Source organism: Oncorhynchus masou, chromosome 28, assembly GCF_036934945.1.
Source record: "Oncorhynchus masou masou isolate Uvic2021 chromosome 28, UVic_Omas_1.1, whole genome shotgun sequence".
Lineage (NCBI taxonomy): Eukaryota > Metazoa > Chordata > Actinopteri > Salmoniformes > Salmonidae > Oncorhynchus > Oncorhynchus masou.
The window spans coordinates 16,278,000-16,350,088 of NC_088239.1; the positions used below are offsets into that span (position 1 = coordinate 16,278,000).

Sequence of the window (72,089 nt, forward strand, 5' to 3'; positions counted from 1 at the left end):
GTTAAGAAGAAATTTGTGGAGTGGTTAAAAAATGAGTTTTAATGATTCCAACCTGTGTGTGTGTGTGTGTGTGTGTGTGTGTGTGTGTGTGTGTGTGTGTGTGTGAACTGTACCTTTCTCTCATGCCCTTCTGCACACTTCTCACACCTAGGAACCTCTCTCCTACACACAGATGCCACATGCCTATAAGCTTGACACCTGTAACAACAAAATGTATTCAGTACAAAAGCTTGTACTTTTCACCTTTATTTAACTAGGCAAGTCAGTTAAGAACAAACTCTTATTTTCAATGACGGCCTAGGAACACTGGGTTAACTGTCTTGTTCATGGGCAGAATGACAGATGTTTACCATGTCAGCTCGGGGATTCAATCTTGCAACCTCTTGGTTACTAGTCCAACGCTCTAACCACTAGGCTACCTGCCGCCCCTTAACAACTTGATAACTGATATATCCTAACATCACTTTGTCAGAAAAAGACTCAAAACCAGAACTCAAAAGAATAGAGAATTTTTGTTTCTCCACTCGCCACCCTGTCTGTGCCGCAGGGTTGCACCAAACAAGGAGCATCACATTGGTCCTCTTCATTGGTATAGGTATAGGTGGTAATACTTTCTAACTTTCATTTATGGACATGTATAGAAATATTAAAGCATTCAAAAACATTGCACAATAATTAATAATCCTACATAAAATGAAATGTAATCATCTATAACGCATTTATAAAAGCTTACAATGATTTTTTCTTCAAATCAAATCAAATTGTTTTCGTCACATGCTTCGTAAACAGCAGGTGTGGACTGAGAGTTAAATGCTTACTTAACCACCCTTCCCAACAATGCCGAGAAAGCCATTAGAAAATGTAAATGAGTCATACAATAAAATCGTTATCATATCATTCATATTAAATTGCCAATGTCATGCTTTCTAGCATATGGAATGAGATAGATCGTCCCCTTCCTCTCCCTTCCTCTCTCTCCTCCTTTCTCCCTCCCTTCTTCCCACCCTCAATCTGAAAGGATGCAAGGAAGCGCAGAAGTCATTTTAACAACGAGATGTGCAGGAAAGCACATGTGGAGGTTTGATCATAGGAGCCAGAATTGAGGAGGTGTTGCGGAGTTCGAAGTTTCAAACACTGGCTGACAATTTTGCGTGACGACAGACTCGTGAACCATGAAGGAACTTGCGCGCGCGTGCTTTCAGTGAATTTGGATAATTATGGTTTGCCACAGATATTCATCACCAACCTGAGATATCATTGAATGCTTCTGAATCGTGTGTGTGGGATCTTTATTCACGACGTGATGGATACACATCCTTTGGCTGTGTTGAAACTTCTAATTGTTGGAATTTTGGGTGAGTATTCTATGGTATTTTATTAGCATATTATGTAGTCTAGGATAGTTTTCTAGAATATTAAAATAAACTATTTCTTAATGATTTAATAGTCTATTTTTTAACATGTTGCGTCTGTTTTAAATGGGTTCATATCATGGAATAAATGAATGAAAAATGCATTAAAATAATTCTCAGATCCTTTTGATTGAAATCTGCTGTCATTGTTCATTCTGTAGCCAATAAGACATTTTAAGGCTGATAATAAATATGAAATAAAAGGGATGTTGATCAATCACTTCATGAATTTCATATCATTTCATCATATATTTGATCAAATATAGTTAATAGCCAACCTAACACCATCTGTCTCTTGACCCTGGTGGATATGTAAATGACTGTTGGCCTATGATAAAATGCCATTAGAATTCATTAAACAATATAAGAAGCTCCACACCAGTATGCTGTTCAAAAAAAAATATTTCACGGAAAATTCCACCCCAAAATGTTATTTTGGTAATTGTTTCATTAGTCCATTGTTGATATAGTCCCAAAATGTTTTGCATGTCAGCAATCAAGTTTTCAAGACATATAACTTTCATAATGCAGAAATACAGCCGGTATGATAGATTTTGCATCAAAGGAAGTTCTGTTTTACATCATATGATGCAAAATGCATCCTACTGGCTGTATTTCTGTATTTTGAAAGTCATATATCTTTAATTTTTCTTTAACGGATGATGATGATGGATGTCGATGTAAAGGGGCTAATGCAGCCTATACGATTGTCTATAATGACAAGCAATCATTAATATCTTTCAGTTACCACAAATTAATGTTTATATTTGTAACATATGTTACAAAGATAAACTTTGTTGTCCCTGTGATGAGATTAATTCTTCTTTGGGGAGGATTTTTTTCTGGTTCTCTCATCAGGGGGAGACTTGGACAGGAACCCACCTCCATATACCCAATAGCTTATATTCAAAGCTGAGGCCCAAAGATTATGGGTCAGGGATATACTAAAGTCCCGCAAAATAGGCGATGTACAGTGGAAAATGCAAAGGCAGGTTTTGAGGTTTTACAACCCAAATGGGACCTCTTACATGCATGCATGGTATCCTCAAAAGCTGCATGTATCCAACTGTATGGGGCACAGTGAGACTATGATTTATATGTTGTAAAATGTATTAACAAAAGATTATGTCATTATATCAGTGCTGCAGCACAATTAGCATGGCTCCACTAAGGTCTGTTTACTTGAATTAGCAGATAATAATGTTTAGGCTATAAAGGGGCATCGATATTCCATAACCAAGGAAAAATCCTTAGACTTTTCAGTTCTGCAGGTTTTGGTTCCTGTATTTGCATGAGCAGTGTCTTTCGCCTTGAGTTGGCACTCAATCAATAGCACTGCTCTGTTAATGGGTCACCGCCTCCGATAATGTAATAGTGCTGATGAGCGAAACCCCCAGTTGGAAGCCAGACCTCTGGCTTGGCTTCCCACGGTCACAGCAAGAGGGCAGAGTTGGAACAGTGTTGTGGCTCAGCCAAGGATAGTGTAGAATGCTCTTTGTGTGTGTGCGTTTGTGTGTCTGTGTGTGTGTTTGTGTGTCTGTGTGTGTGTGTTTATGCATGTTTGTGTGTCTGTGTGTCTGTGTATTTGTGTGTGTATGTGTGTGTATGTGTGTGTGTGTGTGTGTGTGTGTGTGTGTGTGTGTGTGTGTGTGTGTGTGTCAGTAGTTTGAATATGTGGGCCAGGAATAAATCCAGGCTTCGTTTGCATGTCTCTGTGTGATGTGGAAGTGGGGTACGCTCACTTGGATTGTGTGGACGTCTGGAAGAGAGTACTCTGTGTGAATTGAAACTGAGGTGAACCCTCATTGCCATTTTTCATACCTCAAAATGGGTTTTAAGTACACTGTAAAAACAAATCCTGTTGTTTTTACAGTAACTTATTGGCAGCAAATTACCTGTAAATTACTGCAAAAAAGGTACAGTATGTTACCATAAATTCCAAATAAATGTTGGTTTAAAAGTACATTAATGTAAACTTTACAGTAATGTAAATCAAATCTAATGTTATTTGTCACATGCGCTGAAAATAACTTGTGTAGACTTTACTGTGAAATGCTTACTTACGAGTATGTGGAGTGTGTATATATAGACTAGTGAGTGTGCGTAGGGTCAGTGCAAGTTAAAAGTCAGTGCAGATAGTTTTGGTACCATTAATTGACTATTTACCAGTCTGGCTATTTAGCAGTGTTATGGCTTGGGGGTAGATGGCATGTACTGTTAAATCAAAGTTTATTTGGAATTTACGGTAACATACTGTACGTATTTTTACAGTAACTTACAGGTAACTGGCTGCCAGTAAGTTACAGTAAAAACAACAGGATGTTTTTTTAACAGTGTACTGAAATGGAGTGCTGTGCTGTGTAAGTTTTCTGTGCCTGATTTCAAACTCTAAATGGGGTGGCCATACCTGTGTCCTCTGTCTCACTCACTCGCACACACACGTGCACACACACACACACACACTTTCTTCTCTTTTTCTCCCTTCTTATCACTCTTATACACAGCAGGTCACAGAGCCATTTTGGCAATGGGCTGCTCTCCTGCATGGCAAGGGTCATTGGCACTAAGACAGATTTTCTAAATGAGCAGGGCTTACAAAAATGGTGACTTTCCATTAATTAACTCTTGCGCTGTGACTTACTAAGGCTGACACAGATTCCGCCTAGTCTTGGACTAAGAAGACATTTCGGATGAGAGAACCACTATTGAACTTGTTTTTTAAAGTCTAGGTCTAGGCTTAATATGTGTCTGGAAATGAATGTGTTATAGATAAGATTCAGTGGTGTAAAGTACTTAAGTACAAATAATTTAAAGTACTACATTTTCTTTTTTTTACTATTAATATTTTTGACAACTTTTACTTCACTACATTCCTAAGTAAAATAATGTTATTTTTACTCCATACATTTTCCCTGGCACCCAAAAGTACTTGTTACATTTTGAATGCTTAGCAGGACAGGAAAATGGTCGCTATCACTCACCTATCAAGAGAACATATCTGGTCATCCCTACTGCCTCTGATCTGGCGTACTCGCTAAACACACGTCTGAGTGTTGGCTATCCGTATAAAAAAAGTCTTAAAAATGCTGCCGTCTGGTTTGCTTAATGTAAGACATTTGAAATGATTTATACTTTTACTTTTACAGTTGTACGGGGAGACAGATATCGATGCTGGTTCTCATGGAAACCATAGCCTTGCCAGCTCAACTGTTTGAAATCTCCCGAAACGACTTTCTTTTGACTTCCGGATCCCTTGTACGTCAATGCTGGATTCAAAGCGTTGTCATTGTATTGTGTCGCCATGCAACTGCTAGAATGCCAATGGTATTTTATTTTTTTCTTATTATTTAATTAAGTTCATGTGCTAATAGAATGCCTTGCAATACCAGTGTTGTTTAAAAATATATATCTGCCAGACATATTATGTGTGGTATTTGGAGAGAACTGAAGGCAGAAGGAGGCTGGAGGATATTCTTTCATTTTTCATGAATGGAATAGTTGACTTGAAGCAGTGACTTTCAACTAAATGCCTCAGTGACTTTCCCCCACTCTATTTTCTGTTTGGTTTTCTCTCCCTCATATTGGAATGAGTTTAAATTTCAAGGGCTTTTATTGAGTGGCTCTGAGGCCTCCGCTCCAGCCAATTCACCACCTTGTAATTTTAAGAATTTTTATCTGTAACCAACAGTCTGCATTGGTAATATTGACTGATCATGGTGATGTTGTCACACACCCAGTTAACAAAAGGAAAGCGTTCCCATTTGGTTGTGAGATGACATTATCTAATCCTGTCTGAATATTATTGGACTGGTGTCAGGTATGATGTTCCAGAAACATCCTCAGCACGTTCAAGCAACATCTCCATGGCTTTTTGAGAATAATTGTCGCTGCAATGTTTTTTCAAATGGGACATTCTCAGAACAATTCCATCCTAGACAATTAGATGTTAGAGGAAAATGATCATTATGTGAACCCAAACATGTTTTTAAACTAAAATAGAGAAAATACACCTCAGATATTTGGTCAGGTATCTGTGTTTACATGTGTCCCATTGTCTACACCTCCTACAATAACTTTCCTCTCCAAACAGGAATGGGTTAATGCTATAGCCTCTTTGGAATGTCCCTCCTTGCTTGGAGTGACCATCCCTCACATGATTTTAATTCAGGCTTTCTCTTTCCCCCGGCTATGCAGTGTTTATTTCGGTCCCTTTTCAACATGGCCATTCATGACAACCCCTTCCTGCTTTTGTTTGCGAAGTCCAGAGAGCCTCTCTCTGTCTTCAACATCCGTGTCAATCCTCAGTCGCCTTTTCCGCTCCACTTTCTCATCCAATCCCCCTGGCCCGGTATCACAATCCCACTTTGAACCTTACCCTATGACTTTGGATTGAGGTTGTGGTTGCCAATCCACAACATCCACGTAATCTTGAGCCTTTGTCCCCTGGTCCACTTAGTGGTTCATTCCCTCAGTCAAAGCAGAAGTCGTGCACAAGGTACAGATGTAGGGTCCTAATTTGAACCAGTTTGCTACAGCAGGAATATAATCTTGCAGCAACAGTAAATGGTCATTATTATTTGGATTATAATTAACTGACAAGGGTTGATACTAGAAAAATCTAGTCAAAGTGGAAATGACAAACTTCATAAGCCTTTATAAACCTCATACATTACAAGTTTTACATTTGCAATGCAGGAACGTTTTCCTGCAACAGGGTGATCAATTTATGATCCTAAATCTGTAGTCTAATACTTCAGAACCTCTTGGGGCTAAATGGAAGACATGTATTAGCAGTTAGCAATTAAGAATAATTTCATAATATGTACTTTTGTTCATTATTTAGGCGAATGACTGGGGCATTTTAGGGCATTTTGTGGTGTTGAGTCATTAGATGTTATCACGTCTGCCCAGTTTAATTTGAAGTAAAGTTGATTGAGTTGACTTAAAAGATCACGCCCACCATGCTCAGAGGTACATTTTCTATTTCGATTTATGCCTGTCTTCCACCAAGGTGTAGTGGCCTGATTGAAATGTGAATTATGTTGTCCAAGGGATTTGATATGTGTGATAAAAATAATCAAAGGGCTTTGATCAAAGCATTCATGATGAAGCCTGTTTAATGTGTATAAGTCATCTAAGAAGATCTTAGAAGACGATCATAACATCGATGTTGGTCATTAATGTTGGAAATGTATGTTTTACTGGTCCTCTTGAATTAGTTATCTACTCTTTTTGCAGCAATAGGTTTTGAACCTATGTAATTAGCGGACAAAACTGGCTGCAATGATGTCTTAAGACTTCATGGTCAGGTTGTATACAGGTTTTAAAAGGACAACCAAAGTAGGACTTATTTCCTATGACATCTTGATGTCGTTATGAAAAATACATCTTTGCCTTGTCTTAGTTTGTTGTAAATCTAGTTATGTGGCAAATAACCAGCACAATTTTAAAATCACAGCAGAGGTAATTTCAACGTTCTCTTGCAAAGCTGAAATGACGGAATCCAGCCCTGCAATTCTCCCAAGTACAAATCAATAAATAAGACAGGTCTGGGAACATTGCTACACTACTCTGGTAGTGTATCATTCTTTTATACCATTACTGCTCTCAACACAAAAGTGTGACAATGAAAAATGTGCATTTAAAGTATGTGACTTTAGACACTATGTGACTTTCGGCATGGAACAGGATTTAAGTCAATTGACTGCCTCTATTGGGCTGTATGGGAGCATAATTCTAACTTGTGAGTAAATTATGCATAAAAAATGTCTGCTTATTGTAATTGATTTGTTTTTCAACAAATCCCCCCCAATTTTCATCTAATGATTGAGAATGAATTGCAAGAGATATCAATCCTAGTCCACATAGAGAGATTCTCTATCTATCCCAACATGGCCAGCACTAAATGACAGCCTTTCTATCCTTTAGAGCACAACCTTAGCAGGAAGAGGTGTGTACTTCAATGAGTGACAGACAAGCTTCAAATAGATTGTAGAATGACATTGGGGAACCTTGGCCAGTCGAAGTTAGTATCACAACTACATCCTCCCATTGTTGCTGTGACACAGGGTGCATGCTAGTTTCTGCGCCTGTGGTGAGAGTCTATTTATTAAAATCACAGTTAATGACAGCAATTTGGACAATAGCAAATTTGAGAGCAGACTGTTTCAATTACCTGCACTAATGGCTTCTATATTTTGATGAAGTCTTCAAGGACCGAAATGTCAATATTATCAACCAAAATGAATCGATAAACGTCCCGGTTTGTTAAACAAGTGACAGTGGTACCTTTATCCTCGCCATTTTTGCTCTATATTTTTTTATTATGTTTTATTTTTTTTTATTACAAAAAACACAAGGAAGGGGTAACATTAAAGTATTAGAACATGCATTCTAAAACAGACCAGTTCTACAAAGTATGGGAACCTTATCTAAATTACCTAGAACCTGAGGTATCAGCTATTATGCTGCAAGGATTCTCTTAGAATGGCGGGGATCTACTGTATGTATTTCAGAACTACACTGTACGTTCCATGTGTGGAACCTAACTTCTTGGTTTAAACTGAGCTTTTTTGTTTAATTTCTGTTTGTAAATTTGTTTAAAATGTATGTATTGAGAGATGCAATGATGGTCATGGGGTGAGAGAAGCACCGAGCGGGAAGAGGAAAATGGTGTACGTATGTATGTATGTATGTATATGTATGTATGTATATGTATGTATATATGTATATGTATATGCATGTGTGTATATATATACAGTGGGGCAAAAAAGTATTTAGTCAGTCACCAATTGTGCAAGTTCTCCCACTTAAAAAGATGAGAGAGGCCTGTAATTTTCCTCATAGGTACACTTCAATTATGACAGACAAAATGAGAAAAATAATTCCAGAAAATCACATTGTAGGATTTTTTATGAATTTATTTGCAAATTATGGTGGAAAATAAGTAAGCGGAGGGTGAAGTACCCCCTTCGCTCGCGGATACGTCATCTTCAGTGGCGGCTCTGGTGCGGGGATCATTGCCGGAAGTTCCGGACCGTGGATCGTTGCCGGAGGAACCGGACCGTGGATCGTCGCCGGATGCTTCGGACCATAGATCGTCGCAGGAGGCTCCGGCCTGCGGACCGTCGCAGGAGGCTCCGGCCTGCGGACCGTCGCAGGAGGCTCCGGCCTGCGGACCGTCCCTGGAGGCTCCGGACTGCGGACCGTCGCAGGAGGCTCCGGACTGCATACCGTCGCTGGAGGCTCCGGACTGCGGACCGTCGCAGGAGGCTCCGGACTGCATACCGTCGCTGGAGGCTCCGGACTGCATACCGTCGCTGGAGGCTCCGGACTGCAGACCGTCGCTGGAGGCTCCGGACTGCAGACCGTCGCTGGAGGCTTCGGACTGCAGACCGTCGCCGGAAGCTCTGGACTGGGAACGTCTGCTCCCATGGAAGGCGATCCTTTCCGGCCAGGAACTCCTCCCACGTCCAGGATCCCTTACTGTCCTCCCATGTCCAGGATGTCTGCTCCTCCTGGCCACACTGCTTGATCCGTTTGTGGTGGGATCTTCTGTCACGATCATTATAAGGAGTGGACCAAGATGCAACGTGGTATGTTTCCATCCTTCTATTTGGAAGAGAAACTCAAAGAACAAAAACAAATAAAGTGAAAAAACGAAACGTGAAGCTCAAAGTAGTGCTCACAGGCAACTATACCTAGACAAGATCCCACAAAGCACAATGGGGAAATGGTGCATAAATATGATCCTCAATCAGAGACAACAATAAACAGCTGCCTCTGATTGGGAACCATACCAGGCCAACATACATATATATACATACATACATACATACATACATACATACATACATACATACATACATACATACATGCATGCATGCAAGCAAGCAAGCCCTGGGGTTTTTCCAGACTGAAAGAATTTAATAGCCTCAAAAAGTTATTCCTCTGTAATTTGGCCTTCACCCTGATCTTTCTGTACATTTGTTAATTTTCCATTTGTTATATTATTTGGAAAGAATTCCTTACCATAGTCTTCATTCAGTGGGAGAGGATGAGATGGAAAAGAGAATATCTGCCTAAAATAATTAGCTTACACTTTTAAAATATAATTTGGAGAATCATAGATGACTCCGTCTTCAGTAACGAGTTTCTGCAATTTCTTTTTGTTAGCGTTCCTGTATTGGAGATTCAGGAAGAATTTTGTGCATTTTTCTCCATATTCCATCCAGTTTGCTTTATTTTGGTAATAGATATACATTAGATCATTCTTGAATAAGTTCCTCAAGTTCTTTTTGTTAGCGTTCCTGTATTGGAGATTCAGGAATAATTTTGTGCATTTTTCTCCATATTCCATCCAGTTTGATTTATTTTTGTAATAGATTACATTAGATCGTTCTTGAATAAGTTCCTCAAGTTCTTTTTTTTTCCTCTAGCTTATTTTGTATCTCTATTGTTGTTATTGTTTTGTTTTATTTCTATCTACCTGTACTATGAGTTCATGGATTTCCCTTGTTAGTCTTGTTTCTTTAGCCAGAAATGGCTTTTTTTGAAATTATTGATGAATATTGAATTGAATGACCCCTGAAGGTACATTTAAAGGTATCCCAAACAATAAGAGGATTTGCTGAACCTATACTGGAAAAATTCAGATATAAATTATTTTGTCTTCGTTAAAAATAAGTTGTCCTCCAGTAAACTTTGATTAAATTTCCAATATCCCCGTCCAGGTGGAAAATCTGTAAGAGTTATGTGTCAGGCATAGGTGTATAGGTGGCAGGGAAGTCAGGCGCAGGAGAGTCAAACAGAGTGTAAAATGGAGTCTTTTACGTAACATGCTCCTTAACATGCTCCACGTAACATGCTCCATAACACTAACAGGTACATACATAAACAAACATGGGTACGAAGGACCAGAGGGTTAAATACACAACAGGTAATGAATGGGATTGAAAACAGTGTGTGAGAAGACAAGACAAAACCAATGGAAAATGAAAAATGGATCAATGATGGCTAGAAGACCGGTGACGTCGAACGCCGAGTACCGCCCGAACAAGGAGAGGCAACGACTTCGGCAGAAGTCGTGACAGTACCCCCCACCTGACGCGCGGCTCCAGCTGCACGTCGACACTGGCCTCGGGGACGACCCGGAGGGCGACGTGCAGGGCGATCCGGATGGAGACGGTGGAATTCTAATAACATGGAAGGATCTAACACGTCCTCCACCGGAACCCAGCATCTCTCCTCCGGCCCGTACCCCTCCCAGTCCACGAGGTACTGAAGGCCCCTCGCCCGACATCTCGAATCCAAAATGGATCGAACAGAGTACGCCGGAACCCCCTCGATGTCTAGAGGAGGCGGAGGAACATCACGCACTTCAGCCTCCTGGAGCGGGCCAGCCACCACCGGCCTGAGGAGAGACACATGGAACGAGGGGTTAATACGGTAATTAGTGGGCAGTTGTAACCTATAACATACCTCGTTCACTCTCCTCAGGACTTTAAACGGCCCCACAAACCGCGGACCCAGCTTCCGGCAGAGCAGGGGAAGGGGCAGGTTTCGGGTTGAGAGCCAGACCCTGTCCCCTGGTGCGAACACTGGGGCCTCACTACGGCGACGGTCTGCGCCAATTTTCTGGCGCGTTATGGCACACTGAAGGTGGATGTGGGCTGCCTCCCAGGTTTCCTCAGCGTGCCGAAACCAATTGTCCACCGCAGGGGACTCGGTCTGGCTCTGATGCCAAGGAGCCAGAACCGGCTGATACCCTAATACACATTGAAAGGGAGTAAGGTTAGTGGAGGAGTGACGTAGCGAGTTCTGAGCCATCTCTGCCCAGGGCACGAACTTCGCCCACTCCCCCGGCCGATCCTGGCAATAAGACCACAGAAACCTACCCACATCCTGGTTAACTCTCTCCACCTGCCCATTACTCTCGGGGTGAAAACCTGAGGTAAGACTAACCGAGATCCTCAGACGCTCCATGAACGCCTTCCAGACCCTTGATGTGAACCAGGGACCCCGATCAGACACTATATCCTCAGGCACCCCATAGTGCCGGAAAACATGTGTAAACAGGGCCTCTGCAGTTTGTAAGGCCGTAGGGAGACCGGGCAAAGGGAGGAGACGACAGGACTTTGAAAACCGATCCACAACGACCAGGATCGTGGTGTACCCTGTGAAGGTGGAAGGTCAGTCAAAACATCCATCGACAGGTGCGACCACGGCCATTGAGGAACGGGTAGAGGTTGTAGCTTACCTCTGGGCAGGTGTCTAGGAGCCTTGCATTGGGCGCACACCGAGCAGGAAGAAACATAAATCCTCACGTCCTTAGCTAAAGTGGGCCACCAGTACCTCTCTTCAAGACAGCGCATCGTCCGACCTATCCCAGGATGACCAGAGGAGGGTGACGTGTGAGCCCAATAGATAAATCGGTCGCGGACAGCAGACGGAACGTACAGAAACCACCTGGACACTCAGGGGGAGAGGGCTCTGCACGTGACGCCCGCTCAATGTCCGCGTCCAGCTCCCACACTACAGGCGCCACCAGACACGAAGCTGGGAGTATGGGAGTGGGATCCATGGATCGCTCCTCTGTGTCATACAGCCGAGACAATGCGTCTGCCTTAACGTTCTGGGAGCCTGGTCTGTAAGAAAGAGTAAACACAAAACGAGTGAAAAACATGGCCCACCTTGCCTGGTGAGGATTCAATCTCTTCGCCTGCCGGATGTACTCCAGATTGCGGTGGTCAGTCCAGATGAGAAAAGGGTGTTTAGCCCCCTCAAGCCAATGCCTCCACACCTTCAAAAGCTTCAACGACAGCTGACAGCTCTCGGTTCCCCACATCATAGTTTCGCTCCGCCAGGCTGAGCTTCTTCGAAAAGAAAGCACAGGGGCGAAGCTTCAGTGGCTTACCCGAACGCTGAGAGAGCACTGCTCCTATCCCAGCTTCGGATGCGTCCACCTCCACTATGAATGGCAAAGAGGGATCCGGATGAGCCAGCACAGGCACCGAGGTAAACAGAGTCTTCAGGTGCTCAAAAGCCCTGTTCGCCTCAGCTGACCACTGCAAGCGCACCGGGCCCCCCTTTAGCAGTGAGGTAATGGGAGCTGCCACCTGACCAAAACCCCGGATAAACCTCCGATAGTAATTGGAAAACTCCAAAAAACGCTGCAACTCCTTTACCGTGGTTGGAGTCGGCCAATTACGCACGGCTGTAATGCGGTCGCTCTCCATCTCCACTCCTGAAGTGGAAATCCGATGCCCTAGGAAGGAGATGGATTGTTGGAAGAACAAGCATTTCTCAGCCTTGACATACAGATCATGCTCCAACAGGCGACCAAGCACCCTGCGCACCAGGGACACATGCTCGGCGCGTGTAGCAGAGTATATCAGAATATCATCGATATACACTACTACACCCTGCCCGTGCAGGTCCCTGAAGATCTCATCTACAAATGATTGGAAAACTGATGGAGCATTCATCAACCCATATGGCATGACAAGGTACTCATAATGACCTGAGGTGGTGCTAAATGGCGTCTTCCACTCATCACCCTTCCGAATACGCACCAGATTGTACGCATTCCTGAGATCCAATTTTGTAAAAAAAACGTGCCCCGTGCATTAACTCAATAACTGTATTGATCAGAAGTAGTGGGTAACTATATTTCACTGTGATTTTATTAAGACCTCGATAATCAATGCACGGGCGTAAACCGCCATCCTTTTTTTTTCACAAAAAAGAAACTCAAAGAGACGGGTGAAATGGATGGCTGAATGAACCCCTGATGCAGGGATTCAGAGACATATGTCTCCATAGCCTCCGTCTCCGTTTGCGACAGGGGATACACGTGACTCTTGGGATATGCAGCGTCTACCAGGAGATCTATCGCACAATCCCCCCGTCGATGGGGTGGTAATTGAGTCGCCTTCTTTTTACAGAAGGCGAGAGCCAAATCGGCATATTCGGGGGGGAATGCACACGGTGGAGACCTGGTCTGGACTTTCCACCGTAGTAGCACCAACAGAAACCCCTAAACACCTACCTGAGCATTCTCGCGACCACCCTGTGAGAGCCCTCTGTGGCCAAGAAACAGTGGGGTTATGGCAAACTAACCAGGGTAGGCCTAGCACCACAGAATACGCAGGAGAATCAATAAGGAAAAGACTAATCTTCTCCTTGTGACCCTCCTGCGTTATCATACACAAAGTTGCGGTTACCTCCCTGATAAACCCTGACCCTAATGGTCGACTATCTAAGGCATGAATAGGGAAAGGCATATCCACAGGAACAATAGGGATCCCTAAACTATGAGCTAGACTTTTATTAATGAAATTCCCAGCCGCACCTGAATCTACTGGCGCCTTATACTGGGAATGCAGTGAAAAATCAGGAAAAGAGACAGAGACAAACATAGTGCAGCAGAGGGATCTGGATGAGAATGGTGCCTACTCACCTGGGGTGAAGCCAGAATGCCCTGCCTGCCTTCTCTATCCCCAGAGGAACCAGCCCGGCACCGACCAGCAGTGTGCTCTCGTCGACCATGAATGGTGCTCGAGCGGGAACCCCCTCCGGTCTCCCTGCGCACCATCCCTCCCAATTCCATAGGGTCGGGAGAGAGGGTGCGGGAGGATGGAACAACCAGACCCCGATCTAGACGACCACGAGTAGCCAGCATGTTGTCCAGCTTGATGGACATGTCCACCAGCTGGTCGAAGGTGAGGGTGGTGTCTCTACAGGCCAGCTCCCGACGGACGTCCTCGCGTAGACTCCAACGGTAATGGTCGATCAGGGCCCTGTCCCTCCATCCAGCGCCGGCAGCCGCTCCAAAGCAAACTCCTGTGCACTCCTCGTCTCCTGCCTCAGACGATAGAGGAGCTCACCCGCTGCTTTGCCTTCAGGTGGATGATCAAATACTATCCGGAATTGGCGGGTGAACTCCTCAAAATGGTCCAACGCCGCATCCTCCCTTCTACACACAGCGCTGGCCCATTCCAGGGCTTTCCCGGTGAGGCATGAGACGAGGGCGTAACTCTTCTCATGGTCAGATGGTACTGGGGAGGCCGTGGCTAGATACAAGTTCAGCTTAAGGAGGAAATCCTGGCAGCCGGCAGTATCTCCGTTGTATCCCGTGGGTAGGGATAAATGGATCTTCGATTCCGGAGAGGAAAAAACATTCACGGGAGATTCCGGTTGTGGTGGTGGTGGCGCTGGAGAAACTCCCTGTCTCTCCCAGCAATCCATTTTCTGGACAATGCGATCCATGACGGAGCTTATACAGTGAAGCTCCTCGCTTGTTCCTGAACGCGTTCCTCCAGCTCCATGGGCATAGTGTCCTCTCCTGCTGACTTCATATTATTGGTCAGAGATTCTGTCAGGCATAGGTGTATAGGTGGCAGGGAAGTCAGGCGCAGGAGAGTCAAACAGAGTGTAAAATGGAGTCTTTTAATAAAGTCCACGTAACATGCTCCATAACACTAAAAGGTACATACATAAACAAACATGGGTACGAAGGACCCGACTCGCACCTATACAACATAAAACTACACTGACAATAAAACAATCTCTGACAAAGACATGAGGGGAAACAGAGAGTTAAATACACAACAGGTAATGAATGGGATTGAAAACAGGTGTGTGGGAAGACAAGACAAACCCAATGGAAAATGAAAAATGGATCAATGATGGCTAGAAGACCGGTGACGTCGAACGCCGAGCACTGCCCGAACAAGGAGAGGCAATGACTTCGGCAGAAGTCGTGACATTATGTGAATACCAATTAGATGATGATCCGATTGCATTCTGTCTCCTATTAAAACTTTTTAAATCTTTGATGCAAGAGAGAAAGAGACAAGAAAGTAGTCAAGACGACTTGCTTGATTAAGTCTCCTCCATGTATATCTCACTAGGTTGGGGTTTTTTAGTCTCCAAATATCCCCTATTTCTAATGTGTCCATAATATTTGTGATTTCCTTAAGGGCACGGTGATGATAGTTTGTAGAGTGATTATCTTTACGGTCCATTGAGGTACTTAACACTGTGTTATAGTCTCCTACCATAATGATTAGATCATTTGTTGCTTGTAAGTTCAATAAATTGGTATAAATGTTTTTGAAGAAGTGTGGATCATCCTAATATTTGAGTTATGTGTGGGTACAGTATTTGGTGTCGTGTCTTTGGCATCATTAAAACTGAAGACTTATTTATCAAATAATTCTCTGTAATTATTATTACGAGATTAAGCTGGTTAATCACGTAACTGTAATTCACTAGGAAGTCGGAGCACCAAGGAAAATATTCAGATAAAAAGTTATAATTTTTCTAATATAACTTTCAGATATTTTAATATCGCAGTCTCCAAAGAGGGCAACGTCATGACATTGGCTTAGTAAGACTGCAAAGTTGGCCACATAACAGATGTAAAATGTATTGCAGTAGCTATAGTACAGTACTAAAACATTTAATCTGGATTGTAATTACAATCCTAATTGTAATTCATTTGTTTTTCAACAAATCTCCCCTAATATCCTTCTACTGATTGAGAATGAATTACAAGAGATATCAACCCTAGTCCACATAGAGAGTTTCTCTATCTATCCCAACATGGCCAGCACTAAATGACAGCCTTTTTATCCTTTAGAGCACAACCTTAGCAGGAAGAGGTGTGTACTTTAATGAGTGACAGACAAGCTTCAAATAGATTGTAGAATGACATTGGGGAACCTTGGCCAGTCAAAGTTAGTATCACAACTACATCCTCCCATTGTTGCTGTGACACAGGGTGCATGCTAGTTTCTGCGCCTGTGGTGAGAGTCAATTTATTAAAATCACAGTTAATGACAGCAATTTGGACAATAGCAAATTTGAGAGCAGACTGTTTCAGTTACCTGCACTAATGGCTTCTATATTTTTTATGAAGTCTTCAAGGACCGAAATGTCAATATTATTAACCAAAATGAATCGATAAACCTCCTAGTTTGTTAAACAAGTGACAGTGGTACCTTTATCCTCGCCATTTTTACTCTGTATTTTTTGCACCCGAACAACCTGTACTCAAATATGATCTCATTTGAAACAAACACTCCCTTTTGCAATTGACTTCAATGAGCTCATTCTATGACATTCATTTATTCATTGAGGAATTGCAAATTACCTCAGACCATAAGAGTGGTTTGAATGTAACGTAAGATGCAATGCAATGTATGATAGGAACCATGTACTTGATTAGAACTGCATCATGGACTTGACAAGTCCAACACCCCCGTCCCCTCCTCTCAATCTGTCTCTCTCTCTCACTATATGACACCACCCCATGCATCCCAGCAGATCATTTGCCTTCATTGATATTTTCGTCTCCGCTGAACTGTTTCAAGTTAGCAGCCGCAAAGCTCGAGCAACTTCAAAGGATCACCTCAACTTGAAATTAATAGAAACGCCATAGGTCAACATTAGCATTGACGATATTTAGCATCAACAGAAGCATACAGTGAGTTGAGATCGAGCCGAAGAGCCTTGCTCTCTGCAAAGAGACAGCCATAATGCCAAGGGAACAGGGAGCTGTAGCGTTGTCCTTTTTTGACAGCTGAGGCTATACTTGAGAGACTGAGTAAGTCTCCTCGCTCCATTTGTGAAGTGGACTCCAGTGCCCGGCGAAGCATGACGTCTTGACACCTGCAGATAGATGACCTTAAACTGCTATCGAACAGAGTACAGACTGGTTATTTTCTGATTACATTCGGTGTCTGGCCCTGTGTTAACCTCTAGCAGCCTCAAGGAAATTACTGGGAGATTAGTATCACATCTGAGAAATTAGCACTTTTAATTAAGCCTGGATATGGTCTCCGATAAATTTCTCGCATTAAGAGTTCCTGGCTAATTACAAGGAATCTATCAAGAAGGATATAGAGCAGGGGTGTCAAACATATTGCCCGTGGATAGTTTGAGTAAAAACAAAAATCTTTATGAAATAATAATCTTAAAAAATGAGCTCGATATACTTTAAAATGACTAAAACCAAATGGAAACTGTGTAGAAATGAGAATGGACCTACATTCTTCACTGTGTCCGGCTTGCTAATATTCACAGTAATGAAAGCTATACAGTGGATACAGGACTATGTCTTGCCAATTTTGATGGTAAGGAAACATAAAAAGGTTCAATGCGGCCCTCTGACCTCATTGAAGACCAAATGCGGCCCTCGGGGCAAAATTAGTTTGACACTACTGATGTAGTGGGACATATCATACTGACAATATGTTACACCCCTGGAACAGGAAAGGACCAGCCATGCCGAAACAGGTAAGGGCCTTCCCTAAACTGTTGCCACAAAGTTGGAAGCACAAAATTGTCTAGAATGTCATTGTATGCTGTAGCATTAAGATTTCCCTTCACTGGAACAACGGGGTCTAGTCTGAACCATGGAAAACAACCCCAGACCATTATTCCTCCTCCACCAAACTGTACAGTTGGCACTATGCATTGGGGCAGGTAGCGTTCTCCTGGCATCCGCCAAACCCAGATTTGTCGACTGGACTGCCAGATGGTGAAGCGTGATTCATCACTCCAGAGAACGCGTTTCCGCTGCTCCAGAGTCCAATGGCGGCGAGCTTTACACCACTCCAGCCAACGCTTCGCATTGCTCATGGTGATCTTAGGCTTGTGTGCGGCTGTTTCACCATGGAAACCCATTTCATGAAGCTCCCGACGAACAGTCCTTATGCTGACGTTGCTTCCAGAGGCAGTTTGGACCTTGGGTGTGAGTGTTGCAACCAAGGACAGACGATTTTTAGGCCCCACATGCTTCAGTACTTGCCGGTCCCGTTCTGTGAGCTTGTGTGCCTACCACTTCGCAGCTGAGCCGAAGTGGTAGGCACACAAGACATTTCCTCTTCATAATAAAAGCACTTACAGTTGACCGGGGCAGCTCCAGCAGGGCAGAAATTTGACAAAATTACTTGTTGGAAAGGTGGCATCCTATGACGGTGCCACGTTGAAAGTCATTGAGCTCTTCAGTAAGGCCATTAGACTGCCAATGTTTGTCTACTGAGATTTCATGGCTGTGTGCTCAATTTTATACGCCTATCAGCAACGGGGGTGGCTAAAATAGCCAAATCCACTAATTTGAAGGGGTGTCCACATGCTTTTGAATATATAGTGTATCTTGTTTACTGTCTACATTAGCCCCGCTACATACTCCATTTTTGCAGTAGCTGCATTTCCCCCGACTCCATCACACTCAGCGTAAAGTGTATTTCTGTGTATAGAATGTTTATACGACAGACAAGTTGGCAATTCAGGAACATGGCAACGCTACAAGGTGAAGCCTTTTTGTATCTTTGTATTTCATGCTTCAGTCAACATTCTCTACCGACAAGTTCTTAATTGTTTCAACCACAAGACTATATCAGGCATATAGAGGGGTGAGGTGGGGGCATGCGGGAAGGTGTTGACAGTCACAGCATTGTTCCCGTATGAAGATAAAACCCAATGAGAAGTGTTATGCTTGATGGCCCTGCACTTGTCACAATGCTATGCTTCTATTTTTAGTTTCAGAACCTAGCATGTTGGTTCTATAGCTTCCCTAATAGACTTCTACAAAATAGATTATGTGGTTGCTAGGAAGCGACTAATTCAAATACTGTCTCTTCAATTTGAAACAGCATTTTCTTTTCTTTTTTTCTTTTTAGGCTCCAGCAGAATGCTTATTTTCGAGTCAGGATGCAAGTTAATTTCTCAGCTTTCTGAATGATATCCTTGTAGTGTGGAAGAGAGACTGACAAGGGTGTACTAGCTCCAGTCTTATAAAAGCTGTGTTTTAATTTCTCTATTTAATGGATGGATTTGGCCCTTTGACTCACTGCTGTACAAATGTAAACCAGGAATATTACTCAAGAGACACCTCATTGGTTAATGTGAGACTTCAGATTTCTAGTTGCTGCTTCTCATAAACCCTGTCACCCTATTGCCAAGTGAGAGGGAACAAGGCTGTAGTAAAAATGAAGGCACCCAAAGCAGCAGCAGACAGACACCACGCTGTCTTTGTCAAACTCACGCAATGGACGACAGCCTCAACTCACATATGCATTCTTCAGGTCATAAAGCTAGTGATCCAACTGTAAACGGAAGTGAACTTAATAGGGCTTAATGAAGCCTTCATAAACCCTTTATAAGTCCTATATAGATGTTTCAGACATCATTCATAAGCAGATATGAGATTCTATAGCTATGCAGTACAACGTAGCAAAAGGGTTATGCCACATTCGGCAAAGCACCAGACCTTTTACGTCACCCTTTATGTAGTATGACTTGTTCTAATCATTTGTGTATCATCTATTGAGTGCTTATGAATGATCTATAAAGAAGTTATAATTTGTTCTTTTAAAGTGGCACCATAAGAGAGGCGACAAGTAGCCTAATGGTTAGAGCGTTGGACTAGTAACTGAAAGGTTACTAGATCGAATCCCCGAGCTGACAAGGTAAAAATCAGTTGTTCAGCCCCTGAACAAGGCAGTTAACCCACTGTTCCTAGGACATCATTGTAAATAAGAATTTGTTCTTAACTGACTTGCATAGTTAAATAAAAGTAAGAAAATCATTTTTTTCTACTTTCCACAAGAACAGCCGTCAACTATTCAGTGTACCCAGTGTGACAGTCAAAGCTGCATTTAAACTAATCGTGGCAGGGGTTTGGCATTCCCCAGCCTCCGCTATCTACCTCAGGGAAGGCTGTGCTCTGACACTATCAAATGGTTATGCAGGCAGCTCAGCGGTGTGTTGTCGCCTTGGCCCGCTTGGTTTACCAGAGAGATTTCATATTCATGGTGTGTGCTCAGAGCTACCTCATGCTGGATTGACTGTTGGATGTTATTTTGGTCCTTGCCTATGTTTGCAAAACCATCGCTGAAGTGTGACACAGGAGGGAAAGAGTGAAATACCTTCCTCTTCCTTATTAACCTCTACAGATACAGTGCTTTCCATGACATTGTGTGTGTTATGAATGTGTTATCAATGTGTTATCAGTTTGTTTTTAGTGTGTTATCAGTGTGTAATCAGTTTCAGTGTGTTATCAGCAGTGATGTAAAGTACTTAAGTAAAAAATACTTGAAAGTACTACTTATGTTGGTGTTTTTGGTATCTGTACTTTACTTTGCTATTTATATTTTTGACAACTTTATACTTTTTCTTCACTACATTCCTAAAGAAAACAATGTACTTTTGCTCCGTACATTTTCCCTGACACCCCAAAGTACTTGTACAAAGTACAAAGTACAGTTTGTTATCAGTGTGTTATCAGTTTGTTATCAGTTTGTTATTAGTGTGTTATCAGTTTTGGTATCAGTTTGTCATCAGTGTGTTATCAGTTTCAGTTTGTTATCAGTTTCAGTTTGTTATCAGTGTGTTATCAGTTTGTTATCAGTGTGTCCTCAGTTTATCAGTTTGCCATCAGTATGTTATCAGTTTCAGTTTGTTATCAGTTTCAGTTTGTTATCAGTGTTGTTATCAGTTTGTTATCAGTGTGTTACCAGTTTCAGTTTGTTATCAGTGTGTTATCAGTTTCAGTTTGTTATCAGTGTGTTATCAGTTTCAGTTTGTCATCAGTTTCAGTTTGTTATCAGTGTGTTATCAGTGTGTTATCAGTTTGTTATCAGTGTGTTATCAGTTTCAGTTTGTTATCAGTGTGTTATCAGTTTCAGTTTGTCATCAGTTTCAGTTTGTTATCAGTGTGTTATCAGTTTATCAGTTTGTTATCAGTGTGTTATCAGTTTATCAGTTTGTTATCAGTGTGTTATCAGTTTCAGTTTGTTATCAGTGTGTTATCAGTTTCAGTTTGTTATCAGTGTGTTATCAGTTTGTTATCAGTGTGTTATCAGTTTCAGTTTGTTATCAGTGTGTTATCAGTTTATCAGTTTGCCATCAGTGTGTTATCAGTTTCAGTTTGTTATCAGTGTGTTATCAGTTAGTTATCAGTTTGTTATCAGTGTGTTATCCGTTTGTTATCAGTGTGTTATCAGTTTCAGTTTGTTATCAGTGTGTTATCAGTTTCAGTGTGTTATCAGTTTGTTATCAGTGTGTTATCAGTTTCAGTTTGTTATCAGTGTGTTATCAGTTTATCAGTTTGCCATCAGTGTGTTATCAGTTTCAGTTTGTTATCAGTGTGTTATCAGTTAGTTATCAGTTTGTTATCAGTGTGTTATCAGTTTGTTATCAGTGTGTTATCAGTTTCAGTGTGTTATTAGTTTCAGTGTGTTATCAGTTTGTTATCAGTTTCAGTTTGTTATCAGTGTGTTATCAGTTTCAGTTTGTTATCCGTGTGTTATTTGTGTTTCCCTTCCAGACTTTTCATACGTGATGCAAAGGCCCCATAGCAATTTCCAGACCCGCTAGAAACTAAAACTGTCAATTGAAACCAATAATAGCCAAACTCTTTCAGCTGGGGAGAAAGTGAGCCTTGAGCCACCTATCCACTTGTGTGGGAACACTGTGTGGGTATAAGGGAAGCTGAATGCCTTTGTGTTTGGCATGTACATAGTATTGAAGGTTTGTCAGGAGAAGGGGGGGACTGATTTGTGAAAACACTCATTGTGACGACTCTGTATTTGTGTCATGCCCCGATACCGTTTGAACTTATCACACGTAGCGATCACAGACCCCTCTGCTTTGAACACATATCCTGCGGGAGGAAATTGCTAAATTTAGAGTAGTTATCCCCCGGGTGAGACTGAACTAAACAGCATAGTTTTTGTAATCACAGAGCAAGTAAAAACAACTGTGGGTTCACTCAGAATGCTTACACTGTATTTGTGGTTTCGAGTCAATATCCAATAATGACGAAGTCTACGAGACTGTCCGTTTTAATGTGATCAGCATCTTTGATACATCATAGACATTCTGAGTGATTCCGCAGTGTGGTTTACCTATCTGTGATTGATTGAATTTGGGCATAAGACTGGCACTTGAAGGAAAAAACAAGGAACATAGTAAGAAAATGGGGGGAGAGTGAGACAAAGAGCGATCGAGGTGAAAACTTAACGAATGTGTTTGTGAGAGAGAGAGAGAGAGAGAGAGAGAGAGAGAGAGAGAGAGAGTGTGTGCTCGTGTGTATTCTCTATTCAGTGATGCTCTGGTTTTGAAGAGGTGCAAAATGGGCTTCAAATTCCCACGTAACAGGATTGCTGCACAGACTCATTGAGGGAGTAACATGCAGCTGGGTCAGAGAGGGGGATAGAAGATTGATTATGTGTGTGTCCCACACTTGGCAGTGCCAAACAACCGACATGGCATGAGGTCGGACTGGAGATTCTCGCTGAACCATATCGCCTCTCCTCCCTCTCTGTCCTATGCTGTGGTAGTGTATGCACTCTAAGCAGTGTTTCTCAACCCTTTCCTCCCTCTCTATCCTGTGCTGTGGTAGTGTATGCACTCTAAGCAGTGTTTCTCAACCCTTTCCTCCCTCTCTATCCTGTGCTGTGGTAGTGTATGCACTCTAAGCAGTGTTTCTCAACCCTTTCCTCCCTCTCTATCCGGTGCTGTGGTAGTGTATGCACTCTAAGCAGTCTTTCTCAACCCTTTCCTCCCTCTCTATCCTGTGCTGTGGTAGTGTATGCACTCTAAGCAGTGTTTCTCAACCCTTTCCTCCCTCTCTATCCTGTGCTGTGGTAGTGTATGCACTCTAAGCAGTGTTTCTCAACCCTTTCCTCCCTCTCTATCCGGTGCTGTGGTAGTGTATGCACTCTAAGCAGTGTTTCTCAACCCTTTCCTCCCTCTCTATCCGGTGCTGTGGTAGTGTATGCACTCTAAGCAGTGTTTCTCAACCCTCTCCCCCTCTCTATCCGGTGCTGTGGTAGTGTATGCACTCTAAGCAGTGTTTCTCAACCCTCTCCCCCTCTCTATCCGGTGCTGTGGTAGTGTATGCACTCTAAGCAGTGTTTCTCAACCCTCTCCTCCTCTCTATCCGGTGCTGTGGTAGTGTATGCACTCTAAGCAGTGTTTCTCAACCCTCTCCCCCTCTCTATCCGGTGCTGTGGTAGTGTATGCACTCTAAGCAGTGTTTCTCAACCTTCTCCTCCCTCTCTATCCTGTGCTGTGGTAGTGTATGCACTCTAAGCAGCGTTTCTCAATCCTCTCCTCTGGGATCCCCGTTCTATGAATTTGAAAACCGAGCACCGCTACGGTCTTCCTGAGAGCTACAAGTACAACCAGAAGGTGCTTCTGGATTATGTTGTGTTACGGTGCAGAGGGTTGTCAATTTCCACTCTGTCAAACAAGCACACCTGATTGAACTTGTCAGCTAATCATGAAGCCCTTAGTCTAGTCAAATTAGGTGTGGAAGTCAGGTGTGCTTGTCAGGTGTTCTAGTCAGGTGTTGTAGTCAGGTGTTCTAATCAGGTGTTTTAGCCAGGTGTGCTTGTCAGGTGTTCTAGTCAGGTGTTCTAATCAGGTGTTCTAGTCAGGTGTTCTAGTCAGGTGTTCTAATCAGGTGTGGTAGTTAGGTGTGGTAGTCAGGTGTGGTAGCCATGTGTGGTAGTCAGGTGTTCTAGTCAGGTGTTCTAGTCAGGTGTGGTAGTCAGGTGTGGTAGTCAGGTATGATAGTCAGATCTGATAGTTCAGGGCAACAACAACATTGTGAAACATATGGAGCTCCACAAGGAGAGGTTTGACAAACACTGTATTAAAAGCTCTGAGAAAATTTCTACCTCCTACCCTATCCATACGCTGAGAGTCAGATGCGACATTGCTGTATTAGTAATCACGGCAGGGGGTGGACTCTTGATGGAGTAAATATTCATCAGAAAGAGCCCCATTGGGGTGGGGGCACAGGTTCAGCCGAGAGGACGACAGGTGTCCTAAGAGACAGAAAGGAGCTCTGAGCAGTGCCAGTCACCATTTCTTTATCCTTCCCTTATCACTGAACTCTATCTGAGATACTGCCACAGACATCCACCGGAGCACACAGTTAAGGGCTTTTTACACTACTGAGCCGATCCAAGCAGAAACAAACCAAGCTGTACTGAGCTGGCCTGTTTACACATCCACCTTCGTTGCATGGTTTGGTTCAGGTCAGCACGATAGTGTGCAAAGGGATGCTAGCTATAGCCATCTCCTCAGCTTCAACATTATATGAATGCTGTCTTTCAAATCAAATCAAATGTTATTTGTCACATGCGCCGAATACAACAGGTGTAGACCTTACAGTGAAATTCTTACTTACAAGCCCTTAACCAACAATGCTTTAAGAAGTTAAGAAGAAAAAAAAAATATGTGTTAAGTAAAAAATAGATAAGTAAAAAATGTAATATAAAAGTAACAAATAATTAAACAGCAGCATTAAAATAACAATGGAGGCTATATACAGGGGGTACTGGTCCAGAGTCAATGTGCGGGCGCACCAGTTATATGAGGTAATTGAAGTGATATGTACATGTAGGTACTATGCATAGATTAAAAACAGAGAGTAGCAGCAGCGTAAAAGAGGGGTCTGGGTAGCCCTTTGATTTGCTGTTCAGGAGTCTTATGGCTTGGGGGTAGAAGCTGTTAAGAAGCCGTTTGGACCTAGACTTGGCGCTCCGGTACCGCTTGCCGTGTGGTAGCAGACAGAACAGTCTATGACTAGGGTGGCTGGAGTCTTTGACAATTTTTAGGGCCTGACACCACCTGGTATAGAGGTCCTGGATGGCAGGAAGCTTGGCCCCAGTGATGTACTGCAATGTACACAGTACCCTCTGTAGTGCCTTGTGGTCAGAGGCCGACCAGTTGCCATACCAGGCTCTCGATGGTGCAGCTAGAACCTTTTGAGAATCTGAGGACCCATGCCAAATCTTTTCAGTCTTCTGAGGGGGAATAGGCTTTGTCGTGCCCTCTTCACGACTGTCTTGGTGTGTTTGGACCATAATAGTTTGTTGGTGATGGGGACAACAAGGAACTTGGAGCTCTCAACCTGTTCCACTACAGCCCCGTCAATGAGAATGTGGGCGTGCTCAGTCCTTCTTTTTCTGTTGTCCACGATCATCTCCTTTGTCTTGATCACGTTGAGGGAGAGGTTGTTGTCCTGGCACCACATGATCAGGTCTCTGGCCTCCCTATAGGCTGTCTCATCGCTGTTGGTGATCAGGCCTACCACTGTGGTGTCATCTGCAAACTTGATGATAGTGTTGGAGTCGTGCATGGCCATGCAGTCATGGTCCTCCCCCCTGAATTTAGTGTGCGCTTGTGCATGACAACAGCACAGGCAGCAACAACATCCAACATCAGACAGCTTGGCATTGTTCCAGAAAACTCTTTAACGAATTTGTTCTTCTCGCCATCATTTACTCAATTAATGATTCTCACACAACTGTTTCATAAACTGTGGATTCATGTTTCTTTATTTTTTTGTCAGCCAGAATGTGTTTAGAATGGGAAAGGTAAGGGCCAGCTGGTTAGAATTGTCAGTTTTATGTTATATGTTATATGTTTCAGTTGTGTTTTGACAACAACGTTTAAAACTGCAATATGTAGCTTTTTTGGCGACCCGACCAAATTCACATAGAAAATGGTGTTCTAGATCTGTCATTTTCATTGAAAGCAAGTCTAAGAAGTGGTACATATGTTCTATTTGTACTTTTTCTATGTTTCCCATTCTTAAGTTTTGTTTTTGCGTCTTTTACTTCCGGTTTTGCACACTAGCTTCAAACAGCTGAAAATACAATATTTTGGGTAATTTAAAATATATTTCAGAGTGATTTAGATGGTACGACTGTCACGGCAGGGTTATTTCTGCATATTGCATCTTTAATGTTGGTCCCAAAAAGTCATGCTTTCAACGAGACTGTTGTCATGACTACTAACACTGTTTCAAGTCTCTGTGTGATTTTGTCTTTGACAGTGAACTCTTGGATGACAAGAGGATTGTCAGGTAAGCAAGGTTTGCTTACATCCTCCTTCTGAAGACATGAAACACTGTGGAACACAGCTTACAAATGCTGTACTTTTTATGTTTTGTAAGTCATTTTAACCCTGTGATAACAATAATAGTCAAAATTGACAAAATTCAGATTTCCTGACTTCTGACAAACCCTGTGCCAGAAATATATTCACTTCTGGGTTGTGTTCATGAGGCAATGAAAAGAAAACAGACTAAAACAGAGAGGGACTATCTGGACACTAATTTTCGTTTTCAGTTGTAGAACTTTTTCTGTTGCTTGACATAATGAACACGATGCTAATGTTACTGTGGAACATTGAAGGTCATGTTTCTTTCTGTAATTTGGACCTTTGTATGTCCTGCAGCCACCGAGAATATCAATGTTGAGTCTGTACCACGAAGGCCTAGTGTGGCTCTGTGCAACGAGACCCAGCTGCTGTGGGAGATGGAGGTGTGTGGAGAGGGTTTCAAGCGAGAGATGGCTTACGTGGATCCCCAGAACTGGTGCAACTTAACACACTTCATCAGGTAAAAGACTCCCCTGCCGTCTCTTGCCCTTTCAGTCTTATCAGAACAAGCCAGTGTCCTATCAATTCACTGATCCAGTTCTTAAAGGCACTCAGTATAATTTCTGAATAAATGTGTGTGAGAAGGGAAAGGTGGGATTAGTTCCAGACAGAAAAACATGTGTAGCCCCACTCTATCTGTTGGTAAACTTTTTGCTCTTGGAGGCAGTCTAAGGTTTGCATATTAAAGCCAAAATAAAACATATTTCCACTAAAATGATCATTTCAGCACAATAATTATTGTACAATGTCTTGGGGAAGCTCAGAACAGTTTTCCTACTTAAAAAGTTGACCTAAGAAACCTACTGTAGGATAAATCAAAGAATACTGCATTGCAGTGTAGGTAGTCTAGTAAAATAAAATAAAAAGTGCCCACTCTGTGTGTGAATGCATGCATCTGGCTGTTTGTGTATGAACAGGCGATTGGCATCCAAATGCTAGTTGGCATTGCAGATCCAGGGGCTGTTTGCCTGGCTGGGCCTGCCCAGTGATAATTTACCCCTCACCAATGAGTGGCACCTGTGCCTGCTGGCTGACCCAGTATGGCTCTCTGACACGCTTCAACCGTCCACACACACAGATAAACACACACATGGACACACACATCCACAGGCATACTCATACACCCGTACAGTATTCATACCCCCTGACCTTTTCCACATTTTGTTATGTTACAGCCTTATTCTAAAATGGATGAAATTGTTTACCCCCCTCATCAATCTACACACAATACCCCATAATGACAAAACAAAAACTGTTTTTTAGACATTTTTGCAAATGTAATAAAAAAATTTAAAAAATGAAACTATTCAGACCCTTTACTTAAGAACGTTTTTGAAGCGCCTTTGGCAACGATGACAGCCTCAAGTCTTCTTGGGTATGACTCTAAAAGATTGGTACACCTGTATTTGGGGAGTTTGTCCCATTTTTCACCGCAGATCCTCTCAAGCTCTGTCAGGTCGGATGGGTACTGTTGCTCTACAGCTATTTTCATGTCACTCCAAAGAGCAGGTTATCATCAAGGATCTCTGTACTTTCCTCCGTTCATCTTTCCCTCGATCCTGACTAGTCTTCTAGTCACTGCCTCTGAAAAACCTCCCCACAACATGAGGCTGCCACCACCATGCTTCACCGTAGGGAAACACTGTGCCAGGTTTCCTCCAGACATGACGCTTGGCATTCAGGTCAAAAAGTTCAATCTTGGTTTCATCAGACCAGAGAATATTGTTTTTCATGGTCTGAGAGTCTTCTAGGTGCCTTTTGGCAAACTCCAAGTGGGCTGTCATGTGCCTTTTGCTGAGGAGTGGCTTCCGTACCATAAAGGCCAGATTGGTGGAGTGCTGCAGAGATGGTTGTCCTTCTGGAAGGTTCTCCAATTCCCACAGAGGGTTCTTGGTCACCTCCCTATATTCTATATTTGAGTTAGCCACCCTTTGTCTTGATGACAGCTTTGCACACTCTTGGCATTCTCTCAACCAGCTTCATGAGGTAGTCACCTGACATGCATTTCAATTAACAGGTGTGATTTGTTAAAAGTCCATTTGTGGACTTTATTTCATTCTTAATGTGTTGTGACAAGATAAGGGTGGTATACAGAAGATAGCCCTATTTGGTAAAAGTCCATATTATGGCAAGAACAGCTCACATAAGGAAATAGAAACAGTAATCCATCATTACTTTAAGATATGAAGGTCAGTCATTCCGAAAAATGTCAAGAACTTTGAAAGTTTCTTAAACTGCAGTCGCAAGAAACATCAAGTGCTATGACGAAACTGGCTCTCATGAGGACCGCCACAGGAAATGAAGACCCAGCTACTTTGAAGAATCTCAAATATAGAATATATTTTTGGTTACTACATTTAAAAACATTTTTTTAACTTTTATTTAACTAGGCAATGATTTTCTTACTTTTATTTAACTATGCAAGTCAGTTAAAAACAAATTCTTATTTTCAATGACGGCCTAGGAACAGTGGGTTAACTGCCAGTTCAGGGGCAGAACGACAGATTTATACCTTGTCAGCTTGGGGATTTGAGCTTCCAACCTTCCGGTTACTAGCCCAATGCTCTAACCACTAGGCTACCCTGCCGTCCCATGATTCCATATGTGTTATTTCATAGTTTTGCTGTCTTCACTATTATTCTACAATGTACAAAATAGATAAAAATAAAGAAAAACCCTGAAATGAGTAGGTGTGTCCAAACTTTGACTATTACTTTAGCTTCCATCTAGGTACCTCTCTATTACCAACTGGCCAGATGTTTATGTGAGAGACAAATGATCTTTACAGGGTGTAACAGCCATTTCCACGAACCCTTCCCTCCCCATCTGTACCTTGTACAATACCTCATATTATGTCCAGTAGCTCGTATTGTCAAGACATTGCTTAAGTTTTCTCTTTTCAAGACATCCGTTACCAAACATACCAGCTTGAAGGTCCTACTGGCAGCCAGTAAAAAGGCTATCACTAGGAAATGGCTACAAAAAGACCCTCCCACAGTGACACAATGGATAGACATTGTAGAAGAAATATACCACATGGATGGTATGACCTTTGCTTTAAGAACTCAACAGGAGAGAGGTCAAGAATACTGGGAAAAATGGGTTTCGTAATTGGAAAGGGTCTAATTCAAAGATGTCAATGTAACTAATACGATGATGAAGGTATGACGTGCACTGTAACTGCCAGATATTTTTTGTTGTTCTTTAATTTTACTTTATTTTTAATTTCTTTGTGTTCCTACAATAAAAACAAAGTATAAAAACCCACACCAGCTTGAAAAGTATATTTACAGTACTTGTTAACAAGTTATTCATGAGACATATGTGTTCTCATGGACATCCCCAGGGAATCTGTGGCACTCTGTTTAGAGAGGGAGAAAGAAATAGAATGAGAGAAAGTGAAGGACCTTTGGTCCTCGTTGATGTTCTGCGCTGAGAGAAACAAAGCATGCGGCCATGTCAGCGAGGTGTCAGTTAGATGGAACTCTCTCCAAAGTGCACGGCCATCTACACATGTAAGATCTTCATTTGACCAGTTTCTCATAGCAGTATCCTGCAGCAACAGGAAATGTGAATTATTGTGTGGATTATAATTAATGGACATTTTTTTGTAGGGGTTAGGGCATATCAAGTCTGCTATTTTTAAGAGGAAATTACAAACTTTGACTTTTCAAACCGTAAATACGCTCCAATTTTGCATTTCCTGCAAAAACATGGTGATCAAATTAAGATCCTAAATCTGTATATTGATTCAAATGAGCAAATCTGAATCTCACCACGGGTACACAGTCAAGAGAATGGGACAGCCGAGGAGGCATGGACCAACTGCAGAACATCAGCAGAGACTGAATGCCAGGCACGGTGCCGTCCACTGCTAATGAATATTAACACAGGGACATTATCAACAGCAGGCCTAGGGACAATATCATCAGCAGGCTTGGTCTGCTTTCTAACAGATGCTCCTTCAAGGTCAACAGTGCATGTTAGTGGCCACAAATGGCTATTTGCAAACACAATGTGAATTTACTGTCTGTGTAATTTAGTAGAACAGAAAATTTGGTAATTACAGTACCAGTCACAGAGGACATACGGAGAGGAGGAGTTGGAAATAAAATCAATTTACCACAACTTGAAGGGAACCGTTTTTTTTTCTCCAGGTCCCAGGTCAATCCCTTGGGATTGCTAGTGTATACCACTTGAATGAAGAAGTCAAATGCAATTTTTGTCAACTCCGCAAAACATCAACTCCGTCAGATTTTTGTCTAACGTCAACTCCGTCAGAGTGCTTAAAGATCTGATCGAAGGTTATGTTTTTATTGGGAATTTCAAATGAATCATTTTCCATATTTTAACAAATGTTTGTATAACAATTACATTTTTAGAGGCAAAAATATTTTAATCACTGATCTGCAACATATGCTTAAACAATTTAATTATTTGCTGTGCTAGACCAAAGGGATAATGTTCGCTTTATAAATGTTGTTTCATGTACTAAATCTAGAAAAACTTGCCAAAATTCTAACAAAATTAGCCCTGGACCATTTAATAGTGGTCTAAAACAAAACAAAAAGAAGTTTGGAGATTTGTATTACATTTTTGAACAATGTAGTGCTATAAAAATACAATCAAGGCCTTTAAACACTTGTTGGACAATACTTGTAAAAATGAAATGCCTTTTAGGATGTCTGATGGAGTTTACATAAATCCAGCAAAACTGCGCTATGCCACTGTATCTTGGGTCGAAAAAAATTACCTCAACAACCTTAATCCTAAATAATTCAGCAAAAATCCATCTTGGATGTCGCTGATAAATTTGTTGTAAAGTCTATGCAATTCACTGTACCATTTACAACGTGTATCCTGTGGACGTGACCAATAAACTTTGATTTGATTTATGTCCTCTCCTCCCTCAAGTATGCCTGTCTGTACATATCCTTTATTACATTTGTTTTAAGAGCGGTGCAGAATTTTTCTGCAGCATAGCTTTTTCTGACAACCTAATGGAGTCATTGACTACACAATCAGACATAATATTTTGTTATGTTTCTGACAAGCTGGACTCAAAACACTTTAAAACAGGATCCCATTGGATAATCAACACTTTAGAAAGCCTTTTTAGAACACTCATAAAGTCTTCATAAGCAATACATGGATACTTCACAATTTATAAGCAATATTATCCAGCATAAACTGTTATATAAAAAGGTCCTAGCGTGTTGTTTGCTGATGAATGATTTCTGAAGCATTTTTATGGACCTTATAAAGAGTATGAGGCTTCATTAAATACATTTTTTCCTTGAAAGTATTGTTTGTGGCCACAAATTTGTGCAGGCAATGTTTGGCAGTGAAGTTGACCTGTAATGTTGGCATTGTGGTTTGGTTTTGTTTTGCGATTGGGAAGCTTTGAATTTTCCTTGCATGAAAATACATATGAGAAAACATTTAAAATATGCCCCATCTCTTCTCGTGCACCATGTACAGCTGCTGGAAATAATGTAGTTTTTCCAGTTATTACTTTATCTGTGTCATGCATAGGTGTAATAGGTGGCAGGGAAGTCAGGCGCAGGAGAGTCAAATGGAGTTTAAAATGGAGTCTTTTAATAAAGTTCCAAGAGTATGCTCCATAACAATTTACATTTACATTACATTTAAGTCATTTAGCAGACGCTCTTATCCAGAGCGACTTACAAATTGGTGAATTCACCTTCTGACATCCAGTGGAACAGCCACTTTACAATAGTGCATCTAAGTCATTAAGGGGGGGGGGTGGTGAGAAGGATTACTTATCCTATCCTAGGTATTCCTTGAAGAGGTGGGGTTTCAGGTGTCTCCGGAAGGTGGTGATTGACTCCTGTCCTGGCGTCGTGAGGGAGTTTGTTCCACCATTGGGGGGCCAGAGCAGCGAACAGTTTTGACTGGGCTGAGCGGGAACTGTACTTCCTCAATGGTAGGGAGGCGAGCAGGCCAGAGGTGGATGAACGCAGTGCCCTTGCTTGGGTGTAGGGCCTGATCAGAGCCTGGAGGTACTGCGGTGCCGTTCCCCTCACAGCTCCGTAGGCAAGCACCATGGTCTTGTAGCGGATGCGAGCTTCAACTGGAAGCCAGTGGAGAGAGCGGAGGAGCGGGGTGACGTGAGAGAACTTGGGAAGGTTGAACACCAGACGGGCTGCGGCGTTCTGGATGAGTTGTAGGGGTTTAATGGCACAGGCAGGGAGCCCAGCCAACAGCGAGTTGCAGTAATCCAGACGGGAGATGACAAGTGCCTGGATTAGGACCTGCGCCGCTTCCTGTGTGAGGCAGGGTCGTACTCTGCGGATGTTGTAGAGCATGAACCTACAGGAACGGGCCACCGCCATGATGTTGGTTGAGAACGACAGGGTGTTGTCCAGGATCACGCCAAGGTTCTTAGCGCTCTGGGAGGAGGACACAATGGAGTTGTCAACCGTGATGGCGAGATCATGGAACGGGCAGTCCTTCCCCGGGAGGAAGAGCAGCTCCGTCTTGCCGAGGTTCAGCTTGAGGTGGTGATCCGTCATCCACACTGATATGTCTGCCAGACATGCAGAGATGCGATTCGCCACCTGGTCATCAGAAGGGGGAAAGGAGAAGATTAATTGTGTGTCGTCTGCATAGCAATGATAGGAGAGACCATGTGAGGTTATGACAGAGCCAAGTGACTTGGTGTATAGCGAGAATAGGAGAGGGCCTAGAACAGAGCCCTGGGGGACACCAGTGGTGAGAGCGCGTGGCGAGGAGACAGATTCTCGCCACGCCACCTGGTAGGAGCGACCTGTCAGGTAGGACGCAATCCAAGCGTGGGCCGCGCCGGAGATGCCCAACTCGGAGAGGGTGGAGAGGAGGATCTGATGGTTCACAGTATCGAAGGCAGCCGATAGGTCTAGAAGGATGAGAGCAGAGGAGAGAGAGTTAGCTTTAGCAGTGCGGAGCGCCTCCGTGATGCAGAGAAGAGCAGTCTCAGTTGAATGACTAGTCTTGAAACCTGACTGATTTGGATCAAGAAGGTCATTCTGAGAGAGATAGAGGGAGAGCTGGCCAAGGACGGCACGTTCAAGAGTTTGAGAGAAAAGAAAGGGATACTGGTCTGTAGTTGTTGACATCGGAGGGATCGAGTGTAGGTTTCTTCAGAAGGGGTGCAACTCTCGCTCTCTTGAAGACGGAAGGGACGTAGCCAGCGGTCAGGGATGAGTTGATGAGCGAGGTGAGGTAAGGGAGAAGGTCCCCGGAAATGGTCTGGAGGAGAGAGGAGGGGATAGGGTCGAGCGGGCAGGTTGTTGGGCGGCCGGCCGTCACAAGAAGCGAGATTTCATCTGGAGAGAGAGGGGAGAAAGAGGTCAGAGCACAGGGTAGGGCAGTGTGAGCAGAACCAGCGGTGTCGTTTGACTTAGCAAACGAGGATCGGATGTCGTCGACCTTCTTTTCAAAATGGTTGACGAAGTCATCTGCAGAGAGGGAGGAGGGGGGGAGGGGGAGTAGGATTCAGGAGGGAGGAGAAGGTGGCAAAGAGCTTCCTAGGGTTAGAGGCAGATGCTTGGAATTTAGAGTGGTAGAAAGTGGCTTTAGCAGCAGAGACAGAGGAGGAAAATGTAGAGAGGAGGGAGTGAAAGGATGCCAGGTCCGCAGGGAGGCGAGTTTTCCTCCATTTCCGCTCGGCTGCCCGGAGCTCTGTTCTGTGAGCTCGCAATGAGTCATCGAGCCACGGAGCGGGAGGGGAGGACCGAGCCGGCCTGGAGGATAGGGGACATAGAGAGTCAAAGGATGCAGAAAGGGAAGAGAGGAGGGTTGAGGAGGCAGAGTCAGGAGAAAGGTTGGAGAAGGTATGAGCAGAGGGAAGAGATGAAAGGATGGAAGAGGAAAGAGTAGCGGGGGAGAGAGAGCGAAGGTTGGGACGGCGCGATACCATCCGAGTAGGGGCAGTGTGGGAAGTGTTGGATGAGAGCGAGAGGGAAAAGGATACAAGGTAGTGGTCGGAGACTTGGAGGGGAGTTGCAGTGAGGTTAGTGGAAGAACAGCATCTAGTAAAGATGAGGTCGAGCGTATTGCCTGCCTTGTGAGTAGGGGGGAAGGTGAGAGGGTGAGGTCAAAAGAGGAGAGGAGTGGAAAGAAGGAGGCAGAGAGGAATGAGTCAAAGGTAGACGTGGGGAGGTTAAAGTCGCCCAGGACTGTGAGAGGTGAGCCGTCCTCAGGAAAGGAGCTTATCAAGGCATCAAGCTCATTGATGAACTCTCCGAGGGAACCTGGAGGGCGATAAATGATAAGAATGTTAAGCTTGAAAGGGCTGGTAACTGTGACAGCATGGAATTCAAAGGAGGCGATAGATAGATGGGTAAGGGGAGAGAGAGAGAATGACCACTTGGGAGAGATGAGGATCCCGGTGCCACCACCCCGCTGACCAGAAGCTCTCGGGGTGTGCGAGAACACGTGGGCGGACGAAGAGAGAGCAGTAGGAGTAGCAGTGTTATCTGTGGTGATCCATGTTTCCGTCAGTGCCAGGAAGTCGAGGGACTGGAGGGAGGCATAGGCTGAGATGAACTCTGCCTTGTTGGCCGCAGATCGGCAGTTCCAGAGGCTACCGGAGACCAGGAACTCCACGTGGGTCGTGCGCGCTGGGACCACCAGATTAGGGTGGCCGCGGCGTGGAGTGTTTGTATGGTCTGTGCAGAGAGGAGAGAACAGGGATAGATAGACACATAGTTAACAGGGTACAGAAGAGGCTACGCTAATGCAAAGGAGATTGGAATGACAAGTGGACTACACGTCTCGAATGTTCAGAAAGTTAAGCTTACGTAGCAAGAATCTTATTGACTAAAATGATTGAAATGAAACAGTACTGCTGGAGTAGGCTAGCTGGTAGTGGCTGCGATGTTGACACTACACTAATCAAGTCGTTCCGTCGAGTGTAATAGTTTCTACAGTGCTGCTATTCGGGGGCTAGCTGGCTAGCTAGCAAGGTTGATTGCGTTCCGTTACTTAAAAGAACGACAATAGCTGGCTGGCTAACCTAGAAAATCGCTCTAGGCTACACAATTGTCTTAGATACAAAGACGGCTATGTAGCTAGCTAGCTACGATCAAACAAAACAAACCGTTGTACTGTAATAGTTACTACAGTGCTGCTATTCGGGGGCTAGCTGGCTAGCTAGCAAGGTTGATTGCGTTCCGTTACTTAAAAGAACGACAATAGCTGGCTGGCTAACCTAGAAAATCGCTCTAGGCTACACAATTGTCTTTGAACAAAGACGGCTATGTAGCTAGCTAGCTACGATCAAACAAATCAAACCGTTGTACTGTAATGAAGTGAAATGAAAATGTGATACTACCTGTGGAACGACGCGGAATGTTGACCGGGTAGTTGGAGTTCAATTCGGTAGAGGTTGGCTAGCTGTTGGCTAGCTAGCTAGCAGCATTTCCTACGTTAAGGACGACAAATAGCTGGCTAGCTAACCTCGGTAAATTAAGATAATCACTCAATAAATGTACAAACAAACAAAACATGGGTACGAGGACCCGACGCGCACCTATACAACAATCACACTACACTGACAATAAAACAATCTCTGACAAAGACATGAGGGGAAACAGAGAGTTAAATACACAACAGGTAATGAATGGGATTGAAAACAGGTGTGTGGGAAGACAAGACAAAACCAACGGAAAATGAAAAAAGGATCAATGATGGCTAGAAGACCGGTGACGTCGAACGCCGAGCACCGCCCAAACAAGGAGAGGCAACGACTTCGGCAGAAGTCGTGACAATCTGAAGCACAGCAGATTTTGAAAACAAATTTGCCAATGCTACAGAAGGCTAGTAAAGGCCCAGTGCACAACTTTTGTGTAATAAAAAAAATTATATATATATGTATATCCTTTTTTAATTCACATTTTTCAGGGGGTGCTGCAGCACCCTCAGCACCACTCCTTCTCCCAAGTGGGAGCAGTGGTCTAAGGCATCCCTACAGACCCTGGTTCGATTCCAGGCTGTATCACATCTGGCAGGGCATTGGGAGTTCCCATAGGGCGGCTCATAACTGGCCAGTGTTGTCTGGGTAGCCCATCATTGCAAATAAGAATTTGTTCTTAACTAGCTTGCCTAGTTAAATAAAGGTCAAATAAAAATAAATATGACTTCATTCGTCTAAAATGTACCCTTGTTAACCTAGAGTTCATGTCCGTGCCCCCGCATAAATCTAATTAGCATAATAAAAACATCCCCATCAAAACCTGTTTAAGCTAGATATATCTGTTTTATTTGCATGGCTGCGTCTCAATCCACCACATCCACTGATGTCGCCCTTCCGCATCTGCAGTTGAAAGGTGGCAGAGCTCGAGCTGTGTTTGTCAGACCATGAGACATCCTGAAAATTGGTCTTCTCATGAAAACGTCTGTAGTGTCCGAAAAGTTTAGCCTACAAACTATTGTGACCCCTCTGTGGAAAGATGAGACTCTCACAAACATGATTGTGGTGCTCTGGGACGCCCCCAAGCCTCACAAGAAGAGTCTGAAGCCAGGTACCAGTTTAAAAAATGAATGGAAGCATAGATGGAGATAGTTTTGTTCCTAAGATAAGGGGTTAAATACATGTAATTTAAAATAAAACAAAAGTATATATATACATAGGACAGACACTTCAGAACAAACTTCCTTCAGATTAATTTTTTTCACTATCTGTTTATCCATGTATGAAGCTGTTATTAAATGTGTTTCTATGAGCTAATAGCAGTAAGGTCAAATTCAATGTGTCATCCCCCCAAAAAATGTGTTTATAGTTTTGATACCTTAAGGGGTCCTAAAATTCCAAATCAAATTGCAAAATGATCTTTGGTATGACTATTTTAAAACAATTCCATATGATAGTTTAGTAGAACCCCTTCCCCCAGCTTAGACTCTTAAGGATTTTTAAGCAAGAGACAATCAGTTTTTATAAGAATGTATTTGTCCTTTTAATGATGGGTAAGCTTCTGCCAGTTTTAAATTATAAAAGAAAATAACACAGCACGCAGCTAAATATCTATGGTAACTTCACGTATTCTATCACATTTCAGTCTGAGGTCAGCATTTTGTACCATCGTTTTTTTACAATAATATACAAGCCAAAAAGCTATTCCAGGGTTACCATACAATTAATCCATTAATTTACAGCAGCCTCCCTTATGTCTGTATGGAGACACAGTCTACACGCTTGACCAAGACTCATTCGATTTGCAGCACTTAGGCGGAGGTCGTCTGAAAGCAATGATGGGGATTGGCTGACGTCAAACCACACCGCTAGTATGAAAGGCGTGGGAGGGGAAACTGATGTTTGTTAAATATAGAGCTAACCACTTTGGTCTTGACTAGTTTGACTTAATGTGGTCTGATAGGATCTGTTTTGCTAGGTAAGCATTGTGGCTGGGACCCCATGTTACCCAGAGTGCTATTATATCAACTCTAATCACCCATTTAGCCCCTAACTGTGTACTGTAACAAGCCTGGGAAGTGCAGGTAATTTGTGTCATATTGGAAGAAAAACTGTGTGTGTTATAATGGGTTGGTTTTAGTGCAGTTTATAGGGCATAGTACATACAGAAATGCACCCTAATTAGGCAGCCTGTGTCCAACTCGTAGCTAATGATGTAAACTTGATGAGGAGGACACACATGGCATATGGCTACTCCATCAGTTTCCAAAGTGACATACTTTGAACAAAAACAATGTTACAAGGGCTTTATAACACATTCATAAAGCATTCATAAGCACTACATAGATTCTTCAAAAATCCTCCATTTAAATGTGTCATACCATATAAATTAGGACATCCTTAAGCAGTGCTTAATGAATGCTCTATCAATTGTGGTTCATTTAAATGTAGATAAGTGAATTGTTTTGCCCCACAGTTAGCCATGATGATTAGCTAGCCAGCCAAAATGGTTTACAGTTACTGTAGCTAGCAATCACTTATACACTATTTTGCTAGCTACAGTAGCGCTACCGTGCCTCCAAAAATAACGTCTTCAAAAATATACCATTGTGATTTACCATTGTTATGCACATCCATTCATATCGATTTTCTATGCATATTATGACTGAAGAGGCATGACTTGAGCCTCTTTCTTTATAGATTCACTCTGAGCTTTTTTTGGCAGAGTATGAATTTTAGGGATATACCCTCCCTGTTTATCAGTTTAGACACATCCTATGTGTAAGATTCTGTATTTATTTTCTTAGTCGACCTTGTTCTGTTTCTTTGTGTTCTTGAACCTAGCCCTGTCTTTCATTTTTTCCCATTGATTTCACCTGGGTAAGTTACTCACCTGGTCTCATCAACTCCTTATTTAGTTCAGTTCATTCTGTTTGTGCCTTTGAGGTATTGTTCGTTTTGACTCTGCTAAGTCTTTTCCTAGTTCGTTTGTGAGTCCTAGTTTTATTTCACCTGCCTATTTATGACCATTGCCTGCATGTGACCACGATTAATGCCTTCCCAGAAGGCGAAATAAACACCTGTCATGCTCTGCGGGTGAATCCACACCTTTTTATCCCTGATTATTCATTACACTAAGTAGCTGTGCATATGGTAACAGCTAAGATGCAAAATCTGCTAAGTAGACCCCTTATCTCTTCTCCCTTGAAATAGAAAATAAATACGGAGATACAGAGAACATATTTTTCAATCTAATCCATGGCCCCAGATTCCCTGCCTTCTGATTGGCTAAACACTTTGTGTTCCTCTGCCATCTGGACCAGGGATTGGCCAACCCTCCTCCTGGACAGCTACTTTTGTTCCAGCCCTGCCACAACACCTGAATCTACTGATCAGCTGCTCAGGGGCTGTTAGAGCAAGGCTGGAACAAAAGCCTACTGTACATGCCCAGGAGGAGGGTTGGCCAATCCCTGCTCTAGGCCGGGAGTACCAGAGCCATATATTTACATCTCTATGGCTTTGGTGAGTGCTAGCCCTTTCTCAACCTGACTGTTTATTTTAAACATTTGTGTTTCTCTGCTTTCTCCGCAGTGAGTACCACGTCTTCTCGCTGTGCACAGAGACCAACGCCGGGCGCATCAACTGCTACTGGCCCAACCCGCTGGTGGAGAGCTACATTATCCGCATCCACAAGCACTTCTTCTCCAACTGCACCCTGGAGAGGGTGATCCTGGTGGACCCGCCAGACGACACACTCACCATCCTCATCCTGATCCCTGTCTTCCTCACCCTGGCTATGATCGCGCTGGTGGTGTGGTGCAGTAAGCGCAGCGACATCCTGGCTTAAGATGTTGGTTTGTTTGGTTCCCATGGTGACTGTGCAATGTGACTGTCCAGAGACCTATGAACTTCTTTGAATGGAAATACTTTATTGATCCCCAGAGGGGGAATTGGGTTAGACAGGTAGCCTGGGAAGACAGGTAGGGAACCTACGAAGGGAACTTTTGCTTGTTCATTGTGTCATTTGAGGATTATGGTGGATTGAATGGACCAAAAGAAGCTACTTAACGCCTTTGAGGGAGATGCATCCTAAATCCATTTTACTAGCTTGAGACGGTCCAAGCCCTTTTGAGAGATATACAAGGACTCAAGGCACAGAGCTACAAGACATTCAGGATTTTTGATCCTTGGTGTAAAAAGGGACGAACGCCCAGGGACTCTGCCTCAACATCATCACCTATCAGACGCCATTTAAGCTTGTGGTTATATATTCTGGTGAAGATTCTTCTCTATGGGAGAACACCGACAAGTTGACACGTGAACATGTACAATACATTTCTGAACCGGTGCCGTCTACTGTAAAGACCCTGAGTTCTCCTTCCTTAATTGCCTGCCATTCTTTCTCAACAGCAGTGTTCCTGGCACCATGGCCTTCTTCACGCTCCCTCATCTGTTATGTGTTGTCACTATCAGTTCAAGCTGCAAAGACGGATACAACAATTTCTTTCCAAAAAATCCGATTTTTACCCAACCCTGATTTAACTTACCCTAACCACACCCCTAACCATATGCCTAACCAAAACCTTAATTTAAGACCAATGCTAATTTTCATGTTCATGATATAGGCAATTCTGACTTTGAAGCTTGGCCATAGAATGGGAACAAGCCCTATATGTGTCGCTGAGACTAGAGAACTTGGTTTGTTTCTTGAAGTGAAATGGTTGTTTGACTTCTTTATTTATCTTGTCTCTGGGTTGTCATTGCAATGCCCCAAAAGTTGTTATCACTGATCGCACTGCTCATGTGTTGAAACCTCAGCAGGAATTCTGCTCACTCTAATTGTAATTTAATTTCACAGTTTAGTCGTTCTGGGAGGTATGGGCGATAGGAACATAATTCACTGTCAAGATTACGGACTCGTTTTGAGAGAATTTATTTGTGCTAGAAAAAGTTTGGTATTGAGGAGCTATTGAATGATTTACTGTAATGCTATTTAATGTTTGAATTAAATTACTTAGAATTAGTCAATGCTTTGGTTATTAATCAACATGTCCATAGGGCAATTTGCCCCTTTTTGTCCTCTGCCGTTTCGAAACCATTCCTACCTCTACTTCAAACTACATCTATCTCGATGTAACTCCAATTCAATTGAAACATCCTTAGTACTGTGGTCATAACAAAATAATATTGTTTTGACATTTCAGTGTGTAAATGTAGTTAAACACTAAAAACCGCAAAAAAATCTGTTCTGACGTTTAGGTTAATTTCAAGGTAAAACTCAACATTGCTGTATGATACATTACCATATGGGCAAAGCTACTAACAAGGCTGTATGAACATTTCAGAAGGGATTGGGGGGGAAGTTCATATTCCTCATCAGTGGTGTAATGTACATAAGTAAAAATACTTTAAATACTACTTCAGTTTTTTTGTGTATCTGTACTTTACTATTTATATTTGACAACTTTTACATTTACTTCACTAAAATAATGTACTTTTACTCCATACATTTTCCCTGACACCCAAAAGTACTTGTTACATGTTGAGTGCTTAGCAGGACAGGAAAATGGTCAAATTCACGTACTTATCAAGTGAACACGTGGACATCCCTACTGCCTCTGATCTGGCAGACTCACTAAACACATGCATTGTTTGTAAATGATTAGTGTTGGAGTGTACCCCTGGCTATTTGTACATTTTAAAAACAAGACAATGGTGCCATCTGCTTTGCTTAATAGAAGGAATATGACATTTTTACTTTTGGTACTTAAATATATTTGACTAATTCCATTTACTTTTGAGACTTAAGTATATTTAGAACCAAATACTTTTAGACTTTTACTCTAGTATTTTACTGGGTGACTTTCACTTTACTTGAGTAACTTTCTATTAAGGTATCTGTACTTTTACTCAAGACAATTGGGTACTTTGTCTACCACTGTTCCTCATATTCCAATTTAAGACAAAGTCACTTTATAAAATGGGGACTATTTCCTCATTATTATGCGATCAAAACAAACATATGAATCTAAAGATGTTGACATTCAGCTCTGATCATCAGGATGTCAAACAAAGTGATATACACTGAGTGTAAAAAAACATTAGGAACACCTTCTCGTTCCCTGACATAGACTGACCAGGTGAATCCAGGGGAATGCCATGATCTCTTATTTATGTCACTTAAATCCACTTCTGTCTGAGTAGATGAAGGGGAGGAGACAGGTTAAAGAAAGATTTTGAAGCCTTTAGACAATTTAGACAATTAAGACATGAATTGTGTATGTGTGCCATTCAGAGAGTGAATGGGCAAGACAAAGTTTTAAGTGCCTTTGAACGGGGTATGGTAGTAAGTGCCAGGCACACTGGTTTGAGTGTGTCAACAACTGCAACGGTGCTGGGTTTTTCATGCTCAACAGTTTCCCATTGTGTATCAAGAATGGACCACCACCCTGTTGTAACTCTCCTGTGACGATCTGAAGGATCAGGTTACAGTGGGTCCGCTATACAGCGTGCTCTCTCTCGTAGAGGGGGAGAGCGGGAAGTCGGCTGTTTTATGGCGGTCGTAAAATACGCTGCCGCTATGCTCTGTGGTGTTCGAGATTGGAATGTAAACTGTGGAACACAGAGAGACACTTGGACATCAAAAGTTTGAATAGTTAAACAATATATTTTTGAGAATGTGGGAATGGTCCATGGGTATTTAAAGAACAATTTTGTGACATCAGGAAAGGCAGTAGGACAAGATAACGGTATCTATGGAAGTGCACATTCCTCAGTTATTCGTTTTCTACCTGAATGTTGTATAAAATGAATGAGTAAATATGAAACTATTTGTGAAAAGATGTAATGTGATGTTGGCCTTCTAAATTAGAAAAGTTATCTTCATATAAAAGGGTTTAACCTCTTGAATCTCCCCATCCCGGATCCGGGACCGTGACTAAAGCCTCAGGCTCATTAGCATAACGCAACGTTAACGATTTCTGAAAATCGCAAATAAAATGAAAATAATGCGCCTGCTATCAAGCGTAGCCTTTTCTTAACAACACTGTCATCTCAGATGTAAAAAATATGCTTTTGAACCATAGCAATTGACTAATTTGTGTAAGAGTATGCTAAGCTAGCTTAGCATTTTGAGTAGCATTTAGCACGCAACATTTTCACAAAAACCAGATAACCAAATAAATAAAATCATTTACCTTTGAAGAGCTTCGGATGTTTTCAATGAGGAGACTCTCAGTTACATACCAAATGTTCAGTTTTTCCTGAAAGCGTCTGTGTGTAGGAGAAATCGCTCCGTTTTGTACATCACATTTGGCTACCGAAACGAACCGAAAATTCAGTCACCTACAACGTCAAACTTTTTCTGAATTAACTCCATAATATCGACCGAAACATGGCAAACGTTGTTTGGAATCAATCCTCAAGGTGTTTTTTCACATATCTCTTCATTGATATATCGTTCGTGGAAGCCTGCATTCTTCTCTAAATTCCATGGAAAAATACTTGCAGCTGACTTTTGCGCACCAATTTCGGCGCAGGACACCAATCTTCCAATGATATGCCTACAAATACGTCACAATGCTGCAGACACCTTGGGGAAACGACAGAAAGGGCAGACTTACTCCTCTAGTGTTACGAATCCCTTTTGGCCCGACAGTCTAGGGGGGATGGTAATGAGACTCGTAACATAACTCATGCAAATTATTATTGTGACAAAGGAAAAGTGTGAACGAAATAAGCACGACAACTGAAATCTACCGTCAAACTCTAGGTTTATTTATAAACACACGGTAATGGGGGGAGCAGGAAAAGGGGCTGAGCTGGACCCAAGTAAAGAAACAATAAGTATTCAAAAACACCCCTAAGCTAGACTAGCCTACTTTAACAACAGCTAACTAAACTAACCAAAAATACAGTGGGTGGTCCGCCCAGTTCTAACTAGTGTATTTAACAAAGTTCACCTACGGGTAGTGTATGCCCATGGGCGACTTGTCTTGGTTTCCCCCTTTTCCACCAGCAATCAAACACAAACACCATAACCAAAAACAATACTCACAGGTGATGACAAAGTGCTATGAGGTGCTTAAACAAAAGAGAGGTTACGACACAAAGCGAGAGTGAAACACAGAGACCTACAGACATGGCATTTACAGAGAGATTGAGCTGAGCTGAGCTCTAGAACAAACAAATGGGGTTTTTAAACCATGGGGAAGGAACTGTGATAGGTTTAGGAAATATGAGGAGGTGTGTCTTCTGATTGATGATTGATTGGGGAGTGATGATTTTCACCTGTGAGGGGAGAAGGAGAGAAAAGAAACACACACACAGGATACACACACACACACAGGATAACTGTATCCGTAACACTCCCACCCTTAAAAGAGCAACCCTAGGGGTTGCGACTACAGTATTTCAATGAATACTCCCAACAAAGCAACAACCTTGCAAAACATGCAGAAATCATTTTCACACACGAGACAAAGCATCTGCCAACACATTATCAGAACCCTTTTTGTGGCGGATCTCCAAATTATAATTTTGTACAATCAGCGCCCAACGCATAAGGCGCTGGTTCTGGTTGTACATTCGGTGGAGAAAACTAAGGGGTTATGGTCAGTATATACAATCACGGGTAGGGCACTGGAACCAATATATACTTCAAAGTATTGCAGAGCCAACAACAAAGCAAGAGCTTCTTGTTCTATTGTCGCATAGTTTGTTTGACATTTATTAAATTTACGTGAAAAATAACAAACGGGATGATCCACTCCACTCTTGTCCTGCTGCAGTAGAACAGCACCAGCACCTCTGGCACTAGCATCTACCTCAAGTTTGAACGGTTGTTCAAAATCAGGAGCAGCAAGTACAGGTGTACTACATAAGAGTGCTTTCGCTGATTCAAAAGCTCTCTTACAATCAGGGGACCACTCAAATGATCTAGCCGGACTAAGCAAATCGGTCAATGGAGCAACTACCGCAGAGAAATTTTTACAGAAGCTACGGTAGTAGCCAACCATCCCTAAAAAGCGGCGTAGCTCTCGTCTGGTGGTAGGTGCAGGGAATGCAGTTATAGCCAAGACCTTGGCATTAACAGGGCGCACCTGTCCATGCTTCTCAGAGGTATCACACAATCCATCCTCTTGATCAACCTCTTTGAACAGAACAGTGTTCGACAAATCTCTCTCATCACCCTCTTGTCGTGCCTGAGCATGAGTGACAGCACAAGCGGGGAACACATGTGGATAATTCTGTGCCAGCTCATTCGAGAGAGAGTGGTCACTTTTATCCAATACTTCCAATACGGGTACTACCTTTCCTCCGGCAATATCGTTACCCATTATGAAGGTCACACCTTTCACTGGCAACATAGGGCGTACCCCACTCTGAATATTCCACTGATTAACTCAGAGTGTACTTTCACAAAGTGCAATGGCACTGGGACAAAACCCATTTCAATACCCTGCACTAACACACTGGAACCACAGTATGTATCGTCAGACAAGGGCAACACATCAGACAATATAAATGACTGCGCCGCACCAGTATCTCTAAGGATTTTAACCGGTCGTTGAGACGCTTCGTCATTCGTTAGGGACACAAACCCCTCGAAAATGAATGGTTCATAACTGCGGTCGGGGACTGAGACTTTCAAACTACAGTTAGCCTGAGGCACCTGTTTTGTTGCAGACCTCACAACCGTACGAATTAGAGCAACACCTGTTGGTGGCTTGGCACGAAGAGACATCCCTTGTTTGCGTTTAAGCAGGAAGCAATCATTAATCATATGTCCTGCTTTATGACAATAGAAACATCGACGCTCATTCTTCTGGCGTGCTTGACATACTACTGCTGGACGACTAGGGCTAAAGGTAGGAAACTCAGTGGCTCTACTCTCAGTTTGAGCTCGAAAACACACTCTTGTGCGTCAACACAAACTCGTCTGCCAACACAGACGCTTCTGCCAGGGTGGATACTTTCTGTTCGTTTAGGTAAACTACAATGCGTTCGGGTAAGCAATTTTTAAACTCTTCCAACAAGATTAACTCCCGGAGAGAGTTGAAATCAGTTACCTTACTAGCAGCATGCCATTTATCAAACAGATTTCCCTTGTCTCTAGCAAATTCCACATAAGTCTTACTAGAAGACTTTCTATGAGACCTAAATCTCTGTCGGTATGCCTCAGGCACAAGCTCATAGGCACGAAGAACAGTAGCTTTGACCACTTCATAATTCAAACTGTCCTCCAGAGGTAGCGCTGACAAAACCTCTTGGGCTTTACCAGTTAATTTACACTGAAGTAATAGGCACCAAACCTCTTCAGGCCATTTCAATGCTACGGCTATACGCTCAAATACACAAAAATAGGAGTCAACCTCTGACTCTCTGAACAAAGGTACTAAGGCAATCTGCCTACTAATGTCAAACGTGTTTGAGGACACAGCAGGTGAGGACGGCTCACAAACAGGCACAGTAGGACCGGAGGCTAGCCTCGCTGTCTCTGCCTCAAGTTCCATCTGGCGCATTTTGAACTCCAACTGCCTTTGTTCTCTGTCTGCCTCAATTTTACACATCTCTAAATGCCGTTGTTCTCGTTCTTTTTCTGCCTCTATTTTACACATCTCCAACTGGAGAGTGTCTCGCCTAATTTGGGCTCTCTCTTCCACCTCCAGTTGGAACTGTGCTAAACAGACATCCCTCCTGGCATCACCATTTGACAGTGGGGAGAGTGGATCAAAATGGGACAATGTGGCTGGTGTTTTAGCCTCTCCCTCATTATCAGACACCAATGGTCTTACAGGAGCAGCAACATCCGCTACAGGGGTAGTAGGCTCAGGCAGCGGTAACACAAGCACCTGCTCTTCCAACAATACATTTAATACTAGCCGTTTCACCTCCGCCTTAACTAAACTCTGAGGAATCAATACTGAATAATGGTCAGCCAAGGTCATTAAATCAACTCTACGACATTTGTCAAAAACCTCCCACGAAGGGTTATCCAAAAAAGATTTCAAATCAAAAGTAGTCATTTTTACACTACTTCACAAGTGCCAAAGGAAATAGCAAACACTAATGCTACTTCAGCTATGACGCTCAACACTGAACTATACCACTACAACAATCTACATGAGCGGCATGGGTGTCAGTTATGACAGATATCCCGGACGAGGCTCCACTTATGTTACGAATCCCTTTTGGCCCGACAGTCTAGGGGGATGGTAATGAGACTCGTAACATAACTCATGCAAATTATTATTGTGACAAAGGAAAAGTGTGAACGAAATAAGCACGACAACTGAAATCTACCGTCAAACTCTAGGTTTATTTATAAACACACGGTAATGGGGGAGCAGGAAAAGGGGCTGAGCTGGACCCAAGTAAAGAAACAATAAGTATTCAAAAACACCCCTAAGCTAGACTAGCCTACTTTAACAACAGCTAACTAAACTAACCAAAAATACAGTGGGTGGTCCGCCCAGTTCTAACTAGTGTATTTAACAAAGTTCACCTACGGGTAGTGTATGCCCATGGGCGACTTGTCTTGGTTTCCCCCTTTTCCACCAGCAATCAAACACAAACACCATAACCAAAAACAATACTCACAGGTGATGACAAAGTGCTATGAGGTGCTTAAACAAAAGAGAGGTTACGACACAAAGCGAGAGTGAAACACAGAGACCTACAGACATGGCATTTACAGAGAGATTGAGCTGAGCTGAGCTCTAGAACAAACAAATGGGGTTTTTAAACCATGGGGAAGGAACTGTGATAGGTTTAGGAAATATGAGGAGGTGTGTCTTCTGATTGATGATTGATTGGGGAGTGATGATTTTCACCTGTGAGGGGAGAAGGAGAGAAAAGAAACACACACACAGGATACACACACACACACAGGATAACTGTATCCGTAACACTAGCATTCACAGCCATATAAGGAGACAATGGAAAACAGAGCCTCAAAAATCCTGCTCATTTCCTGGATGCCGTCTCATCTTGGTTTTGCCTGAAGCTCACGTTCTAGGGCACGCACAGAAAATATCTTTGCAGTTCTGGACACGTCAGAGTGTTTTCTTTTGAAAGCTATCAATTATATGCATAGTTGAGCATCTTTTTGTGACAAAATATCTTGTTTAAAACGGGAACGTTTTTCATCCAAAAATGAAATTGCGCCCCTAGAGTTTCAACAGGTTAACGAAGTCGGTGGCAATGCCCACGTGACCAGGCATCTCATTAGGCATCATGGAACTGCCCCTTCTTCCACAGAGTATAAAACCCACTTCCGACAAAATTGACATAAGATCAGAAAACATGAAGCCGTACCTATGTTGAAATGGTTGGCAATTTAAATTAGAGTCAAGATAACGACGGGATTAGGTCCCCACGTTGGAATGGCTGTCACTCGAGACCAAAACATGCCGGGTAAAGCTGTTGTGTGAAGGACAAGATCAGAAAGCATGAAGCGGTAGCTGCATGTTGAAATGGTTGGCAACTCTGCAAGAGTTAAAAACGCAGGGATGAGGTCCCCACATTGAAATGGCAAATAAATCTACAAACTAAAGAACCATTTTTCAGACTGTTTAAATACTTTAGTCTGGTAAACGCATCCGATCCTAAGAACAGTCCCGTATAGTACTCTGAAGTATACATTCTAACAACCTACGACTTTAATCTCTGGTGGACAAATCAGAGACTCTGTCGACTGACTATCCAGCAGACTGACCGGCAATCGCAGAGAGGGACAACGAAGTCAGACACTCGTAAATATGTAAATTGCAATACTTTTCGAATGAGTGGTTGTTCATATTCAAAGTATTAGCAGTGTAGTAATCCTCTGAGTTTCCCTTAAGTGGTCCCCACCCCTTTCCTTTGTCTACCAAGCCATCATATCGGTTTTGTCCGCTAGAGACTTTTTCTTTGTATCATGTAGTAACTGATGTATGAACTATTTGTGTGTGTGTTTATGTCATTCTGTGATTGATTAAGTTAGTTAGTAAATAAATAAATAATTAAGACAATTTGTATATTGCTGATTCATGATCTAGGCTAGGTTTTAGTGCAGATATCCAAGGGTTTGCAACATTCAGTAATGAGACTGATGAGGTAAAATTCGTTAATAAGCGACTGTTTGGATAAGATATGAAAATATCTGAAGAGTTATATTTGGGAAATTTAAACTCTATAAACAACATGTTCCCATGGTGCCCGGACATCCTAGTAAATTAAAGTTACATGATTAGTTTAATCGCGTAATAAAATCACACATATAGAATTGATTTGATAATATACAGTCTTCACATTTAATGATAGGCAACGACACGACAGCCCAAAGAACATCCAGCCACAACTGACACAACTGTGGGAACCATTGGAGTCAACATGGGCCAGCATCCCTATGGAACACTTTCGACACCTGGTTAAGTCCATGCCCCAACGAGTTGAGGCTGTTCTGAGGGCAAAAGGGGGTGGAATGCAATATTAGGAAGGCGTTCCTAATGTTTTCTACACTCAGTGTACAATGAGAAATTATTATTATCATAATTTTGAGGGATAAATAAAGAGGGACAAGACAAGCATGATTTATATGACAAAAAACAGCCCAGCATTGTATGAGGTTTTAAGACGCAAACAAAAAGACAATTGTTCATGCCCTCAAGGATGACTTGCCAGTGCCTCTGCAGCACAAAAGTTGGACTGCAGGAAGGATGTACAATTGTTTCCCAGAGCCGGCGAAGAATTAAAGGAAATGGGCTGGCTATGATTTTAACCAAAAGAGGTACAGGAAGTGCAAAGAGTGCCATACTTCCTCATACATGCATTGTTATGACTGGGTCCGCCAACGGCACGGTTCAGCTCTGAGAGTTTGACTGTCTCCACCCACCCCCTTGGGACCCCCACCCCCACTCCACCCTCCAGTCGTTGATTACAATGTGTAGAAAATATGAATGGTTACAGTATGAAAGGTTACAGTAATGATTCATGAAAATTTTAAGTTACACGTGTGGTCCATAAAGAGAGAGAACCACAGGGAGGAAGAGAGTCCAATAGCTGCCAACTGCGGGGGAAAAAACGTGTGTGTGCGTGTAAGCACCCTATTCCCACGGAGTCCCTATAACATGCAAGACTCCTTGAGGCCTCCAACAGACTCACTCACAGCAGAGGCCCTGCTTTTTCTCTCTCTCTCTCTCTCTCTCTCTCTCTCTCTCTCTCTCTCTCTCTCTCTCTCTCTCTCTCCCTCTCTCTCTCCCTCTCTCTCTCCCTCTCTCTCTCCCTCTCTCCTCCCCTTTCCCACACTAACTTGCTCCAGTGCACATGACCTTAGCAGGACATCCCCTCCCCTAACTCCTCTCACCCCCTCACCCTTACCCTCCCCTATCCTTCAGCAGCACTCGAGTGGTCTGTAGTATTTAATCTGTCACTGATAAGCATTCTACAGACACAAACATGGCTTACAAACCTGCAAATCATCCTCTCAGGCACACTGGCCAGTCCACAGGGAGTCTCCAGAGCTCATTTCATAATGTAATTCATGAGCAGGGCTTTTTTTTGTTGGTTCGTTACCACAGCCTGTTCCATTTGGCAGCTGGACTTATTCATGTGGATTTTGCAATGACTTGCATCATTTTATGATTGAGTTTCTAATGATATTCAATTGAATCATCCCTGCAAGTCTTTCGAATGTGCTTTAACCCCCCCCCCCCCCACCAGAGTTAGCAGTGAGTCAAATGTCCTGACGTTCAAGTTAGATCTTTTCCTCCTTCTCTGTGATTTATTAACACACATTGTGGGATTACTTACATAATTTATTAATTGTAAAATCCTCCGCTGGCACACAGCTCTCAATGATTTGTGTAATTCATTTCTACAGTACTGAATTTTAGTCTCTGGATTGCTTTGATCGTTATCAAGTTTTACATCTAGCGTTACATAAAGTTGCACTCATGCCATGCAATTACTCTAATTTAATACACCTACATAGATCTCAGAAAATAATTACTCAACTGCACATATGGCAAATGTAGATAATGTATAGCTATAAAACAATTACTAAATTGTGTTGTGAGAGGAAAACTGGCCTAATATGAGTTAAGACTCGTATAGTTACTTTGAAGTTATATTCCATGTAGATGCATGGTATATGTGGGTAACTGTGGTGTACATTTGTATTTTAGGTGTTCCATCCTGACAGTACAAGTACAAAAGGAGAATTTTCTTAAAGCTCAATGCCCTCTAGCACTACCTTACTGTTTACCCAGCGTATTCCACTCTGCTGCGTGAGTTCACACTGAAGCTAAGCCCATGCTATTTTTTTGTTTTGTGGATGCAGAGACCACAGCTTTCCCTAGCAGAACACACTGAACACACTTGTTATCGCTAAACTTCAGACTTCATGAATTTGGGGTTGTGGTGAAATATACAGTAGCTTGTATCCACGTTCCCATATGTCAAATATGGATGTAGCCAGCTGCGCAACTGTGGCATTTGAAAGTCTTTCTCTTATGTAGGGCCTACTGACAGATGCTTTAATTGACAAAAAATAGACATGTGAACTTTCAGTTTAATCAGATAGCTTGTCGCTGGAAAGTGAGATGAATTGCTGACATATTTTAATCAATGATGTGTATAAACCCTGGATTGCTGATGTTATGTATTGGCCAATGAGAGGCTTTGAATCCATCGGCCACCACATTGGTACTCCTCAGAAGGAGTAGTCCTCCATGGGAATGAATGGAATTCTACAGTATTTCAGTAAAATGTCTCAAGGACAGAATTACACGTATTTAAGTATTTATTTGTTGTAGTGGGGACAGTAAAGTTGGTAGGATAGTAGGAGGTAACTCCCCCCCCCCCGTAATTTAGATGAAGACCACAAGATGTCACCAAATTATTTAACCAACACTTTCCCGGGCTGTCACTGTTCTTGTTGAACAAAACGATTGTGGTAAGTTTCTCAATTTTCTTTACATTAAATAAAAGTTGTAGATGTATATTTAAAAACATGTAATATAAGTAGGAACCTAAATAATCCACTTGTTTAGAGAGTTAGAATTTTAGATACTTTTGTAATAAATAGTAAGATGTTGAATTAATGTGTTGGGAGCAACTCACCCCCCCCCCCCCCTTTATGGTTATGAATGTGTTTGTACCTGTCATTTAGACAATGACTAGCCCAGTTAGTGCTACTGTAGTTTAAAAGCTATTTAGCACGCACCACCGCTAACTAGCTAGCTGTTTCACATCCGTTACACCAACTTGCTAGCTAGCAACTTCACTAGCCGTAAATGCTAGCCAGCCAGTTATCATAAGCTGCTAGGAGTACTAGCTAGCAACCTTACTACCAGATCGTCTGAGGTAATATACATACAAAAAATTACTTAATTTCAGTTGTAAATGTTTCCACTAGTGACTGATTGTTTTACAGTTAATGCAACTTTATAGCCTTTTAGCTACTATGCACAGCATTTTATGTAATATATCTATCTACATTTTCAAGAGAGTTTTCAATTGGCATCTCTCCCACTGTTTTCAGTCACAGGTGGGGACTGGATTAGGTGTGAGCAGTGCAGGAGGTGGGTTCATGAGTTGTGCTCCAATTTGACTGGGGATAGCTTTATTTGTGACCTACAGGTACAAATGAGGATCGTGTAATAGCAGAGCATAAGAGAGTTACCACATCAATGTTACACTGAGTTAACTAATTTAAGTTATTGTTATTAAATATGATTAATTATTCTCCATTCCAATATTATATATTTTTTTGTGTGAATTTAAAACTATTGAAAACCTTTTGCTCCTGAAAGTACTTTTAAAGACTGCTGGGATTTAATAGCTTGCATTATTCAAATCATATTTAGTGCAATTGTACATAATGGATTATATGGAAAAGTAACAAACAAAGAAAATTAATGTGCAGGTGAGTTAAAAAGTGGAACTTTACATCAAATCTCCTCATAGAGCAGATATTAATGGTGACGCATGTCCTTTTTTCAAAACAACATTTTAGGAAATAACTAAATAAAAAGTGTCAACTATAGCCATTTCCCTTTATAGTTTATTTGCCTAAGCATGACCTAAGCATGAATTTTTTCCAAATGTTGCTTTTTTGTGTCAGCAATTAGGCATTGTTCTTATGGGGACTAGTTGCCCCCTAGTACCATACTGTTATGCTCAGATCACATAAAATAATTTAAAAGTATGTGTTAAGGTATCTGAAATTGAATATACCTTTAAGAAATGAATCTAAGCATAAATACATTTATTTGTATAGCTTCCAAAATCTTTTTTTACAATGAAGTACCAAAGTGGCTTCAAAACAGCGGCCCGTTAGTCTTCTAGGGTTAATACATATCATTGGTTTCAACCGTCCTCACTTGCATTCAAAATGGTATACAACATAAAAATAAATACAAAAGGTAGAGGAATACTAGCCCTTCTTAAATGAACAGGTGCAAACCTTGCAACAGTGCAATCTTCCCACTGCAGTACACGCGTAGTAAATGATTTCCCATGTTGACAGAGTCCTATGAGACAGCAGGTAAGGATAGAAGACCCCCCTGGGTCGCATCCCTCCATTACAGCCCTATAGATATCTCATGAAAGTGTGTTACCAAGTGACCGTGGAGTAAATTGGCTTGGCCATTACGCCAGCTAGTCTACCTGCACAGTAAGCCATACTAGTTCCCGAAGCAATAAGCTCCCTAGTTTGTTTGAAGACCATCTCACCTGTTTTTATTGTTTGATGATGGTTCAAGTAACCATAGAGAACACTGAGGCAGCTGTACACAATCCAAGTGCGGTCATAAAAACAGGCCATATAAGCCCTAAATATCCTGTCTACCAACTTGAAAACGGGCTTAGAAATGACTTAAAATATGTATTATGGAGTAGTAGATTAACCTGGGCCACATTCAGCCGGAACAAAGAGGAAACAATTTTAAAACAAAACTAATATGGACAAAACCTTCTTGTGGCAATACTCAGTTTAAAAACACACCTTCCCGCATTCCATGCCTTCTGAATGGGACCCAGTTTTGTTTATCGGCCTGAAATATTACCTTGCCTTTCCCTGTCGAATGCCCAGATTCAATAAAGATCACAAACCGTATGAGAAAATCCTGATGAAATTGGCCATTTTAGGCCCTTTTTAGAACTATACATGCCTCCCGTAAGACCCTATGATCTTTGAACTGTACATGACACAGACAACATCCTGGTGTCATTATAGTCCTTATAGTGTGCTCTAACATATGCAGTAGGTGTAGATTCTGAAATACACATTTTCACATGAATTTATTCAACATGAAGAATATGAATATCTCAAAACCACTCTTTGATTGTGTTAATTTTAAGATAGATTGTTTGGAACTGTTAGATTGTAAATAATTGTCGTTTGTGAGATCAATAGCTTTTGTGTTTTCACAGATCATAGGGTCTTACAGGAGGTGTCACGCCCTGGTCGAAATATATTATGTTTATTCTTCATTTATTTGGTTAGGCCAGGGTATGACATGGGTTATTGTGGTGTGTTTTTGTCTTGGGGTTTTGTGGGATGTCTAGCGTTAGTCTATGGCTGCCTGAGGCGGTTCTCAATCAGAGTCAGGTGATTATCGTTGTCTCTGATTGGGAACCATATTTAGGCAGCCATATTCTTTGAGTGTTTTCGTGGGTGATTGTTCCTGTCTCTGTGTTTAGTTTCACCAGACAGGCTGTATAGTTTTTTTCACGTCTAGTCTACTTTCATTCAATAAACATGAGTAATCATCACGCTGCATTTTGGTCCGCTCCTCCTTCAACAGAAGAACGCCGTTACAGAATCACCCACCACAACAGGACCAAGCGGCGTGGTAACAGGCAGCAGGTGCAGCGAAAGGAGGAATGGACATGGGAGGACGAATTGTTCGGAGAAGGACCCTGGGATCAGCCTGGAGAATATCGCCGTCCCAAAGAAGAACTGGAGGCGGTGAGAGCTGAGAGGCGCTGGTATGAGGAGGCAGCGCGGCGACGCGGATGGAAGCCCGAGAGTCAGCCCCAAAAATTTCTTGGGGGGGGGGCTCAGGGAGAGTGTGGCAGAGTCAGGAGTCAGACCTGAGCCAACTCTCCCTGTTTATTGTGAGGAGCCAAGGAGGAGACGAGAACCAGAGCCGGTGTTGGAGGTGAGCGAAGCAGAGACTGTGAAGGAGTTAATGGGGAAATTGGAGGAGAGAGAAATGAGGAAGTTGCTGTGTTGGTGCTTTTTGCATGGAATTCGCCCGACGGAACGTGTCAGGGATTTGATGGCACCTGGGTCAGGGCTCCATACTCATCCTGAGGTGCGTGTTAGTCGGCTGGTGAAGTTGGTGCCAGCCTCACGCACCAGACCTCCTGTGCACATCCCTAGCCTTGCACGTCCTGTGCCAACACTGCTCTCAAGATCTCCAGTACGCCTTCACGTTCGAGCCCATCCTGTGCCACTTCCACACACCAGTCGTCCGGTGGCAGCTCCCCGCACCAGGCTTCCTGTGCGTGTCCTCGGCCCAGTACCACCAGTGCCAGCACCACGCATCAGGCCTACAGTGCGCCTCGCCTCTCCAGCGCTACCGGAGCCTTCCTCCTCTCCTGCGCTGTCGGAGCCTCTCGCCTCTCCAGCGCTGCCGGAGTCTCCCGCCTGTTCAGCGCTGTCGGAGCCTTTCTCCTCTCCTGCGCTGCTGGAGTCTCCCGCCTGTTTAGCGCAGCCAGAGCCTTCCTCCTCTACAGCGCTGCTGGAGTCTCCCGCCTGTTTAGCGCAGCCCGAGCTGTCAGTCTACATGGAGCAGCCAGAGCTGTCAGTCTACATGGAGCAGCCAGAGCTGTCAGTCTACATGGAGCAGCCAGAGCTCTCAGTCTACATGGAACAGCCAGAGCTGTCAGTCTGCATGGAGCAGCCGGAGCTGTCAGTCTGCATGGAGCTGTCAGTCTGCATGGAGCTGTCAGTCTGCAAGGAGCTGTCAGTCTGCAAGGAGCTGTCAGTCTGCAAGGAGCTGTCAGTCTGCATGGAGCTGCCAGTCTGCATGGAGCTGCCAGTCTACATGGAGCTGCCAGTCTGCATGGAGCTGCCAGTCTGCATGGAGCAGCCAGAGCTGTCAGTCTACATGGAGCAGCCAGAGCTGCCAGTCAGCATGGAGCAGCCAGATCCGCCAGTCAGCCAGACTCTTCCAGATCCGCCAGTCAGCCAGACTCTTCCAGATCCGCCAGTCAGCCAGGATCTGCCAGAACCACCAGCCAGCCAGGATCTGCCAGAACCGCCAGCCAGCCAGGATCTGCCGGATCCAACTACCTGGCTGAGCTTCCTCTCAGTGCTGGGCTTCCTCTCAGTGCTGGGCTTCCTCTCAGTCCCGGGCTTCCTCTCAGTCCCGGGCTTCCTCTCAGTCCCGGGCTTCCTCTCAGTGCTGAGCTTCCCCTCAGTGCCGAGCTTCCCCTCAGTGCCGAGCTTCCCCTCAGTGCCGAGCTTCCCCTCAGTCCCGAGCTGCCCCTCTGTCCCGAGCTGCCCCTCTGTCCCGAGCTGCCCCTCTGTCCCGAGCTGCCCCTCTGTCCCGAGCTGCCTCTCAGTCCCGAGCTGACACTCAGTCCCGAGCTGACACTCAGTCCCGAGCTGACCCTCAGTCCAGTGGGGTTCTGGGTGAGGACTACTAGGCCATGGTCGGCGGCGACGCTAGACTATCCTAGGACGTGGGGAGGGGGGACTAAGACACTTATAGAGTGGGTTCCACGTCCTGCGCCGGAGCCGGAGCCGCCACCATGGACAGACCCGGACCCTCCCTATTGTTTTGATGTGCGTCCGGGAGTCCGCACCTTAGGGGGGGGTTTTGTCACGCCCTGGTCGAAATATATTATGTTTATTCTTCATTTATTCAGTCAGGCCAGGGTGTGACATGGGTTATTGTGGTGTGTTTTTGTCTTGGGGTTTTGTGGGATGTCTAGCGTTAGTCTATGGCTGCCTGAGGCGGTTCTCAATCAGAGTCAGGTGATTATCGTTGTCTCTGATTGGGAACCATATTTAGGCAGCCATATTCTTTGAGTGTTTTCGTGGGGGATTGTTCCTGTCTCTGTGTTTAGTTTCACCAGACAGGCTGTATAGTTTTTTCAAGTTTCCATCTGTTGTTTTTGTACATGTTCAGTTATTTCACATCTAGTCTACTTTCATTCAATAAACATGAGTAACCATCACGCTGCATTTTGGTCCGCTCCTCCTTCAACAGAAGAACGCCGTTACAGGAGGTATGTATGCAGTGCCTTCAGAAAGTATTCACACCCCTTGACTTTTTCCACATTTTGTTGTATTACAGCCTGAATTTAAAATGGATTAAATTGAGATTGTGTCACTGGCCTACACACAATACCCCAACATGTCAAAGTGGAATTATGTTTAGAAACAACTTAATAAAAAATGTAAAGCTGAAATGTCTTGAGTCAATAAGTATCCAACCCCTTTGTTATGGCAAGCCTAAATACGTTTCGGAGTAAGGATGTAAATTGGTGGGGCTCCCCAATTTTGTTATTGTTAGATGCATGCCAGCAAAGACACTACACAACACAACACTAAACAATACATTAATTGCACTTTAACGGCGACAAGCGGTGCTCATAAACTGTTAAGGCCTAAATAAAGCTGCCCCAACAGCATAGCTTTCTTTCCAGCACAATGGAGTGTATCCTTACCACTGCTACATCTGGCTATCAGCGGAGCCTTGTCTGGCAGCGAAACAACGAATTCAGCCTTGTTTACTGCCTTTTTAAACGTAGTCTAGGTGTTCAGCACTTTTGAAATGTATGGCGACAGAATGCAGAACAACGGCTGCTCTACAGTATTTTCTCTGTACACCAAGTCAGAACTGTAGGATAAATAAAAAGCTCATATTTTTTCACCTTCATTTAACCAGGTAGGCAAGTTGAGAACAATTTCTCAATTGCGACCTGGCCAAGACAAAGCAAAGCAGTTCGACACGTACAACAACACAGAGTTACACATGGAGTAAAACAACCATACAGTCAATAATACAGTAGAAAAATAAGTCTAGATACAATGTGAGCAAGTGAGGTGAGATAAGGGAGGTAAAGGCAAAAAAGGCCATGGTGGCGAAGTAAATACAATATAGCAAGTCAAACACTGGTATGGTTGATTTGCAGTGGAAGAATGTGCAAAGTAGAGATAGAAATAATGGGGTGCAAAGGAGCAAAATAAATAAATACAGTAGGAAAAGAGGTTGTTTGGGCTAAATTATAGATGGTCTATGTACAGGTGCAGTAATCTGTGAGCTGCTCTGACAGCTGGTGCTTAAAGCTAGTGAGGGAGATAAGTGTTTCCAGTTTCAGGGATTTTTGTAGTTCGTTCCAGTCATTGGCAGCAGAGAACTGGAAGGAGAGGCGGCCAGAGGAAGAATTGGTTTTGGGGGTGACCAGAGAGATATACCTACTGGAGCGTGTGCTACCGGTGGGTGATGCTATGGTGACCAGCGAGCTGAGATAAGAGAGGACTTTACCTACAGGGTCTTGGAGATGACCTGGAGCCAGTGGGTTTGGCGATGAGTATGAAGCGAGGGCCAGCCAACAAGAGCGTACAGGTCGCAGTGGTGGGTAGTATATGGGGCTTTGGTGACAAAACGGATGGCACTGTGATAGACTGCATCCAATTTATTGAGTAGGGTATTGGAGGCTATTTTGTAAATGACACCGCCGAAGTCGAGGATTGGTAGAATGGTCAGTTTTAGAAGGGTATGTTTGGAAGCATGAGTGAAGGATGCTTTGTTGCGAAATAGGAAGCCAATTCTAGATTTAACTTTGGATTGGAGATGTTTGATGTGAGTCTGGAAGGAGAGTTTACAGTCTAACCAGACACCTTGGTGTTTGTAGTTGTCCACATATTCTAAATCAGAACCGTCCAGAGTGGTGATGTTGGACAGGCGGGTAGATGCAGGCAGCAATCGGTTGAAGAGCATGCATTTAGTTTTACTTGTATTTAAGAGCAATTGAAGGCCACGGAAGGAGAGTTGTATGCCATTGAAGCTCGCCTGGAGGGTTGTTAACACAGTGTCCAAAGAAGAGCCAGAAGCATACAGAATGGTGTCGTCTGCGTACAGGTGGATCAGAGACTCACCAGCAGCAAGAGCGACATCATTGATGTATACAGAGAAGAGAGTCGGTCCAAGAATTGAACCCTGTGGCACCCCCATATAAGCAGACAATGAATCCTCTCACAATATTTGATGACATTTCTCAAAAACAGGTTATGGCCTACATGTGCAGCACCACCACCGTGTCAGAACAGTAACGTTTGACAAAATTAAGAAGTGAAAAGGGAGTAGTAGAGTTGGGACTCCAGGACAGTAGCAGGTTGATGAGACTTGGGACAGGGACCAGAGTCAGAGCGGGCAGAACTGTAGCAGAGACGAAAACAGCGTCAGGCAGGGAAACAGGCACAACAGGATCTGAATAGTAACAAATAGCTAGAAGAGTAGCTAGAAGAGTAGACTGACTGAGCAGACGATCCGGCAGTGTGGAAGTGGCAGGGCAGAGTATTTATTGAGGTCTTGATTATGGAACATGTTGCAGCTGGTGGGGATCTGCTTTGACTCCAGCACACCTGTCTCCGCCCACACAATCACACAGAGAGAGAGAGAGGGAGGGGGAGAGAGTACTGGGGGGGTGGCAGTACATCAAGGAGACACAGGCTGAGCAGTAGAGGACGTTGCAGGAGCAGATGTGACACATTCAACAAGTTTATATTGTGTGAGAGAATTCAATCAAATCAATCAATCAAATGTTATTTATATAGCCCTTCGTACATCAGCTGATATCTCAAAGTGCTGTACAGAAACCCAGACTAAAACCCCAAACAGCAAGCAATGCAGGTGTAGAAGCACGGTGGTTAGGAAAAACTCCCTAGAAAGGCTAAAACCTAGGAAGAAACCTAGAGAGGAACCAGGCTATGTGGAGTGGCCAGTCCTCTTCTGGCTGTGCCGGGTAGAGATTATAACAGAACATGGCCAAGATGTTCAAATGTTCATAAATGACCAGCATGGTCGAATAATAATAAGGCAGAACAGTTGGAGCAGCAGCACGGCCAGGTGGACTGGGGACAGCAAGGAGTCATCATGTCAGGTAGTCCTGGGGCATGGTCCTAGGGCTCAGGTCCTCCGAGAGAGAGAAAGAAAGAGAATTAGAGAGAGCATATGTGGGGTGGCCAGTCCTCTTCCGGCTGTGCCGGGTGGAGATTATAACAGAACATGGCCAAGATGTTCAAATGTTCATAAATTAGAGAACGCACACTTAGATTCACACAGGACACCGAATTGGACAGGAGAAGTACTCCAGATATAACAAACTGACCCCAGCCCCACGACACATAAACTACTGCAGCATAAATACTGGAGGCTGAGACAGGAGGGGTCAGGAGACACTGTGGCCCCATCCGAGGACACCCCCGGACAGGTCCAAACAGGAAGGATATAACCCCACCCACTTTGCCAAAGCACAGCCCCCACACCACTAGAGGGATATCTTCAACCACCAACCTACCATCCTGAGACAAAGCTGAGTATAGCCCGCAAAGATCTCCGCCATGGCACAACCCAAGGGGGGGTGCCAACCCAGACAGGATGACCACATCAGTGAATCAACCCACTCAGGTGACGCACCCCCTCCAGGGACGGCATGAGAGAGCCCCAGTAAGCCAGTGACTTAGCCCCTGTAATAGGTTTAGAGGCAGAGAATCCCAGTGGAAAGTAGGGAACCGGCCAGGCAGAGATTCATCTCATGTGTGCTACGATTGGCCAGCTCAAAGTCAACAAACCTGTAAACGGTACTTTACTGAGCATGAGCTTGACATCTACCACGGCAATAATCTGGAATTTCATAAACGGTCAATGGCTTAGGTGGGAAAGCCAGACCGTGAATTATCTGCCATCACCCACTCCATGTTTTCATTTTAAACCAAACAAGCCAAAAAATGTCAAGACTGGCTGTACTGTACACTACATTGCTTAGGGATGTTATAATATTTATTTTATTGTTGTTATAAATGTCACTGAATGGTTTAGGGGACTGGTTAAACATTTGGCTGTTCAGGTTTTCCAGAGAGCCCCCTGCTCCTGATCCAGGGTGATTTGAGCAATGTGGCATGAAACCACAGGGATGCAGGTCGGAGCCCTTGTGAGCTCACAGAGACCTGGACGTCAAGGAGACAGAATGTTTCAGCGACACACTTCATTTTTCTTCTCGGGAATCTCCAAAGTACCACAGTAAACTCACTGCACCACAGCAATGTATACTGCGGAGCAAGAGCTGGGCCTGGAGATGCTGCCAGCTATTATTGACACTTTCTAAACCAAGGAACATCTCATACCATTCTTCCTTTCATAGTCCCTAATGATGGTTTTGTTCTGCCTGACTGGCTTTTCCTCTGGCACTGGTTGAGCAAGCTTCAGCTCATTGGTAAATCACTGTGTCCGTAACCATTTCATTCCTGTGTCCTCATGACCAGGTTCACACAACAGCCTGGTGTTATCCTGTCACCTTGCTTTGACACTCGTTCCAAGGCCACACTCTTCAATGTCTGTCTGGTGTCATTATTTGCCCTGAATAGAAAGTGTTGCAGCAGGTGGGTATTGTACTAGGTTAAAAGCACAGCACACATGTTGTCATTAACCAAGCTACCAAACCAGGTTATGTTAATCAACAAAAACCTTGCTCTGTGGGTCAGGGTGTGGGGAGTCTGCTGTTATACATCGTAGAGACTTTAAGGTTAATATCTGTTGCAGGTAAGGCTACCGGAGAAACACACACACACACACACACACACACACACACACACACACACACACACACACACACACACACACACATTCACACACTCATGGCCAAAAGTATGTGGACACAGCTTCAAATTAGTGGATTCGGCTATTTCAGCCACACTCGTTGCTGACAGGTGTATAAAATCGAGCACACAGTCATGCAATCTCCATAAACAAACATTGGCAGTAGAATGGTCCGTACTGAGGGGCTAAGTGACTTTCAACGTGGCACCTTTCCAACAAGTCAGTTAGTCAAATGTCTGCCCTGCTGTTATTGTGAAGTGGGAATGTATAGGAGCAACAGCCGCGATGTGGTAGGCCACACAAGCTCACAGAATGGGACCGGCAAGTGCTGAAATGCGTAGCATATTAAAAAAAGTCTGTCCTAGGTTGCAACACTCCAAACTGCCTCTGGAAGCAATGTCAGTACACGAACTGTTCATCTTGAGCTTTGTGAAATGTGTTTCCATGACCGAGCATCCGCACACAAGCCTAAGATTACCTTGTACAATGCCAATCGTAGGTTGGAGTGGTGTAAAGCTCGCCACCATTGGACTCTGGATCAGTGGAAACGCGTTCTCTGGAGTGATGAATCACACTTCATCATCTGGCAGTCTGAAGGATGAATCTGGGTTTGGCCAATGCCAGAAGAACGCTACCTGCCTTCCACCCAGGACAACGGAATGGATCCCAGCCTGCGACCCAAAACAAAGACGTCGTAAAAGAGGGAAACATAGCGGTCTTCTAGTCAGGCTCCGGAGATGGGCACATCACGCACCACTCCCTAGCATACTACTCGCCAATGTCCAGTCTCTTGACAACAAGGTTGATGAAATCCGAGCAAGGGTAGCATTCCAGAGGGACATCAGAGATTGTAACGTTCTTTGCTTCACGGAAACATGGCTCACTCGAGAGACGCTAACGGAATCGATGCAGCCAGCTGGTTTCTTCACGCATCGCGCCGACAGAAACAAACATCTTTCTGGTAAGAAGAGGGGCGGGGGCATATGCCTTATGATTAACGAGATGTGGTGTGACCACAACAACATTGTTCACCTGACTTAGAATTCCTCACAATCAAATGTCGTCCGCATTATCTACCAAGGGAATTCTCTTTGATTATAATCACAGCCGTATATATTCCCCCCCAAGCAGACACATCGATGGCCCTGAACAAACTTTATTTGACTCTTTGCAAACTGGAAACCACATATCCTGAGACTGCATTCACTGTAGCTGGGGATTTTAACAAGGCTAATCTAAAAACAAGACTCCCTAAATTATATCAGCATATCGATTGCGCAACCAGGGCTGGTAAAACCTTGGATCATTGCTATTCTAACTTCCGCGACGCATATAAGGCCCTCCCCCGCCCTCCTTTCAGAAAAGCTGACCACGACTCCATTTTGTTGCTTCCTGCCTACAGACAGAAACTAAAACAAGAAGCTCCCACGCTCAGGTCCGACAAATCTGATTCCACGCTTCAAGACTGCTTCAATCACGTGGATTGGGATATGTTCCGCATTGTGTCCAACAACAACATTGACCAATACACTGATTCGGTGAGCGAGTTCATTAGAAAGTGCATTGATGATGTCGTTCCCATAGCAACGATTAAAAAATTCCCAAACTAGAAACCGTGGATTGATGGCAGCATTCGCGTGAAACTGAAAGCGTAAACCACTGCTTTTAACCAGGGAAAGGTGACCGGAAACATGACCGAATACAAACAGTGTAGCTATTCCCTCCGCAAGGCAAAATAAACAAGCTAAGCGTCAGTATAGAGACAAAGTAGAGTCACAATTCAACGGCTCAGACACAAGAGGTATGTGGCAGGGTCTACAGTCAATCACGGATTACAAAAAGAAAACCAGCCCCGTCACGGACGAGGATGTCTTGCTCCCAGGCAGATTAACCTGCGGACTCTCCTTCACTGCAGCCGACGTGAGGAAAACATTTAAACGTGTTAACCCTCGCAAGGCTGCAGGCCCAGACGGCATCCCCAGCCGTCAGAGCATGCGCAGGCCAGCTGGCTGGTGTGTTTACGGACATATTCAATCAATCCTTATACCAGTCTCCTGTTCCCACACGCTTCAAGAGGACCACCATTGTTCCTGTTCCCAAGAAAGCTAAGGTAACTGAGCTAAACGACTACCGCCCTGTAGCACTCACTTCCGTCATCATGAAATGCTTTGAGAGACGAGTCAAGGACCATATCACCTCCACCCTACCTGACACCCTAGACCCACTCCAATTTGCTGACCGCCCAAATAGGTCCACACTGCACACTGCCCTAACCCATCTGGACAAGAGAAACACCTATGTGAGAATGCTGTTCATCGACTACAGCTCAGCGTTTAACACCATAGTACCCTGCAAACTCGTCATCAAGCTCGAGACGCTGGGTCTCGACCCCGCCCTGTGCAACTGGGTACTGGACTTCCTGACGGGCCGCCCCCAGGTGGTGAGGGTAGGTAACAACATCTCCATCCCGCTGATCCTCAACACTGGGGCCCCACAAGGGTGTGTTCTGAGCCCTCTCCGGTACTCCCTGTTCACCCATGACAGCGTGGCCATGCACGCCTCCAACTCAATCATCAAGTTTGCGGACGACACTACAGTGGTAGGCTTGAAATGTATGTAAATGTGATTACCAACAACGACGAGACGGCCTACAGGGAGGAGGTGAGGGCCCTCAGAGTGTGGTGTCAGGAAAATAACCTCACACTCAACGTCAACAAAACAAAGGAGAAGATTGTGGACTTCAGGAGACAGCAGAGGGAGCACCCCCCTATCCACATCGATGGGACAGTAGTGGAGAGGGTAGTAAGTTTTAAGTTCCTCGGCGTACACATCACGGACAAACTGAATTGGTCCACCCACACAGACAGAGTCGTAAAGAGGGCGCAGCAGCGCCTCTTCAACCTCAGGAGGATGAAGAAATTTGGCTTGTCACCAAAAGCACTCACAAACTTCTACAGATGCACAATCGAGAGCATCCTGTCGGGCTGTATCACCGCCTGGTACGGCAACTGCTCCGCCCACAACAGTAAGGCTCTCCAGAGGGAAGTGAGGTCTGCACAACGCATCACCGGGGGCAAACTACCTGCCCTCTAGGACACTTACACCACCCGATGTCACAGGAAGCCCATAAAGATCATCAAGGACAACAACCACCCGAGCCACTGCCTGTTCACTCCACTATCATCCAGAAGGCGAGGTTGGTACGGGTGCATCAAAGCAGGGACCGAGAGACTGAAAAACAGCTTCTATCTCAAGGCCATCAGACTGTTAAACAGCCACCACTAACATTGAGTGGCTGCTGCCAACACACTGACTCAACTCCAGCCACTTCAATAATGGGAATTGATGGAAATTGATGTAAAATATATCACTAGCCACTTTAAACAATGCTACTTAATATAATGTTTACATACCCTACATTACTCATCTCATGTGTATATGTATATACTGTACCCTATATCATCTACTGCATCTTGCCTATGCCGTTCTGTACCTTCACTCATTCATGTATCTTTATGTACATATTCTTTATATCTTTACACTTGTGTGTATAAGGTAGTAGTTTTGGAATTGTTAGGTTAGATTACTCGTTGGTTATTACTGCATTGTCAGAACTAGAAGCACAAGCATTTTGCTACACTCGCATTAACATCTGCTAACCATGTGTATGTGACAAATAAATTTGATTTGATTTGATTTTGATTTGATATTTTGGTGGAAGAGGAATAATGGTCTGCGGCTGTTTTTCATGGTTTGGGCTAGGCCCCTTAGTTCCAGTGAACAGAGATCTAAACGCTACAGCATACAATGACATCCTAGACAATTCTGTGCTTCCAACTTTGTGGCAACCATTTGGGGAAGGCCCTTTCCTGTTTCGTTGACTGCAAGCCAGGACTAATCGCCCAATATCAGTGCCCGACCTCACTAATGCTCGTGGCTGAATGGAAGCAAGTCCCCGCAGCAATGCTCCAACATCTATTGGAAGGTCTCCCCAGAAGGCTTTTATAGCAGCAAAGGGGGAACCAACTAGATAATAATGCCATGATTTTGGAATGAGCTGTTCGAAGAGCAGGTGTCCATATACTTTTGTCATGTAGTGTGTATATTTAAACAGTACCAGTCAAAAGTTTGGACACACCTACTCATTCCATGTTTTTTCTTTATTTTTACAATTTTCTGCATTGTAGAATAATAGTGAAGACATCAACACTATAAAATAACACATGGAATCATGTAGTAACCAAAAAAGTGTAAAACAAGACAAATATATTTTATATCTGAGATTCTTCAAAGTATCCACCCTTTGCCTTGATGACAGCTTTGCACACTATTGGCATTCTCTCAACCAGTTTCATGAGGTAGTCACCTGGAATATATTTCAATACACAGGTGTGACTTGTTAAAAGTTCATTTGTGGAATATCTTTCATTCTTAATGTGTTTGAGCCAATCAGTTGTGTTGTGACAAGGTAGAGGTGGTATACAGAAGATAGCCCTATTGGGTAAAAGACCAAGTCCATATTATGGCAAGAACAGCTCAAATTAGCAAAGAGAAACAACAGTCCATCATTACTTTAAGACATGAAGGTCAGTCAATCTGGAAAATTTCAAGAACTTTGAAAGTTTCTTCAAATGCAGGTGCAAAAACCATCAAGCGCTATGATGAAACTGGCTCTCACGAGGACTGCCAGAGGTAAGGAAGACACAGTCACCTCTGCTGCAGAGGATTTTTTATTTATTTGTTTAATTTTTTATTTAACCTTCATTTAACTAGGCAATTCAGTTAAAAACAAATTCTTATTTACAATGACGGCTTACCAAATGGCAAAAGGCCTCCTGCGGGGGCGGGACTGGGCATTATTTTAATGCCCAGGATTAAAATAAATAAATAAATACAATATAAATATAGGACAAAACACACATCACAACAAGAGGGACAACACAACACTGCATAAATACCTAAGACAACAACATACCAAGGCAGCAACACATGACAACACAGGTTAAGGGCAGAGAAAGCTAGTTGGACACTAAGAAAGCTTTGTGGTCGAGCATATAACACAAAATCCTGGGTGGGGCCAGCTGAGTATAAGACTGTATCATCTGAATATAAATGGATGAGAGAGCTTCCTACTGCCTGAGCAATGTTGTTGATGTAAATTGAGAAGAACGTGGGGCCTAGGATTGAGCCCTGGGGTACTCCCTTGGTGACCTGGCAGTGGCTGAGACAGCAGATTTTCGGACTTTATACACTGCACTCATTGAGAGAGGTAGTTAGCAAACCAGGCCAAAGACCCCTCAGAGACACCAATACTCCTTAGCTGGCCCACAAGAATGGAATGGTCTGCTGTATCAAAGCTTTGGCCAAGTCAATAAAACAGCAGCACAATATTGCTTAGAATCAAGGACAATGGTGACATCATTGAGGACCTTTAAGGTTGCAGTGACACATCCATATCCTGAGTGGAAACCAGATTGCATAGCCGAGAAAATACTATAGACATCAAGAAAGCCAGGCAGATGATTATTGACAAGTTTTTCCAACACGTTTGATAAACAGGGCAAAATAGAAATAGGCCTATAACAGTTAGGATCAGCTTGATCTTTCCCTTTAAATAAACAACAAACTGTGGCTGCCTTCCAAGCAATGGGAACCTTCCCAGGGAGAAGAGACAGGTTAGGCTTGGCGCTGATAGGGGCAGCAACCTTAAGAAGAAAGGGTCTAAACTACCCAGATGTTTTTTTGGGGTCAAGTTTAAGGAGCTCCTTTAGCACCTCAGACTCAGTGAGAAACTTTGTAGCGGGGCAGGGGAAAAGGAGGGAGAAGCATCGGGATAGTCGCATTAGAAGTGGTGTGAAATTAGGAAATGTTGGACAGGCAAGGAGGCATGGCTGAGTCAAATAGAAACCCTGACTTAATGAAGTGGTGATTAAAGAGCTCAGCCATGTTCTTCTTGTCAGTAACAACCACATCATCAACATTAAGGGACATGGGCAGCTGTGAGGAGGAGGATTTATTCTCCAGGTCTTTAACCATTTTCCAGAACTTCTTGGGGTTAGATCCACAGAGAGAGAACTGCTGCTTAAAGTAAATAACTTTGGCCTTCCGGATAGCCTGAGTGCACGTATTTCTCATTTGCCTGAACAATAGCCAGTCAGCTTGAGTATGCGTGTGCCGAGCCTTTCGCCAAATGCAATTCTTGTGGTGGAGTAACTCTGCAAGATCACGGTCGAAACAATGGCTGAACCTGTTTTTAATTCTCATTTTCTTTGTTCTTTTTGGCGGCGTGTTTGTTAACAATACCACTGAAAATATCAAAAAAGAAGGTCCAAGGATCTTCGACAGAGAAGTTAAAGCTGATTCTATGTCATTTTGCAGAGGCCAGTTCACAAAGGAAGGCTTTCTCATTAAACCCTTTAAAAATGACAAACTTGGATTAGCTAACACAACGTGCCATTGGAAAACAGGAGGGATGGTTGCTGATAATGGCCCTCTGTACGCCTATGTAGATATTTCACAAATAATTTGCCGTTTTCAGCTACAATAGTCATTTTGTCACACCCTGACCTTAGAGAGCCTTTTTATTTCACTATTTTGTTAGGTTGGGGTGTGATTAGGGTGGGCATTCTAGTTTTTCTATTTCTTTGTTGGCCTGTTATGGTTCCCAATCAGAGACAGCTGTCTATCGTTGTCTCTGATTGGGAGCTTTACGTTTGTTTTTTTGTATTTGTATTTTTTTGTATTTTGTGTTTTTTTCGGTGTCATTTATTCATTTATTTTACGGTGACCTTTATGATCACTTGACTATGCATGCCTCTCCTTAATGTCAATATGCCTTGTCCATTGCGGTTCTGGTTAGTGTTTATTGGCTTATTTCACTGTAGAGCCTCGAGCCCTGCTCACTATACCTTATCCAACCTTTCAGATCCACCACCCACACATGCGATGACATCACCTGGTTTCAATGATGTTTCTAGAGACAATATCTCTCTCATCATCACTCAATACCTAGGTTTACCTCCACTGTATTCACATCCTACTATACCTTTGTCTGTACATTATACCTTGAAGCTATTTTATTGCCCCCAGAAACCTCCTTTTACTCTTTGTTCCAGACGTTCTAGACGACCAATTCTCATAGCTTTAGCCGTACCCTTATCCTACTCCTCCTCTGTTCCTCTGGTGATGTAGAGGTGAATCCAGGCCCTGCAGTGCCTAACTCCACTCCTATTCCCCAGGCGCTCTCTTTTGATGACTTCTGTAACCGTAATAGCCTTGCTTTCATGCATGTTAACATTAGAAGCCTCCTCCCTAAGTTTATTTTATTCACTGCTTTAGCACACTCTGCCATGTCTGAATCCTGGCATAGGAAGACCACCAAAAATTCTGAAATCTTCATCCCTAACTACAATATTTTCAGACAAGATAGAACGGCCCTCGCTTCGTACTCGTCGCCAAACCCACTAGCTCCAGGTCATCTCCAAGACCCTGCTAGGTAAAGTCCCCTCTTATCTCAGCTCGCTGGTCACCATAGCAGCACCCACCTGTAGCCTGCGCTCCAGCAGGTATATCTCTCTGGTCACCCCCAAACCAATTCTTCCTTTGGCCGCCTCTCCTTCCAGTTCTCTGCTGCCAATGACTGGAACGAACTACAAAAATCCCTGAAACTGGAAACACTTATCTCCCTCACTAGATTTAAGCACCAGCAGTCAGAGCAGATCACAGATTACTGCACCTGTACATAGGGTCGTGGAAATTTCCTGTATTTACCAAATCATGAGAGCAAACCACACACAAGTCAGAGTTATCATAAAGTCCATCTTTAATTACATGAGCCCCATCACAACCCTGTGACTCTCAGATCAATTCAGTGTCTATCAATGAATTCTCTGAGAGTCCCTTACACATTGCAATTGAGATCCTTTATAGCAAAGACACACATAGCCAGACAGCATTGTCCATAATTTATCGTTCAGCTTTGTCTCCTAAACTATGTTCTTTTCTCAATCTCAGAACCATAAAACAAATCCTCATATCAACAGGCATATATCAAATACACCCCTCCTTGACAAGATCACATAGACACAGTGACTGGCACACAGACATTGTGGAGCCAAGAGATACACGCTTGACCTCTCCCCTCTCTGCAGCCCAAGTAACTTAGTCCTGACAGAGAACAGATGACTGCAACCCGGCCACAGTATTATACAAAATAAACATTCTGATGAGAAGTAACTTACAAACAACTAACTCTGATTACTCCCCAACATTAGCACATCTATAATTTAGCCCAATCAACTACCTCTCCCCCTACTGTATTTATGTATTTATTTATTTATCCTTCGCACCCCATTATTTCTATCTCTACCTTGCACATTCTTCCACTGCAAATCTACAATTCCAGTGTTTGGCTTGCTATATTGTATGTACTTCCCCATGGCCTTTTTTTGCCTTTACTCACTTTCTTTTGCCTTTTTGTCACTCCATTTGCTCACATTGTTTATAGACTTATTTTTCTACTGTATTATTGACTGTATGTTTGTTTTACTCCATGTGTAACTCTGTGTTGTTGTATGTGTCGAACTGCTTTACGTTATCTTGGCCAGGTCGCAATCGTAAATGAGAACTCTTTCTCAACATGCCTACCTGGTTAAATAAAGATGAAATAAAAATAAAATAAAACATTTAATAAAAGGAAAATGTACGCTTGCAAAGCTGCACCTTGGTCCAATCCATCCCTAAACTATCGTGACACTTTTACAACATTAACAATGTTTACACTGTATTTCTGTTCAATTTGATGTTATTTTAATGGACAAAAAATGTGCTTTTCTTTCAAAAACATGGAGATTTCTAAGTGAGCCCAAACTTTTGAACGGCAGTGTATATATATACAGTTGAAGTCGGAAGTTTACATACACTTAGGTTGGAGTCATTACAGGACATCTACATTGTGCATGACACAAGTCATTTTTCCAACAATTGTTTACAGACAGATTATTTCACTTATAATTCACTGTATCACAATTCCAGTGGGTCAGAAGTTTACATACACTAAGTTGACTGTGCCATTAAACAGCTGGGAACATTCCAGAAAATTATGTCATGGCTTTAGAAGCTTCTGATAGGCTAATTGACATCAATTGAGTCAATTGGAGGTGTACCTGTGGATATATTTCAAGGCCTACCTTCAAACTCAGTGCCTCTTTGCTTGACATCATGGGAAAATCAAAAGAAATCAGCCCAGACATCAGAAACCAAAGTGTAGACTTCCACAAGTCTGGGACATCCTTGGGAGCAATTTCCAAACGCCTGAAGGTACCACGTTCATCTGTACAAACAATAGTACGCAAGTATAAACACCATGGGAACACACAGCCATCATACCGCTCAGGAAGGAGACCTGTTCTGTCTCCTAGAGATGAAAATACTTTGGTGCGAAAAGTACAAATCAATCTCAGAACAACAGCAAAGGACCTTGTGAAGATGCTGGAGGAAACAGGTACAAAAGTATCTATATCCACAGTAAAACGAGTCCTATAATCGACATAACTTGAATGGCCGCTCAGCAAGGAAGAAGCCACTGCTCGAAAATCGTCATAAAAAAGCCAGACTACGGTTTGCAACTGCACATGGGGACAAAGATTGTACTTTTTGGAGAAATGTCCTCTGGTCTAATGAAACAAAAATAGAACTGTTTGGCCATAATGACCATTGTTATGTTTGGAGGAGAAAGGGGAGGCTTGCAAGCCGAAGACACCATCCCAACCGTGAAGCACAGGGGTGGCAGCATCATGTTGTGGGGGTGCTTTGCTGCAGGAGGGACTGATGCACTTCACAAAATAGATGGCATCATGAGGCAGGAAAATTATGTGGATATATTGAAGCAACATGTTAAACCCTCTTGATACTCCCCATCCCGGATCCGGGATCGTGAATAAAGCCTCAGGCTCATTAGCATAACGCAACGTTAACGATTTCTGAAAATCACAAACAAAATGAAAATAATGCGCCTGCTCTCAAGCTTAGCCTTTTCTTAACAACACTGTCATCTCAGATTTTCAAAATATGCTTTTGAACCATAGCAATTGACTAATTTGTGTAAGAGTATGCTAAGCTAGCTTAGCATTTTGAGTAGCATTTAGCACGCAACATTTACACAAAAACCAGATAACCAAATAAATAAAATCATTTACCTTTGAAGAGCTTCTGATGTTTTCAATGAGGAGACTCTCAGTTACATAGCAAATGTTCAGTTTTTCCTGAAAGAATCTTTGTGTAGGAGAAATCGCTCTGTTTTGTACATCACATTTGGCTACCGAAACGAACCGAAAATTCAGTCACCAACAACGTCAAACTTTTTCCGAATTAACTCCATAATATCGACCGAAACATGGCAAACGTTGTTTGGAATCAATCCTCAAGGTGTTTTTTCACATATCTCTTCATTGATATATCGTTCGTGGA

The 72,089-nt window shown here is 43.2% G+C and overlaps 1 protein-coding gene across 1 annotated transcript; it reads left to right on the forward strand.

The window, feature by feature from the left end:
- Window positions 1-1,026: 1,026 nt before the first annotated feature.
- LOC135517267 (receptor activity-modifying protein 3-like) lies at window positions 1,027-41,607 on the forward strand. The gene is made up of 4 exons (XM_064941410.1): window positions 1,027-1,355; window positions 26,278-26,307; window positions 26,682-26,844; window positions 39,391-41,607. Exons 1-4 carry the CDS (start codon window positions 1,262-1,264, stop codon window positions 39,644-39,646), a joined length of 543 nt encoding a protein of 180 aa, XP_064797482.1. The 5' UTR covers window positions 1,027-1,261; the 3' UTR covers window positions 39,647-41,607.
- The last annotated feature ends 30,482 nt before the right edge of the window (window positions 41,608-72,089 follow it).

Excerpts from the sequence above, each read along its gene's own strand:
- LOC135517267 (XM_064941410.1), top strand. The coding sequence starts at position 1,262 with ATGCTTCTGAATCGTGTGTGTGGGATCTTTATTCACGACGTGATGGAT. Across the intron at positions 26,308-26,681 it reads GATGACAAGAGGATTGTCAG|CCACCGAGAATATCAATGTT; the intron begins GTAAGCAAGGTT and ends TATGTCCTGCAG. Across the intron at positions 26,845-39,390 it reads AACTTAACACACTTCATCAG|TGAGTACCACGTCTTCTCGC; the intron begins GTAAAAGACTCC and ends CTTTCTCCGCAG.